This window comes from Sorex araneus, chromosome 3 (genome assembly GCF_027595985.1).
Source record: "Sorex araneus isolate mSorAra2 chromosome 3, mSorAra2.pri, whole genome shotgun sequence".
NCBI lineage: Eukaryota > Metazoa > Chordata > Mammalia > Eulipotyphla > Soricidae > Sorex > Sorex araneus.
In genome coordinates, this window is record NC_073304.1 from 81,190,092 (window position 1) to 81,262,180 (window position 72,089).

The following is a 72,089-nucleotide window of genomic DNA, read 5'->3' on the forward strand; positions in this document are numbered from 1 at the left end:
ACTAGCACCACAAATGGTCCCTCCAGCCTTCCAAGAGTGATCCTTGAGTGCAGGGCCAGAAGTAAGCCCTGAACCTTGTCTGGCGTGACCTAGGAAATAAACAAAATAAACAAAAAAGTGTGTAGCTCAACCAAAAATAAAGAATCTGCAATGTCTGTACATCTATGTTGATAAAGTTGTGTGGCCACTCTTTTCCTATCTCTTACAAAACAAGAAGAGCACTAACAGTTCATAAAACAGTTTCATAGGTCACTGAAAATCCAGAGTATTGAACGTAAGCCAAGCAATGCCATGCATTAATGAAATGATGCAAAACAGAAAAACAGTGCGTGGTATGTTCCCCAGACCTGTGTACTTTCAGCCTGCATCTTTTGATTCTCATTTCCTACTGGTTTTAATTTCTTCATTCTGTTTACACACAGAATAAATTTATATGCTTACTTTTTCATTTGTACTTTAGTAAAATTAGAAAAAATAAAATTTATTGTATATATTTTTATGAATTTTGGGGGCAGGGAGCTTATGCTTTTCTTCTTACCCTTCATATTTAGGGGTTACAAAGTTCATTAGATGGAGCCTCACTTACTCTTAAAGAGAAAATTTAGCACAAGTTTTCAAAGCCAGTAGAGTGCTCTGTTTAATATGAATGGAGTACAAATTACAGTAAGGTTTAGTTTTAAACAACCTGCTTTAAACAGCATCACATAATGGAGATATCTTTATAAACATATTCTAATGGATATTAGGAATAACTTCATCCGCTTCATTTTTAATAACATTGAATATATCATTGGTAATATTAACTTCTCGTAATTATATACACCAAGTAGGATAATAATTGGTATGGCCTTCTCTTTTCCCCATAGAAGTTAGTAACTGCTATTTATTTCATTTTGTTTTAGCAAGCATCTTTGGAACAGTTTATGTGTTTTTCTCAGGGGCAGTGTTGCGTACACCTGGTGGTACTCAAGACTTATTCCTAGCTTTATTCTCAGATTCTCAGAAATCACTCAGGTATACGCAGCGTCAGAGATCAAACTGGAGTTTGATCAAACTGTAGTGGGTCACCTGCAAAGCAAATACTTTAATCCTTGTACTGTCTCTCCTACCCCTATCTGGGACAGTTATGTACGAAGTTTATACACAAAGTAAAGTTTATTGTCATTTTCTAACTTTTGATTATGTTCATAGTCTTTGTCATATGTTGTAAGTCTGTTTTCTAGATGTTAGCAAGTTGAGAACGACCTTAGAGACCCTTACTTTCTTTTCTCATAAATAACATTCATAAAAGAGTAGAGATGACTTTAGTGTCTATCCTTTCATAATGACAAAATGTCATTCAAAATCATTTTTAATTTCTCAATAATTTTCACATATGATTATATCACTCCGTAAGTTGACTAGGATATTTTTTGAAAGCTGACATGCCACTTTATGTTAGAACCAATAGACACACTAGGTGTTTTCCAATTTTCACTGTTCTTTAACCATTGCTCTTTCCTCACTCCCTGTCATTCTTCTCTTCCTGCCTGAGTTTCTTCCGCCAGCTCTGACTCTCATGGTTCACCTCCTCAGGCTTCCATCAGGAAGAGGCCTCCTTCAGAGACCGGGTGCTAATGGCACCAGCTAACCTCTACCTTTCTTTTCTTTTGCACACCCTTGTTGCTGCAGATTGAATTGAGAGATTTTGATAAGGAACCAGAAGAGTCAAAATCTATAGCACATCAGCTTTTGATTAAATGCTTTGGAAACTCTACTAGTCCCTGCATTTCTCTATATTTTATATTTAAGACAGAAGAATCCTTGACAAAACTGTTTTTATTTCTCTGGAAAACTGGCATTAAAAAAAATGAAGAGCTAAATGTTCATCATCCTTCCTGGACTGTTATTTGTGTCCTATAGTGCTGCCATCTAATCAAGGCAGGATATCTGCTAAAGAGATATTTGTTTCTGTTAATAGATTGACCTTTCTTAAATTGCCCCTCTGAGGATAAATCCTAGACCCAAACCAAACCCAAATGTGTTGCCAGAAAATTAGCTCTGGCTCAGGGTGATTAAATTAATCCAATTTTAATTCATTATCCTGCCTCTAGGTCCATCCTCCTTTAACTCCCCCTTTCCTCACTATCTCAAGAAAAAAAAATCCTAGGAACAGTTCTTAATTTCTTCCTTTCCTTTTTCAAGTAAAACGATCAGAAAATATATTGCAAATTTATGCATTTTTCTTCCATTTCTCTAACTAGTCCATATCCAAACTATTTCTTTGGATTTCCGAATTGGCTTTCTAATCTATTCTCCACACAGAAACAGCCAGCATGCATCTTATTCCCTTGCTTAGAATTTCTCCAAAAGCATCCCCTTGAATTTGGAACTAAAACCTAATCTTCAAACTACTCCAAAGGTCCATGGATGATTTGATCTCTGCAAAACTTTCAATTCAAAATTGTGCCAAATCCTAGTACTGCTCTAAATGATGGAGACACAGTGGTCTCAGTGGCCACTAACTCCACCCCCACACCCTAACATCTCCAACCTAAATATGCACCAGCATCACTGGGGCCTATAAAAATAAAGTAATTTTTTTTTAGCCAACAGAACTTCAATGGTTGAATAAGAGCTGTGAAGACTATGAGGAACTAAGTAGAACTCCTCCCTTCTCAGCTTGGATAATCGACAGACTTAAGTGTCTGAGACAGAGGAGATTGAAGGATAAATGTGGAAACAAATAACCTATATTTTGTTCCCTTGGAACCTGGGTAAGGTAATACCTTATCTTTTAGGTCCTCACTTTCATGTCATTTATATAGACATCACTTGGTCAGTTGCCCAATTTCTACTTGGATTTATTTGTAACTACTTTATACGAAGAATTTAAGTTTGCTTGTCCCACTATAAAAGCTTCTTGAGGACAGATATTCCTATTTTGTTCATCACTGGATTCAGAAGATCTAGTAGTATTTACTGTTCAATAAATACTTTTATAAATTATTGCATTATGTAGATCTAGTGCATATAGAACTCTTCTATATAGTGACTATAGATGATGTGTGATTTCAACGGAATAGTTTTTAAATCTACAGAAATTTATGGATTTCTCTTGGTTTACAAACTTATAATGAGTTTTAATGAGTAATGATAGGTTTCTACAGGTTAGGAGATCTCTAATATCAAAATGTCTAGTTCAGGGTGATGTGTATAAGATACTGTACTTTTTTATTTTAAGTCTTAGTTTCCAAATCTGTAAAATAGATAAAAACATTATGTCTGCTTTAGAATGCTTTGTGAAAATTAAATGGAATAATCCATAGAAAGCACAAAGTGCAGTTTTGAGTATATTGTAAGCACTTAACCAATGCTACTATTGTTATTACTGTTATTATTGATATTCATTTCTGAAAGAATAGAAGTTGAATGACATCTAGGGAACTCATCAATAAATAAGCATGGTGCTATTTATCTTTGTTATCTATAAATAAAGTAATCATGTTAATAGTATTAAAAACATGCATTCTAAACAATATTTTACATCTGTGTTCTTTCAAGGTAATTCTTTGAACTGGAATTTAGTGATTTGAATTGATGATTCTTCCTATGATTTGGACAGATTTAATTAATGACTAGCCATCTAAAGTTTCATGCTTTAAAGGGTTTCAGTGGTATTAAGCTTTTAAAATTTCAAAACTTTAAAAGGAAAAATATTTGACTATATATGTGTAAGCAATAGCTGACAATTATATTCATGTAGATTAAAAGTATCACTTGAAATTAGATACCTAACCTTTATTTTCAAAATGAAAAACACATCAAGATTCTACATTCCAGGCTACTGTTGTAAATTGCTTATTTTTTCTGCAGTAAACATCTATAATTTTGCTGATATGGTGTCATCATGAGGTATGAATGTCAATATGCTTAAGAACCCAACATTGAAAGATTATGATTTTTAATATTTGAAAGGTCTATTCAATTGCAAACATTGCAGAGCACCCAGTATCATTGCTTCATATGAGAGATGCTAAATTTCCTTGACCTACTTTCATCTTCATGTTTAGGAAACAGTGTCTAAGAAGTAAACAAAGTAGTTGTGCCTCACGTAGGAGATGATTATTGTTTGAATTTATGATTCATGCCTTGAGCAAAATTTTGTTTGTGGCCTCATTTGCAACCATAATTTACAACTTTACCAGGGATATGCTGTGTATTTGGGAGGTAATATATCAGACTGGCTTTGTACTGGAACCGTTTTCTAGCTCTGGGTATAGTATTTTCTGTGTTTCTGTTAGCTATAAAATTTCTAGGCATAACATTTATTGTAGCAAATATGGAAATTTTTAAAAAATCGTATTCCCTCTAGGAATGTCTTATTGTATTTATATTTGTATTATAGCTAAATCCAACTAGTGTTTAGAGCAGTTGTTAATCCTGAAAATATCTGGTTGCAAAAGTAGGGAGAATTAACCTGAAAAGATGTTCTGAAAATAAAGATCATCTCATTTTTATACTTTGTGCACCTTTCATCTAGAAAAAAATAAGCAATGCATGACTCTTAGGCGAACTGTAAATGCTCTTAAAATGCAAAATTTTTTCTATTGTAAATAATAAGTAATCTGTAACAATGAAATATGAGGTTTCTTGTCCTCTTTGATCTATGAGTTAGGTAAGAAATTTCCCACAGTACTCATTGGAAGTTTTGTTGTCTGTTTCAGTTTCAATTTTCTTAAACAATGCATCTGGAAATACTGGGGATTTTAAACAAACAAACAAACAAAAATATTCCAAGTGGCAGAGATGGCTCAAGTGAATGTTAGCGTTTTCTCTAGTACTGAATCCATTAATTTCTTTGCTTCTTCCTATTTAGTCATGTTACGTAGGATGAACTTTTATTAAAAAATAATATCCCCCTCATAATTAAGCATTTAAACATTAGCATTAACCTCTCCTTAGCTTGAAAAAAATCGAAGGTAACTAATTTGAAAAATAGTTATTTTGATAAGTGCAAATAAAAATCTCCTAAGTTGTAATTTAAAATTTCTAAAATGCTTTCTGATTAATCAAGTGTGAAGCACAGCTAAAACTAAAGAGTACTTCTACCTCTCCTGTTTGCTCATACTGACAGTGAGAAAGGAAGCTGGAAACCTGAAGGAAGTTTAAAGCTTGAAGGAAAAAAGCATAATAATGAACATTAGCTTTCTCTGCTTCATACACAGTGCTCACACTGTAAAATACAGATCAATCTAGAATCACATGCCCGCCTCCCTAAGATTTTTCCTTGTTTAAGTTCTTAGCAAAGTTTTCTTGGCAGGAAGCTAAGTATAGCCTATTTGAGAAAAGGCAAGGTCACTTTTATTGGTGGGCACAGTTGGAAAGAGAGAGTAAGATAAAGTCTTTAGTCCGAAGATGCTGGGACTTCAAAACAAAATTAAAACTGTTTAGTACGTAAGCTCAAGAATCATTTCAGCACTGTTACATATTTCTTTTCTTCCCCCAGTAATTGTTCATTCGGCTATTATAACTAACCACAGTAATTTTCTTAGAACAAAGGAGAGCTTGGCAACAATAGCTTTAAAAATGACGAAGTTTAAATGCCCAGGGTCAGAGTGTAACATTTTGATTTCCATAAGTATTTCAAATGCTAGAGGCTTTATGTAATAATTTTAATGTGAAAAATATGCAGGCCATGCTCCAGTGCTCTTTGCATATACTTCGAGGGGGAGGGGGGAAGAGGGCCTTAAAAATTGCTTAGCTTTAATTGAGCAAAAGGATTCACATGTGATCTGAACTTGTGGCTCATAATTCCTCTAGACAGCTTCGGTGGCCGTGTGATGATCCTAATTAAATTATGTAACGGCACTGAACTAGCTAAACTGAAGGGCTTGTTCTTTCATATCACCTGACGACTTAACCCTTTACAGGATTCTGAATTTGCGGGATTGATCTATGGCAATTTTGTGTGTTTTTTATTGTTAGGCGAGAGAAAACTCACTCTTGACGGAATCCGCCTTGAAAGTTTCTGCCTGTAGGTGGCAGCATTGTAAGGTTTTGCAAGTTTTGGAAGGACCTCTGAGGCCGGTTTACTCGGGCTTTCTCCCCCAGCCTCTGTACCCTCCCCCTCCCCTTTCACCTCCCGGGCCCATCAGGCCTAGCTAACAGCATTACACACTTCTGTCAGGTAAAACAAAAATGAAGAGAAATGTCATAGCCAAAAAATTAGGCTTTGTTCACTTCGGTCTGTGTTTCATTATAATATATGGTCCATTTGCAATTCTGACCTGAGATTTGGCCAACTGAAAGGCTTTTAAAGGAGTTAGATTTAACCCATTGCAAACCATTATATATATATTTTAAGGCAGTCATTTTAACCAAGTATGGGAAGGGAAATTATACTTCGGGTGAAGGGCTAAATGAATGTAAGAATGCCTATTTCAATCACTTCGAAACAAGTCAGAATCTTCAAAAATGCACTAGCGAAACCATGTTCTGAGCTTTTGCCCCTGTACTCTTTGCATTCTGAAGAATTGTATTGTTCCTCCTTCCCTCTCTCTGTGTGAGGTCACCTGTTTAGTCCAGTTAAGTTATAGGATTATTTCTCTGAGTGAGTAGCAAAGAAATCAAATACCAAAACTGATACATCTGATTTTAAGGAGATGATTCACATAGCTTTTAATCATGTATTACTTTATGTGAATACATGATTGATATGTCTGATTTTAAAATCATAATTCACGTGGCTTTTAAATCATGCATTACTTTATGCAATACCTAACACCACTTGCTTCTAAAAATACAAGTATAGGAAATAATAAATGTAGCTATGAAGAAATAATCCTGTGGGTTTCATTGATAGGGCTACTTTTTCCTCAAACCCATAGAGAGCGTGTGGTTTCATCTGGGGCACTGCTTCTTCAGGCAAGTTAAAGTTAAAAAACTTCCCCAGGTGATCAAGGGAATGGTGCCATGGAAGGATATTGGCATCAGGTCTTGTATGAAGTCTTCTGTTAACTGAATCCTTGGGGGAATCATTTCTGAGGTCAAGATTGACAAAATTGTTTAAGTATTATTGAAAATATAAAACAAAATTGTTTCCTCAATAAATATAATTAGCTGTATATATTGCAGCTTCGAGAGCAAGCACTGATATTGGGACCAGCTCTTTAAATAAAATAGGACCTCTGTGGTCTCTGGAGAGAACATGCATAAAGCAAAGTAAATGATTTTCTGTCAACACTAAGTAGACAGGTGCTTACATTGAACAGCATTCTAATATGTCTCTGAATATTTATGTCTTCTTTTTCAAATGCATTGCCCATGAATGTCACAGCTGTCAAACGTCTGTACACAAGAAGATAAAAAATGAAATTAATAAAAGGCAGATCAACATTTCGTTTGTTTGGAACACTTTTCCTCCCTGCTTCTTTCCTTTTCCTTCCCTTTATTTATTTTTAACTCAGCATTTAAAATTTTTTTAAGGCTTTTGGCACATCTGCATTTTCTAAAAGGCCAAGGGAAATATGAGTTGATTGGTTGCATTTTGGGCTGGCACCAGGGCCTGTCTTACTATTTAAGCATCAAAATAATCAATGGAATTAATGACCAAGAGAACCAGGGTCTGAGGATTTTTCTAGCCATTTCCGCTGTCCATGTGCTTGGCTTGCATGGGTGCCACAAACGAGATTCTGACAGGTTGTCACTGCCCTGACCTGAAACTCAAGTTTGTGAGGTGAGAGGCTCTTAAATCTTTCTGCTTCTCTAGCCCAGAGTTTTAGCTCTAGAGAGTGAGTGACTGCCAAAACAAGCCCTCCTGTGCCCTCAGACTTTTAGAGGAACTTGATTTTTAGAACAGAGATGACTAAATAGAATTGGTGGTGGATCAAAGCAATGGAAAAAGGGCCATTTAATCATCAATTCTGTCTCTCTGCTCATGGTTGTTGTGGGGGCCATGTATATAAGAAGCACGTGTTGGAGTGAGCTTAGTAGATATTTGACCAGCATTTATTTGTTAAGACGCAGCAAACTTTGAGGTTGCTGTTATTATTATTTCTTAAACATCCTCAGCAAAAAATACTCCTTCAGTTACTTTTAAGTTCACTTTGAATTGTCTGAACAAACAAATGGGCCACAAGGAACAAATATATATATGTATATATATGTATATATATATATACACAATATATATACGTATTATACATATATATGTAATCAGGGATTTAAGCTTAAGTTTTGTTTTGTCTTTGATGAGAAATGTTCAGAATAAAAACTCTATCACTAAACTGTTCTTATAAAAGTCTCAGTTTATGAAGACTTTAAATTTGATCTAAAATTTGGTGACTTACTTAGAATGTTACTGATAACCAAAGATATGTACCAGATGTAATAAATATTTGATTCACTCAGATTAGATTTGGGAACATACTGACTACCTTAGTTTTGTTACATTTATGAAGGTAAAAAATTATGTATACTATAAACTGTTGAATTTGGGTGATTATTATATGTTCTTATAGGCTTATTAGTTCTAAGAAATGTGCCACTTTTATGGGGTATGTTGGTAATGGGAAGAGGATGCATGAATTCAAGCAGGCAACATATGGGCATCTTTTGCGTGCTCCCTTTAATTTTTCTGTGACTTGATAGCTTTTCTAAAAAAATTAAATATTGGGGCTGGAGCAATAGCACAGCGGGTAGGGCGTTTGCCTTGCACGCGGCCGACCCGGGTTCGATTCCCAGCATCCCACATGGTCCCCTGAGCACCGCCAGGGGTAATTCCTGAGTGCAGAGCCAGGAGCAACCCCTGTGCATCGCCGGGTGTGACCCAAAAAGCAAAAAAAAAATAAATAAATAAAATAAAAAAATAAAAAAATTAAATATTGCTTTAAAAGAGTCCTATGTTATTTCAATTCTAATTTGAAGAGGTTCACTGGATTCCACTTTTTTGGTTTACAAAAAATATTCAATGCAGTTGGCAATTAGGTTAAACAAATATTTGAGTAGATTGGAGTTCTAAAAGCATAATTTGTTTCATGACTTTATTACAACCCCTTTGGCTGGCACTGCATTACAGATAAGGATTACTTCAGCATAATGCCAATGTTTCTACTGATGTTATTGCCTAAACCTAGAATTTCACTCCACTTTTTGGTCATTTTTGGTCATTGAAACACAATTTCCTCTGTTAAAAGCCAATACAACCATGATGTTTTTCATCAAGTCCTGCCTAAAAATCCTTAGAAATACCTTTTCCCCTCTTCTTTCTTTTCCTGTAACATTTTGTATATACTTTAGTTAAAGTAAATATCATACAATGCTTTGCATTCTAAATAAGTATGTGTTTACTTCTTCCATTGTATTATAAGTGCTCTGAGAGTAGGGGATGAGTCTGCTTTAAAATTTGCTTTTAGCACTTTTAGCACAATTCTAGATTATTTGTAAATGTGGCTCAGTGTTGTCAATTCATATTGGCAAAAGGGTCATTTGGTAAATAAAAGGCCTGTAACCTAAATTGTAACATCTTACTATAGAAAAACTCCTAAGGCATATCAACACAGACTTGGAATATCTTAAAAAAAAAAAAAGCAGCCATTATGGGTAGTTCACTCTTAAGTTCATGTTTCAAATAGGTTGCATCTGTTTCTAATCAGGTAACTGAATGATTAGCAGGAGAAAACATATGATTAGAAAGCATGCAACTCTCGCTGATATGTATTATTTTAAAAACTATCCATGTCTAAGGTCAATAAAGAAATAGTACATGCAGCAAGAAGAGCTAGATTAGAAGAGTTTCATCTGTAAGCCCCTTTGTGAGCTGTTATAAAAACAGAACTAATTTAACTGATGGGTTGAGGCATTTGGGACTGACATGCAAGCTAAGGAATGTGAAAATAGATGAGAATAATGGTGACTAGTAAAATTATGAGAGTTGTAGTTAAGGAAAATAAAAGAAAAGCACTTACTGAGTAGAACGTTAATGAACAGATGATTTCATTCCTTTCTACAGAGTCATACTTTAACTCAAAGCTAGTAAGAATAATGGGTAAAAGCCCCAACTTTGATAAAACAAAATAAACAAGGACTATATTAAGCAAGATGTATTCAAAGGTTCTTTGTTTACTTTCATTATTAATGGGAAAGAAAAAGTGACTTTTTTTGAGGTAGTATATCATTTAAAAATCATACTTATCTCTTAGCTCAACCCATCAAACTAAACTACCTCCCTTTTAGAACAGTTTGTAAACCATTGAGCTTCACAGAAAGAAAGAACAAAAAGCTCTGTTCTCTACTTCTGATTTGAACCAGACACAACTTATTTCAAAACTACATGCTGTCCTTCAGCTAATGACTTTACTGACTTCTATTAGATGTTCCTTCCTCTCTGCAAACTTCAATCTATAATAGTAGAAAGACACTGTGAAATTTGCTTTGTATGATTTGCTTTTTCAAAAGTTTTTAATCCAGTTTTATTGATCTGTCATTAATTTAGAGTTCTGTAAGATTCTAAGAGAACAGATCTATATCTCTACCTGTATATACAAATCTCAACACATATAGCAACAAAGCTCCAGTACTATCAAACCTGCTTACCCATTCCCTCCATCATCTTTTTCATTTTTCTTTGGCAACTGCTGTGATTCTTAGACTCTAAGATTTCTTTTTGCTGCTTTGCCAATTAATTTTCATACCTGTGGTGTATTTGATATGCCAAAAAACAGTAACAACAAGTCTCACAATGGAGATGTTACTGGTGCCTGCTTGAGCAAATTGATGAACAACAATTGAAACCATCAACCAATTGTCTTTCATTTCCTGATTCTTGTGAAAAGCATGCTTTTATTCTTTCTTGAGACCTCAGTAATATTCCTTTGAATACCAATATATGTAGATATAGATGCATATGAATATGGATATCTATATCTTGCACCTTATCTCTGTGTTATTGATTTTAAGATTTAGGTACTAAAACCCTTTCACTGTGAAACTATTTCTGTCTTAGTATCTGATATTAGTTTCTTGTATATGTAATATAAATGGATAATAATTTGTGTGCTTTTTATTAATCTATACACCCACTGTGTCTTCTGACTGTGAGTTCAGACATTTTACATTTAAGGTTATTATTGATACATGGGCTTAATTACTGACATTCTATCTTGTTTTCTGGTGCTTTTATATTTGTGGTACTTCAGTTTTCATGAATTTCTATTGATCTTTTCCTTTGGATAGTGGTTTTCACTAGTGATATTCTCAAAATTTCCCCCTCCCCACATTTTTTCTTCTAAGTGTCTCTAGTCTGTAGCTTTGTTTGTGGTTACCATATCTATATCTACACACATGCATATGCTGGTGTCAACTTATCTTTAGATTTATCAGATTTTATTCTATTCTTTCTCTCATTAAGATTTCATTGGTCTCTAATTTATTTTAAAAGTGCCATAATAGAACTTTAGGCCTCACAAATGAAATACAGATACTGTATCACTGAACCATATGTCCGAAATGTTCAGTTTATTATTGCTTATGGTTTTGCTTCTGTCTTATTTATCTTCACAAAGTTTTAAAAAAAGTCTTTTTGTATACAAGAAACTCTTTTCAAGATTTCTTATAGTACAGGTGTGGTGTTGATAAGAGTTATGAGCATATTTTAATCAGGGAAAATATTTCTTCATAATATTTGAATAACAGTTGTTTAGGGTAAAAATTCCTGGCTATGGATTTTTAATTTTTATAAGTTTGAATGACACCTCATTTTTTTCTGAGCCAGAAGAAATTTTGCTGAGAAATATGATAATAGCTGAATTAAGGTACTTTTTAATTTTGTATATTCTTTCATAATACCCATTAATAATTTTTAATTATTTACTTTAGAGATTTTAAATGATGTATATGTCTGTCTTTCACATTTTAAAATGTGGGTGTTCTATCACCTTTCTGGATTTTGATGATAAGTTCCTTTCTTACGTTTAGGAAGTTCTCAGTAATCTCGTATTCTTTCTCTGAATAGACACTTTGTGGCTTTGTTTGTCTGTTTGTTTGGTTTTGAGGCCACACTTGGCAGTAATCCGGGCTTACTCCCAACTCTGCACTTAGGAATTATTTCTGGTGGAGCTCAAGGGACCATATGGGATGCTGGGACTCCAAGTGGGTTAGCCATGTGCAAGACCTTTCCTGCTGTATTATCTTTACAGCTCTGAATAGACATTTTGATCTGTTTTTTCTCTTTTCCTTCTGGTGTACCCATTATTCTTATATTTTCTTTTACAGTGATGTCTGAAGTTTGATAGTTCTTGAAGTGTGTCTTCAGTTATAATAAATTTCATTTTTCTCTCTACATTTGGGTCATAACCACAATTTGATCATCAATTTCATTTTCCTCCGCAAGATTTTGAATGTTATGGTTTACAATTAATTCACTGTGTTTTTTATATCTAACATATCTAGAATTTTTTATAGTCTCAATTTCTTTCATGGAGTACTTCTTCTGCTCCTACAGTTTCTTTCTTATTCCTTAATGTTTTATTCTACATGTCCATTTTATGCATCACATTAATTTTCTTCATAATAGTTACTTCAAATTCATTTTCTGTCAGACTATTGGTTTCCATATATCCAAGTCATCATGATTGATTTCAGAGGAATTTTCATTCATTCTGTTACCAGATTAATTCTTTTTTCACTTTAGTCTCTTATTTCTCTCATTTTATTAATTTTTCCACAGGAGGAGTTCTTATGAATATCTATTTTTATGAAATATCTATTTTTATGCTCTAGGACTTTGGGTATATGCAGAAAGAGGAATGATTCTGTTATGTGTTTCTATTCATTGCTGTCTTGGGTGGGAAGGCGGAACCTGAATATGAAATTCCTTATTGCCTCCTTTTATCTTATTGCCTGGCTCATCTCTATTTAACCTGAACCCTTCCTTTAGATCCAGCTACAGGAATTTGCTGCTTATTAGTGGAGATAGTCTTGCCTAATTTTCACTCAAGGGGAAGGGGCTCACAGCTTTTAGAGCAAAAGCAGGGACTAAAGCCATAGTATCACTAATAAGGTGATAATAGCTGACCCAGGTTTGATCCCCATATCCCATATTACTCAGGAGTATTTCCTGAGTGCAGAGCAAGGAGAAACCCCTGAGTATCGCTGAATAAGAACCCCAAAACTTAAATAAATAAATAAAGCAATAACAGCTCTCCATCTATTGACTGTGCTTCAGAGCTTATTTTGTAGCCAGAGGGTCTGACAGCTGAGAAGGCTTATTATTAATGGAGTTGGGAGGAAGAGAAGGCCTTTTCTATGAACTATCTCTGCAAAACTAACTAGAATTTTTATTTATTTATTTATTTATTTATTTATTTATATATTTATTTTATTGACTCAACCTGAGATAGTTACAAGCTTTCATGTTTGGGTTACAATCACACAATGATCAAACATCCATCCCTCCACCAGTGCACATTCCCACCACCAATATCCCCAATATACCCTCCTTTCCCACCCTCCAGCTGCCTCCATGGCAGACAATATTCCCCATACTCTCTATCTATTTTGGGGCATTACAGTTTGCAATACATATACTGAGAATTTATCATGTTTGGTCCATTATCTACTTTTAGCACACATCTCCCATTGCGATCGATTCCTCCAGCCATCATTTTCTTAGTGATCCTTTCTCTATTCCAACTGCCTTCTCCTCTCTGATCATGAGGCAGGCTTTCAGCTATGAAGCAGTCTTCCTGGCCTTTGTATATACTGTCCTTGGGTGTCAGCCTCATGTTATGTTATTTTATACTTTACAAATGAATGCAGTCCTTCTATGTCTGTCCCTCTCTTTCTGACTCACTTCACTTAGCATGATACTTTCCATGTCTATTTATAATTGAAGTTAAAAGCATCTTTAAGGATGAAACAGCACTGACCATGCAAGTGGAAGCAAACATAAACAAATGGGACTACATCTAATTAAGAAGCTTCTGCACTTCAAAAGAAACAGTGACCAAAATACAGAAAGAGCCCACAGAATGGGAAAGAATATTTACCCAATACCCATCTGAAAAGGGATTAATATCCAGGATATACAAGACACTAGTAGAACTGTACAAGAAAAAAACCTCCAACCCCATCAAAAAATGGGGAGAAGAAATGAACAGATGTTTCCTTAAAAAAGAAATACAAATGGCCAAAAGGCACATGAAAAAATGCTTCACATTGCTAGTCATCAGGGAGATGCAAATAAAAAAACAATGAGATAACATCTCGCACCACAGAGACTGGCACACATTCCAAACAACAAAAGCAACCAGTGTTGGTGTGAATGTGGGAAAAAAGGGACACTCTTTCACTGTTGGTGGGAATGCTGACTGGTCCAACCTTTCTGGAAAACAATACGGACAGTCTTTCAAAAACTAGAAATTGAGCTTCCATATGACCCCGCAATACCACTTCTGGGAATATATCCCGAGGATGCAAAAAAGCACAGTGCAAATGACATCTGTACCTATATATTCATTGCAGCACTGTTCACAATAGCCAAAATCTGAAAACAACCCAAATGTCCTCGAACAGATGACTGGTTAAAGAAACTTTGGTACATGTACACAATGGAATACTATGCAGCTGTTAGGAGAGATGAAAACTAACTAGAATTTTTTTTCTAGTCCTAGTTTCCCATGTTTTGTGATCATCTGGAAGGATCCTTGCCCATGACGATCTTGCCAGTGGTCTAGAGACCTCTGTGTGCTTAATAACTAGGATGGTCTTAGGATCACAATCTGTCCCTCTAGGGGACAGAGTGGCAGGCAGTCTTGTAGCCTAAGACCTTGATTATTGAAGAGGTTTAGTACTGATTGGTAATATAGGCTCCACCTTCCAGGCTATATCTGCACCTTCCATGCTGTATCACTGTAGCACTGTGGTTCCGTTCATTGATTTGCTTGAGCGGGCACCAGTAATGTCTCCATTGTGAGACTTGTTACTGTTTTTGGCATATCAAAAATGCCACAGGTAGTTTGCCAGGCTCTGCCATGCAGGCGGGATACTCTTGGTAGCTTGCCAGGCTCTCTGAGAGGGACAGAGAAATCGAACCCAGGTTGGCTTCGTGCAAGGAAAATGCCTTACCTGCTGTGCTGTGTTTGCCAAAATGTAACTTGAAGTCTGACAACACACATGTACCTATACAGTTCCTCTAATAATAAGACAATTTGGTTTGCTAAGAAAGTTTGTTATGTACAAATGTGATAATATTTTTTTAATTTGAAATTTGAAATTTGACTAAGTATCCCCAGATTAAAAATACATGAAACCCTGAGCTTCCTAAATCCTGGAAAATTCTCATGACTCTTGGAGACTACAGATCTAAGGGACATGGAGTAGTGACACTGAGCCAAGTTTAACTAAATATGAAGGAGAAAATGAGCCTACCTTCTGCTAAATACCCATTTTTGTCATTTTTCCTGGGTATTTATATCTGCAACTAGTATATCTAATAATATAATTTGAGTAATTACAAATTATTATTTTCCTAAAGTCAATATTGTCATTGTCACTGTAATTGTCATCCCATTGTTCATCGATTTGCTCGATCGGGCACCAGTAACGTCTCCATTGTGAGACTTGTTGTTACTGTTTTTGGCATATCAAATATGCCACTGGTAGCTTGCCAGGCTCTACTGTGTGGGCAGGATACTCTGGGTAGCTTACCAGGCTCTGAGAGAGACAAAGGAATCCAACCCGGGTCGGCTGTATGCAGGCAAATGCCCTACCTGCTGTGCTATCACTCCAGCCCCGCAAATTCTATATATTCTGATCAATTTACAGGGTTTTGTTTTTGTTTTTTTAATAAGAATTTTATTTTATTGAATCACCATGTGGAAAGTTACAATACTTTCAGGCTTAAGTCTCAGTTATACAATGCTGAAACAACCATCCCTTCACCAGTGCCCATATCCCATCACCAAAAAAAAAAACCCCACACAGTACACCTCCCATCCCCCCCCCCGCCTTGTAACTGATAAGTTTCACTTTACTTTCTGTTTACTTTGGTTACATTCAATATTTCAACACAAACCTCACTATTATTGTTAGGAGTACCCCACTAGAGTCAGACCTGTTGTGAAGAGAAATAACCGCGGCCGTGTGGTTTTGGATTTCTGTACTTTAACAACTAAGTCCAGGGAGATTTCTTCCAGATACTGGATCATTGCAAGCTTGTAAATCCCATCTGTGGTCATCATAATATGGCGGTCACCACGCCCTTCATCCCCGGAAAGGAAGAGGCAGAGAGAGAAATACCTTTCCCCTTCTGGGCGGGCACGGGGCCGAGGCTTAGTTCTCAGGCTGGAGACATTCTGCGAGGAGCTGCCCACACCAAAAAGTAGTTTTGCTGGATCTGGATTCACGCTCATGCAGCTGCAGAGAGGCCGCACATGCGTGCGGCCCTGGGGATTACATCTCGGCGGCAGCTCAATTTACAGTTTTGATAGCCAAAATTTATAGAAAAAAATTTTATTTTTTGGTGGGGGCACACTGATCCATGCTCAGGCCTTACTCCTAGCTCTGTATTCAAGGATAACTCATGGCAGGTGTGGGGAACATGTGGGATGCTGGGGATGTAACCAGAATTGGTGGAGTGCAAGGCAAGTCCCCCATTTGATCTACTCTAGCTCCAGCCTCAGTTTACAAAAGATTTAAATAAAAAAGATATTCAAAACATGAGTGCATTTTCTATATAAAATTCCAGTTATTTTTAGAATACTAATTTGAAAGTTCTTAAATTCGAAGTTTAAAATATTGTCTTTAAAAGCATCGCAACAAATTTATACTATTTTCATTCAAATAATAAAACAATTATCACCTTTACCAATGATATTTATGTTTATGCTCATATAGGTTAGCTAAGTGTCATTTCCTGCATGACTTTTATGGATTTAAAGATCATTTATATTATTCCCCAATCTTCTTTGTTCCAATCCAAATAACCCTATGTTCCTTGATCTTTTCCTAGGAATTTATTTTCCATAACTAATTATAATTCCTATGATCCAATAAGATGTTATAATCAAGAATCTGTTCTATTTTCTTTCTTCTCTCCTTTTCTTGCTGAAAGGAATAAAGATAAACAAAATAATAAACAAAAATAAATAAATTTCTTGTTTATAATAAGAAATGGTCAAAATTAATGGTAAGATAAAGTTGCGAATTTCATCTATAGTTTATCTTTTGCTCAAGACATTCAATAAAACTTTTCCCCCTAAAATCCAGACTACAAATTTATGTCAATCAATTTACACCTTGCAAAAAAGTACAGCTCACCACTCTGATCAATCTCTAAGCACATAGGAATCTAGGCAAACATTTGTCTTTATAGAAGAACTTAGTTTAACCAATTAACAATCAACCCCTACACACATAAACACACTATAATTAACCGTTTAATAGTGGAAGCTTGCTTTTCAATTTTTTCCCTTTGAGTGTAGTCAAGGTAAATTACTTGATTTTTCCATCACTAAATGCTACGGCAGCTCAGTCTTTTGCAAGTCTCCAGCCTCCACATATTTTCCTATACCCACTATATTTGACAGTAAAACTGCCAACCTCCATTATTTCCAACTGGCAGCAATTTAATACATAGTTGAGTCAGTTATTTAACTAAATAAATTGCTTAAAGTTAACTCTATTTGTAAGACCACAAGGTGTTTCTAAAATGTGCTGCCCTTTTATATCATAAACCTGGATTAGGTTTACAACCCCATTTCCCCTCAGCAGTTTATAAATCAAACAAAGAACATAGAACAATGCATAAAAATCCCTGTGAAACCACCCTCAGAGTTTTTGTTAATGACAAAAGCATACTGGGAGCTGGACTTACTCTGTAATATGGAGATTAAAAGTTTGAGTTAAAGCAACCAAAGTTAGGAAGGGTTTTCCAAGCCCCTTTAAGGGTGATCAACTTTGAAATTAGAATTTTGCAGTCACAAGCCATCTGTTCAATGTTTTATCTATAAAAATGGTAGATCATGCTAAAAAGCTTTCAGCATGTTCTGCTCTTCCATTTCCTTTGCTCCTACTATTACCAACTAACTTGCAAAATGTTCTTAAAAGTGCATGGGAGAATAAATGTTGACTTAGTTATGATTTCTCTCCACAGGTGATTATTATACATGAACACCTACACACACAAACAAAAAAAGCACAATTTCTCCAATAAGCACTATGTACTTTGAGCGAACTATTTTTCTTTTTTCATTTATCAATATAGGCTTCTGAATCATATTTTAAAAACATCCCAATTTCACTAAAGTGTAGATTCATCTGAAGCTTGAAACATTTCCTCAAGAAATCTAATAATTCACTCTTTTAAAAGTAAACCTAATTCGTTTTTATGGCTTAATTTAAGATTTGTGTTTAGATAGGGGAAAAGTGTAATGTTTCAAATCTGGAAAGACTAGAAATCAGAGATTAGACATTTGTGTCATATTTAAAGTATTACATCTTGTTTAGATTTAAAATCTGACTATAATTGTTTTTAGGGAGTGGTTATGTTTTTCAAGTGTCATTCTTTAGTGGCCTATATTACAGAATATGACATCTCTTTGTTAGCTGTTTTCTGAATGCATAAGGACTAAAGAAGAGTTGGGTACCCTTCACCAAAAAGGAATTGCCAAGTCAAAGGTATCTGCCCTAGAAAAAAGGTGATCTCCAAAGCATTTTATCTTGGGAGGAACATTTCTTTATGTTAATTTATACTTGTATGTCAGCACATTTTGCTTTTGAAAGAATCAAAAATGCTCTCATCCTTTCTACTCGCCAGATCCTGGGAAGACCATGACCAACCACTTCTGCTCCTGCCCCAATTTCCTACCCTGATCTTCCTACAGGGCAAACAAAATGGGTAGAGTGAACCCCGGCTTGAAGAGATCTGTATAATTTACTTTTAAGCTCAAATTCAGGACCATACTTTTGAAAAATGAAGGTCGACTAAGTGAAAATGATGGCATGGAGACAAAACAATTTCCTCAGGAAAGAAACCACCTCTGATTGTGATCTGATTTCACACCACCTCTGTTTGAGATCTGGTTCTTGTATAAGTCAAAAGTGATGATGACAATTCACTAGAGAGGTTAAGACTGAAAGTCCATTTAGATTGTTTCAGTTACAAAGATCACTGGTCAGGGTTAAAACTTTTGCAGAAGGCCAAGAGAGGAAAATCCAGTAAATCAAAGGTGTACAAAAAGCAAAGGCAATGATGTGTAGAGCTAACTTATACTAATGACAAGGAAATAAAATAAATAAAAAAACTGTTAGTATAGTAATGTTTTGCAAAAACATTATTACAAAATCTGAAGTTTAAGTTAATTATTTTAATTTCTGGTTACCTTATAAGACTCAATAAGCAAGTTAAATGTTGAGATTTATTCTTTTACCTTAACACTTCTTGGGAGTGAAAGTGTAATAGAAATCAAGCAAATAGGAAATAGCAAGCAATCTGAAAAATTCTTGAACTGAAAGCAATGCTTAAGACAAAAAGTAACACCTCCTAAATGAAGACACCTGCCCAACTACATCATACTTTGATATGAGTTATTTTTATAAATTATTTCATTGCTTATGATAGTTTTCAAGAATGGGAATGTCCCATAAATTAATTGCAGAAATGCTCCCTGATTGAAGCTCCCTGATTGAGGAGGAGTAGTACAGAGGCTAAGGAATTTGCCTTGCATATGGCTGATCCAGGTTCTAGCCCTGCTATTACATATGGGCCAGGAGTAAACCTGAAGCACTGGTTGGGTGTGGTCTAGAAACTAAAACAAAAAAGAAAAAAATCATACCACTGAAATAACTGGATATGTTATAAAAAGAAGTACTTACATATAATTTGGACCTCGGATAGGAATGTTATTAGTTGACATTTACTAAGCTTTAAATATTTCTGTATAGCAGATTGGTACCCTAAGAAGAAATATCACTTGAATCACTTGTATCACTTGTAGTCCTTCGATTTGTAGATCTTCGATTTGCTCAAGCGGGTGCCAGTAACATCTCCACTTATCCCTGTCGAGAGCTAGTGTAGCCCAATGATACCTGCTCGCTCCAGGAACAGAAAGAGCCTAAAATCATTCATTCAGAGATTTGATGAAGAAATCTGACCATCTAGTTGGTGGGCGGCCACGAGGTCTTCTGACATCCCGTGGAATCCAGTCTGTAACAGCTCTAGTCCAACGGTCGTCTCTGAATCGCATTACATTTTTGATGCCTTGGCAAACGAGACAGCATCCCTGATTTTTGACCGTCGACGGAGGTCAGAACTCCGATTCCTTCTCTCACTTGAGTGAGACATGATATTCCCAGCATAGCTCTTTCGATTCCTCTTTGGGATACCCTAATAGCATTCTCATCCTGCTTGCGTGGGGCCCAGGTCTCTGAGGCATATGTTAGTGCAGGAAGAACAGTGGAATCAAAAAGATGTGCCCGGAGTCAGAAGTTCTTCGTTCTCTTAACCACCTCTTCAACGCTCTTGAAGGCATTCCACGCTGCTCTCTTCCTCCTGCGCAGTTCTGGCACCAAGTCATTCCTCATATTGATTTCTTGAACCAGGTACACATAGCTGCTGCATTCAGAGATGTTCGTTCCATTGAGAGCAAATGGAGCTTCAGGGCCCAGTTTGTTTTTCATGAACATTGTCTTGTTGAGATTCAGCTGCAATCAGACCTTTCCACACTCCAGGTCGAAGTCGGCCAGCATTTGTGCCGCTTGGCTAATGATTGGCGTTATGAGAACAGTGTCATCAGCGAAGCGGAGGTGGTGTAATTGCCGACTATCTATCTTCACTCCCATTCCTTCCCATTCCAGTCGTCGCATGATGTTCTCAAGGGCGGCACTGAAGAGTTTCGGTGAAATGGTATCACCTTGCCGCACCGCTCACTTTATATCAATGATCACTTCCTTGTAGAATGGTGAGATCCTGGTGGCTAATCCACAATATAGAGGTTCTACATGGAAGTGGAGAAGTTCTATAAAGAAGACCACACCTTCTACAAAATCATTGTTGGTGATTTTAATGCCAAGATAGGTCCATGAAGGTCGCCCAAAGAACTCCATGTTGGGAAACATGGCCTAGAATGGAACGATTAGGGTGAGAGACTATCTGAATTCATCATGTCGACCAAGACCATCCATGGTAAGTCACAGTTCCAGAAGACCGAATCTAAATGCTGGACAAGGGAGTCTCCCGTGGACAGTTCCACAATGAAATTGACAACATCATATTCAATCGAAGGTTTTGCCTGACCGATGTTTCTGTTGTCCCAAAATTCCAAACGGGATCAGACCACCATCTCCTTCATGTGAAATTCTACTTCACAGAGCAGGGAGAAAAGTCTGCAAAATTTAAGTCTAAGAGGACAACTCCCAGAATGACCACCAACTGGGAGCTCTTTGGCACTATTGCAGCAACGTGGGACGATGCCATCCTTGACAACATCGACGAGGAATACGATCGACTGGTTCAGCACCTCCATGTCTGTGCGAAGAATGCCGAGAGTGAGAAAGCCACAAACAGATGCCTGTGTTCGGAAACTTTCGAGCTCATTCATCAACATCGTTTGGCGCGAGCCTCAGACAACCACAAGCTAACGTCCGAGCTCACAAAGCTGTGCAGAGATGCGATAAAGGAAGACCTCAAAGAGAGAAGAGCAGCAGTGTTGGCCAGTGCAGCAGAAGCCGGGAAACGTATTTGCAACACTCGCCTGTCCTTTGCCAACTACAAGACCAAGATGACTGCCCTCCAACGTCCCGATGGATCTATCACATCCTCCAGAAAGGCAATGGAGAAAATTATTCACAACTTCTACTCGGATCTCTTTGACAGCCATGTCCACCTGCCCACATACCAAATTCCGCAGGATGGATATGTTGTTCCCAACATTCTCCCTTCTGAAATTCGACACGCCATTTTCCTGGTAAAGACGTGAACAGCAGCTGGTTCAGACAAGGTCAGACCCGAACACCTGAAGAATCTGCCGCCAGTACTCATCAATACACTGGCCCAACTCTTCACATGCTACCTGTCTGAATGCAAGGTTCCATCCCAGTGGAAAATAAGTAGGACCCTTCTGTTGTACAAGAAAAGAGACATCCACAACATCGGCAACTATCGCCCAATCTGCCTGATGTCTGTCGTCTACAAGTTGTTCACTTGTGTCATCCTGAATAGAATAGGCAGAACACTAGACGAAGGACAACCATGCACACAAGCCGGGTTCTGAAGAGGATTTAGCACAATAGACCATATCCACACAGTGACCAAACTCATTGAAGTTTCTCGAGAGTTCAAGATGCTGCTCTGTCTAACGTTCATCGACTTTAAGAAGGTCTTAAATGACTGAGGCGGTCATCGAAACCCTGGCCAAATAGGGTGTTCAAACTCAGTATATCAAAATCCTCTGCGAGCTGTATTGTGGATTCACCACCAGAAGAAATATATGAAAAAATAAAGTGATCGTAAAGATGACTATTCGATCTTGATGACTATCTTTGCTTCTGATATGTTCCTTCTTGGTCTCCTCCTTCTGAATCACTGGTTGATTAAGCCACTCTTTATATATGTTGATCTATGTCCCATCTACTGTTTAATAATTTGCAACAATGTATCATTTTTATCACCACCTTGCGAGGTAGGATGAGAACATGCCGGGCAGTGCTCTGGTGCTCAGGAGAGCATGGCAAGGAGCAAACCCGGGACCTTTAACATGCAAAGCATGAACTCTACTGCTTGAACCAATTTTCTGCAACCTTCTTGTACCTGTAATTGAAGTTCATATTTTAAACACAGTAATTGCAATGGTTGCATTTATTTCTATTGGTTAATTCAACTTCTAATTTGCTACGTTGTAAATTCTTGAGCTTAATAAACTTCAGAAAGTGTCAAAATTCTTCTAATTTTTTCAAATAAGCCTACAACAATTTTCTTCTATTTTTATTGCTGTTCTGCGTGTGGGTGGGGGGGTATCTATCGCTGCCTTCTGCAGAAAGCAGACACTCTACCAAAAACACCTTAGAGACCCATTAGACAGTGGTGGAGAAATATTGGAATACTGGTTATGGGTATGGTGTGATGATGAGCATTTGCAAAGGTCTGTATCTGTACCCTCCAAACAATAAAAATTATCTACAAAACAAAAAAGAAAAAAATACATTTTTAAAAATTACATCACAGAATTTCTCTTTTTCCTGTGCAGTGTTTTGGTTATAGCCTCTTAGAATGTAACAACTTTTATGTACTTTTATGACCATCTCACAGTAATTTTTATAAATTTATTACTTATGGAAACATTAACCATTAGACAAATTGTAAACTCAGGTTTGACCATGAAACCATCTTCAAGTCCTTTTGCCTACTATTTAAATGATAGAGTATATGTAAGATGCACATACCTTTTAAAAATAGAAGATAATCCTTAATGGGAGCAGTTTCCCATATTGTTTTAACAGATTCTGTCTGGGCATTTTAATTTTATAGCCAAGATCCATCAATTTGCAGGAGCATATGCTGTTAGGAACTTGCTGCTGAGACAGGGAAGTTTGTTTTAAAAGGTGATGTTAGTTTTGAGAATTGGTTTGATATTTGTTTTATTGTTTGTTTGTCTTACTGATCACTTGCATGGCATGTTTTGATTTAATTGTGTTAAGAATTTCTTTTTTTTTAAGTCTGCCTAGGGGCAGTAGAGATGGGTTCATTGAGAGATACAAATTGAAAAATAATGTATTCAGAGAATATTTGTTTTATTGCTACCCTTTGGAAAATAGTTGAAAGAATATTTTGCTTTTCTAATATTATTATGCACTAAAAAATGACATTGATCTACAAAAATAAGTGCTCTAGACCTTAGAGGTTTCATGGAAGGAAGAGATAATTAGTGATAGACACAAATTTCTTAAAATATTGAAAATATGTCTGGGCCCCACACCAGGCTGTCTTCACCAGGGCAACTTGGGGAGTGGGGAAGTGTTGAGTTTCCCACCCCACCCCAGCAGAACTACAGCAGTCACAAACCTCCACAGCCATGCTCAAGTCCACTCTCCACAGGCTCAGTTGAGCCCTCACCCACTAGAAAACCTGCAGAAAAACCCAGGTATGCAGACCCGGCACAGAAATCTCCAAGCTTGCTCAGAGCAGGACTGGGCCTCCTCCCCCCAGCTCCTCTGTTTTCTAGTAGTTTGGTAATCACACCCACAAACTGCCGCTGGTGCCATATAATCTCATCAACGGCCAAGAAGAGAGTGACATAGGCGCTACCTATGAATGAATCTGTTCTACAATCATATTCTAAATTTCAGAATTCCTGGAGCCACCTCTCATACTCTAGCCCACTGATGTACCAAAAGTAGCACACATTTGTTTGGGTTTAACATACATGCTTGTAATCTCATATACAAGGGCTTAAATGGCTCCAGAATGAAATAAAACAATCTTCACACATTTTCCTCTTATCATGGTAGGCAGATGCATGGTGGTGGGGTTGGTGTCTGGATATTAAATTATTGTGAACGACTTTATAAAATATAGTAAAATTTAAAATTAAAAAAGAAAATAAAATATTGAAAATAACTAAGTAACATCCAAAATTATCCAAGTCCTTTCAAAATAGAATATTTAAGTTTCATGGCTAAGTGACATATACATAATCCTAAATTTGATGCCAATCGAGATTCATCATTACCTCCTAAAGAAGCAGCTAATTTCTTTCTAAATAATTTACAAATCATTTCTATTATGAATAAATACTTCTTGAAATTTTTACTTCAAATCGAGATGTTTTGTGGAATTGATTGTTACTTGGAACTCTTTCATTGGACTCTCTGGTAAGAGTTTGGATTTTTTTGTTTTGTTTTTGAAGGCATCCCCAATGATGTTTAGTCACTTGAGTCACACATGACAGTGCCTTGGAGGCTCTGCAGTGCTGGGGATTAAACCCAAGGCCCTGTGTATGCTGGATATTTACTTTTAACTCTTTAGGCTTTCTTCCCCTATGTATAACTTTAAATTCTTATCTGGACAGTTTGCTAAGTGTTGTGTTACCTTGTCAATCTGGAGAAAGGCATTCCTAAAAGTGGAAGAATAGACTTCCACTTCGCTGCTAGTTACTATGTGCCTGGCACTGTGCGGGGCACTTTATTTATATCTCGTCTCATCCCGTAATTGGCTTTTTTCTTTTGAAATGATTAGAAACTGAAAGTGCATTTTCTATTATGTGAAATAACTTTATTTAAAAAAACATGTCCTTAGACTTAAAAACTTGGGGCGGTCATAGTTATATTCATGTTCATTTATCATAGGAGTCCACAAAATTGCTAGAAAATTGACTAGATAATATATTTGTAAAAGACCCCTGCCCCCTTAAGTCAGATTTTATTTTTAACCTCTAACTTTGTTTTTTGTGGTGTCAAGATTTAGCTTGCTGAGCCAATTATTTCAAGCTACCTGACTGCTCAGAATTTCTGACTCATAAGCAAGTGATAAAATAATTCTACCAAACAATATATATAGTCGTCTTCAAAGTATGATTCAGGCATCTGTAGGGAACCTTGAGACTTTATTTAGAATGTCTTCAAGGACAAAGCTATTTTCTAATAACACTAACATGTTACTTGTTTTTGCACTTTTATTTTCTCATGAATATACAGTAAAGCAATCCAGATGCTACAAACTTGTGCTGATGTTATTGATCTGATGACAATGGCTTGTTTTGCTGGTAAATTTTTGTTTAATACAATTTTGTAAAGCAGTGGTTTGGGGGGTATAAATAGATGTGTGGTTTTAGAAATCAACTCAGCTTGTTCTTAGTTTTATTGTGTTATTACCAGTTATTTTTGGTTATGCCTTCTGTAATCTGTGTAACAAAGCACAGCTTTGTCTTGTTATGCAATAATATTAAGGAAAACTACAATTCCTTTGAATGGGTCATTTACTCAAATATTTAGAAATAAATATATTATTATTTATTTTAATGTATCACTGGCTTATTACTATCAGTATCATCCCATTGATCCTCGATTTGCTGGAGCGGGCTCAGTAATGTCTCATTTGTCCTAGCCCTGAGATTTTAGCAGCCTCTCTTTACTCGTCCTTCCTAACAGTGCCGCATTAGAGGCTCTTTCAGGGTCAGGAGAATGAGACCCATCATTGTTACTGTATTTGGCATATGAATACACCACAGGGAGCTTGCCAGGCTCTCCCATGCAGGCAGGAAAACTCTCGGTAGCTTGCCAGGTTCTTCCAGAGGGAGAACTAGGCTATAAGATTCCTGGAGCTTGGTTTTATAGTCTCTGGATGTTGGCCATTGATGGGATTACACAGCGCCATGGGCAGTTTCTGGGTGTGACCGCTTAGCTACTGGAAAATGGTGGATATGGGAGGAAAGGCCCAGTCCCGATCCGAGCAGGCTTGGAGATCTCAGCCCCGGGTCCTGCACACCTGGGTTCCTCTGCTAGTTCCTTCATGTGTGAGGCTCAAAAAATCAGTAAAAAAGAGAAATTATAGCACTATCAATTGACTCACTGAATTTAACATTTAATTACAAAGCTAAATGCTTAATTAATATCTTGTGAATATTTGAGTGTAGACAGCAAAGACTACACTTGCAGTGCTCAGGGGCTTATGATGGCAATATAGTCAGGATTCACTCCTGGCGGTATGCAGGGAACCGTTAAACCTGGATTGGCTGTGTAGCAGGCAAAGTTACTATTACTATCTGTTACTATCTCTTTAACACCCGCAACTTTTTTGAAGGGCCACATACCTAGTGGTGCTCAGAAGTTAGTCTTAGCTTGGTGCTCAGGGAACCACATATGTTAAGAATTTGGTCCAGATTTGAAGCTGCTATAGCATTCAAGGCAAGTTTACTACCTCCTATACTTTCTCTCCAAGCTTCATCTTGTGAATAAAACTAATTTAGTATTACAACAGGAGTAATCTATAGTCATGACTAACCTTGCTGTTTTATTAATATTTTTCTGGTTTGGACAGCAAAAAATAAGAAAATCTATCTTACTGTAAATTCTCATCAAACAATTACGGCTACCAATCAAAGTCTTTTAGCATATTTAACGACTTTTTGAATATTATAGGTTGTTATGACCCAGGCATGCAGAGAGTCTGCAGAGTCTCTTGCCCGCACGCCTGGCTGTCTTCCTCGGGACCCCTCGGAGGGGATGGGCTCCAGCTTCCCTCCCCACCCCGAGTAGAGCTCCCAGCAGCCGAGGACCACTGGAACCTAGCTACAGCCATGCTTGAGGCCCCTATCCACACGTTGGACAGGCCTCATGCATGAAGGTACCAGGAGAGGAACCCAGGTGTGTGTAATCCCATCAATGGCCAACAACCAGAGAGAGACTTAAAAGCAAGTTCTCAGATATCTTGTAGCCTAGTTCTCCCTCTGGGAGAAACTGGCAATCTTCTGAGAGTTTTCTGCCCACATAGGACAGCCTTGCAAGCTTCCCATGGTGAATTCGTATGCTAAATCCAGTAACAAGCTGGATCTCATTCCCCTGACCCTGAAAGAGCCCCCAGTGCGACATCGTTGGATGGGCCGGGTCAAGATAGACTTCTAAGATCTCAGGGAAAGGGAGAAATGAGAGGTTACTGAGCCCGCCCAAGAAATCGGCGATTAACGGGATTTCGTGATTCGTGATTCATTATGAACCAATAATTTTTATTTGCACTGGTTCAAAAAAGTTTCTGGGTAAAACCTTTGGTGCTTTAGCAGGATGCAAGGCAGTGTCCCCAAACTACAATTTATCTTTATTTTTACCTTTGTTTTTCAACACAGTTTTTTATTGACATGCCATAGTTTATATTAGTATTGGTATTATTATTTTATATTTTAAATGCCATTATACCATGCTCACTACCAGGGTATCAAGACTCCTCCACCATAATTCCAAGGTTCCATCCTATGCCCTCCTTTGTCTCCTCAGTTCTCGGTTCTTTGGGCCATATCAAGGAATTAATTTCCATTGGACATTGTCTAATTCCTTGCTTTCCTTTTTTATACTCCTCACATGAGCAATATCACCTGGATTTGTGTTTTTTCTTCTGATTCACAGCACTAAGCGTGACACATCTAATTCTATCCAAAATTTCAACAAGATTTCATCATTTCTCATGGCTGAGTAGTATTTAATTGTGTATATATAGCACAATGTCTTTATCTGATCATATGTTTTCTGGTACTTGGGTTGTTTCCAGATTAGAAGATGATTTCGCATTCATCATTAACTCACAGAAAATGCATGCCAATATTGCACAAAAAAAATCCTTTGCAATGCAACAATAATTATGTATTACTTAGATTGAGTACATATTTTTAAATAATCTAAAGGAAATATGCATAAAACATTTTGTGCATATATAAAAGTGCACTAGTTATCTTAAAGAAAAGAACTTAGAAAAATGTATGATTTTGGGGAACCAGATGTCTTCCACAATGAACTTAAGCACTTTCTAATATATTTAGACTTTTCAATAAGATTGAGAATAGTAATGAGTCAAACAAAAAACTATTTTGTTTGGCACTGAACAATAAAATGTGCTAACTTGTCAAAGAGTATATAGTTTATTGAAACATTATTTTTAAAATGACCAGTATGTGATATTACAAAATCATGCATTAATAAAAGGCCTAGGTAACTGCAAGTTATACCAGTGACTTTTAATATATTAAAGGCCTATTGATAACTTTCACATTTCATATAAATATTTACCTTCAATAAATTGCCAATTGTCAAGTTTTGATGTGGTAACAGAAAAGAAAAATCTAAATTATCTGGAATAATTGTATCTCTTCTTCCTTTTTTTATGTTCATGTCAATATGAGGCCAGATTTCCTTCATGTAGTACAACCAGAACAACATCGCAGAAGATTAAACTCTGAAGCAAGTGATTTGTTTTGAAAATCAGAACTATTTTATTCTATGCAACATGTTTTAATATACCGGTCATTGTTGTTCTTTTAAAACAAATATAAATAAATATCTTAGTAAGCTCTCAGTTTTAATTTCTTTTTTTCTTTCAAGTGTTTTTTTTTTCTTTTTTTTTTGGGTCACACCTGGAGATGCACAGGGGTTACTCCTGGCTCTGCACTCAGGAATTACCCCTGGCGGTGCTCAGGTGACCATATGGGATGCTGGGAATCGAACCCGGGTCGGCCGCGTGCAAGGCAAATGCCCTACCCGCTGTGCTATTGCTCCAGCCCCAGTTTTAATTTCTAATGTAGTGGAAATTTATAGGCATGACCCACCTTAATAAAAATCTGATGTTACTGTAACATGGAGAGTATGTCCATGGACATGGAGAGGGTGGACATGCTGAGTGAAATAAGTCAGAAGGAGAAGGACAGACATAGAGTGACTACAGTCATTTGTAGGATATAAATAAACATAGTATGAGACTAATATCCAAGGACAGTAGAGAAAAAAGGAGAGAGAGACAGAGACAGAGACAGAGAGAAAGAGAGACAGAGAGGCAGAGAGAGAGATACAAAGAAGAAAAGTGACTGCCATTAAAGACCGTCTGGGGGTTGGGCCGTGGTAGGAGGGATATGAGGGATATTGGTGGTGAGAAATGTATCGTGCTGGAGGTATGGGTTTGGAACATTGTATGACTGAAACCCAATTTTGAAAGCTTTGTAACTCTATCTCATGGTGATCCAATAAAAAAATTATAAAAAGGAAATTGAGAAGCTTCCAGAAGGCAGGGCTATTCTATGGACATTGAATCAGGTGAATAGTGGATATATACTATGAATTGTAAAGGACAGAAAGTGAAAAAGCAAATGTATGTACATTAAGACATGCCCTGAGACCAGGGAGATAAAATAGCAGATAGAGCATTTGCACTGCACTTAGCCAAACAGAGTTTATTTCCCAGCATCTGATATGATGTTCAAAGTACTTTTATGAGCACAGAGCCTGAGCATCTCTGGGTGTGACCTCCAAAGAAACAAAAAAAAACTACACCAAATTATTAAGAAATTTGTGAAAATATTTTATATGATTTAACTGTCATGGCCCACTTGCCATAATCCTGCCAAAAGCTCCTAATGAAACAGAAAAACAGAAGCGTGTACTTATGCCAAGAAATTCATATTGTGGTAGGACCATCAACCATGGCCACATTTTGTGCATGATTCGAAACAGAAATAGAAAAGGAAATTCCTGAGGCTCCTGGGATAAAGCAGGTAGGCAGCTTGCCTTGCACACAGCTGACCAAGGTTTGATTCCCAGCATTCCATATGGTCCTTGAGCCTAACCAGGAGTGATCCCTGATTGCAGAGCTGGAAGTAATACCTGAGTACCACTGGATATGACCCCCAAACAAACACAAACCAAATACCTCCTGTCATGGGTCGTGGGTTCCTCTCTTCTGGCAGATATTTTGCTCTATGAGTGTGTGTGTGTTTGTGTGTGTGTGTTGTATGTCTGTGTGTGTCGTATGTTTGTATCTGTGTAGTTCAGCGAACTTTTGAGGCACCTCTATAGTACAGAGACATCAATGAACTGTGGGCAGTTTCTAATCTCCTTTTATTAAATATCGCTCACAATCTTTTTTCTTATTAATTTTATTTTTATAAAATTGTTCACAATAGTTAATTATACATAATATTCAAACACCAACCCCACCACCATGAACCTTCCCACCTCTATAAGAGAGAATTATGCAAAGATGTTTTATTTCATCCTGGAGATATTTAAGCCCTTGTATAAGAGATTACAAAAATTATGTTAAACCCAATGAAATGTGTGCTACTTTTGGTATACTAGTGAGCTAGTGTATAAGAGACCACCACCCAGGACATTCTGTGTCTCTCTCTTCCAAGAGCTTTATATCATAATCTCTGGATCTTGGCTGTTGATGAGATTATATGGTGCTGGAGGCAGTTTGTGGGTATGACTGCCAAACTACTGGAAGACTGGGAGCTGAGGGGAGGAGGCACAGTCTCGTTCCAAGTGAGCTTGGGGAACCTCAGTCATGAGTCCCGCATATCTGAGTTTTTCTGCAGGTTACCTGTAGGTGAGACTCCTCCGAGCCTGTGGAGAGCGGCCTTGAGCATGGCTGCCCTGTTGGGTTCTGGAGGTTTTTGGCTGTCAGGGTCTTGCTGGGGTGGGGAGGGAAACTCAACCCACCCCCCTCTGAGTTACAACAGTGAAGACCTCCCTCACAATCTTTACTTGCTCATTCAACAGTTAACCAAAGCAAAAGTAAATCTTAGTCTGAGTAGTTCTTTCTATTAGTCTTCAAGCTCAAAAAAAACTTTAGTCAGTCAATAGGATGTTAGAAACTAATGCTTCCTGCTTGCTCTTTGCCCGGGGGTCACTATTGGAGTTGCCAGGAGAGGAGACGCCCATATGTGATGCTGGAGGATTGAATCGGGATGGACTGTGTGCAAGACCAGTGCCTTACCTGCTGTATTATTTATCTCTCCAGCTCCTAAATAGTATCTTTGAGCTTTGTTTCTGGGAAAGGAAATTAATTTTTAAAAAAATTTTATAGAATCACCATGATGTTGGATATCATTGGTTTGTCCTTTCCCCCTTGCCACTAGGAGCTTAGGTTTATCAGTCACACCCATCAAAGTGCTCCCGAGTCACTCCCATTCCTTTGTTTATCTGTAACCATTTCTACCAGTTTATCTGCTCTTCCTCTAATCAAACTCTGTTAATTGGTAAGGTCAGAACTTTCTAGGACACTGAATATTTTAACATTGCCTTTCTCTCCTCTTTATGCCTTTTGAATAATTTACTTTAAAGCTATGTTCTTTTTGTATAGACACAAGAAGACAATATTATGTTTTTATAACTTAAGACTTAATTGGCCTCGAATATTATTCCCTTCTGGGCATCTGCTTTCTCCACTTAAGCCTCAGTTGCCCTCAGTTCCTAGCACCCCAAAGTAGGGTCCCCGACGTGGGACGGGAAGGATCCAGGGCAAGCGGTGAGTTATGTGCTACCCTGGCATCGAGATGGGCCTGGCCAAAGTGCCTAATTCTTAACTATAAGTTAAGAGCTTGATCATAGACAAATGCTGTCATGATCCAATAGTAATTATGAGACTGGGACCCTGCCAGGGATAGGAAAGACTGATCTGGCCTGAGCACTTTAGTCTGAGATTGAGATGGCCCCAGGAGAGCAATTCTATAAGCTTTAATGCATCTCTTATTGTGTCCATACAAAATAATTAATATTATGAATTCTTATATGTTTGCTGGCTGAGGAGAAGAGAAACACATTCATGGGACTCTGCCCTTGGGTGGATCCTCCTGCTGAAAGAGAATTAAGTCCTAGGAGAAGCATCCCCTGAGGGAAAAGAACCTTACCCTATTGCTGACCACACCTATGTGTATGCCCCAACCCCCTCATGCTGTGGAGATTTAACGAGGCTGTAAGAGTGGGTCGGGGGCCAGATCCACGGAGCCAGATCCACGGGGCCAGATCCACCGGGGCTAGATCCACGTGGGCCAGATCCACGTGGGCCAGATCCATGGGGGCCAGAACCACAGATCGAGAGAGAGACCGAGAGCCAGGAGAGAGGCAGAGAGAGAGAGAATGAAGTAGGATGGGGGAGAAAGAAGCAGGAGGAGAATCAGAGGAGAATGGAGATGGACATGAAATAAACCGATCGAGCAACCAGTTTGGCCTTCTTCCTTCCTTCGCCTGCCTCGCCGCCTGCACGCCCTTTCTTTTTATTTTTGTGTTTTACACACCATGAGATAGTTATAAGCTTTCATGTTTGGGTTACAATCTCACAATCATCAAACATCCATCCCTCCACCAGTGCACATTCCCCACCACCAGTATCCCAGGTATACCCCTCCTTTCCCACCCTCCCCCTGCCTCCATGGCAGACAATATTCCCCATACTCTCTCTCTCTACTTTTGGGCATTATGGCTTGCACAACAGACACTGAGAGGTCATCATGTTTGGTTCACTATCTACTTTCGGCATGCATCTCCCATCCCAACTGGTTCCTCCAGCCATCATTTTCTTAGCGATCCCTTCTCTATTCCATCTGCCTTCTCCCCTCCACTCATGAAGCAGTCTTCCAGCTATGGGGCAATCCCCCTGGCCCTTGTATCTACTGTCCTTGGGTGTCAGCCTCATGTGATGCTACCCAACAATCCACAAATGAGTGGATTGTTGGGTAGTCCCTCTATGTCTGTCCCTCTCTTTCTGACTCATTTCACTTAGCATGATACTCTCCATGTTTATCCATTTATAAGCAAATTTCATGGCTTCATCTCTTCCTAACAGCTGCATAGTTTTCCATTGTGTAGATGTACCAAAGTTTCTTTAACCAGTCATCTGTTCTAGGGCACTTGGTTGTTTCCAGATTTTGGCTATTGTGAACAGTGCTGCAATGAACATATAAGTACAGATGTCATTTCTACTGTGCTCTTTTGCATCCTCAAGATATATTCCCAGAAGTGGTATTGCGGGGTCATATGGAAGCTCAATTTCTAGTTTTTGAAGGACTGTCCATATTGTTTTCCAGAAAGGTTTGACCAGTCGGCATTCCCACCAACAGTGAAGGAGCGTCCCTTTTTCCCCACATCCAGTCCAGCACTGGTTGCTTTTGTTCTTTTGAGGGTGTGCCAGTCTCTGTGGTGTGAGATGATATCTCATTGTTGTTTTGATTTGCATCTCCCTGATGATTAGGGATGTGGAAGATTTTTTCATGTGCCTTTGGGCCATTTGTATTTCTTTTTTAAGGAAACTTCTGTTCATTTCTTCTCCCCATTTTTTGATGAGGTTGGAGGATTTTTTCTTATACAATTCTACAAGTGTCTTGTATATCCTGGATATTAATCCCTTATCATATAAGTATTGAGTAAATATTCAGGAAAGGAAATTTTTGAGAGTAAAAGGCATGGAAAATAGCTCATAAATTAAAACATAAAATTTTTAATAGCTTTGACAAAAGGAATATGCTTATTTCTCTTTGACAAGCAATTATCAAACAGGTCATTTTTTACTTTATTTGGGAACTGGGTATTATTTACTTCATTTTATGGGGGGCATACCCAGTTGTGCTCAGGACTTACTCCTCGCTCTGTGCTCAGGGATCATTCCTGACAGGGCTCTGAGGACCCTGTGCAGTGCTGAGGATGGAACCCAGGTTGGCTGTGTACCAGGCAATCAGCTAATCTTCCATAATATTTCTCGAGCCTGGAAATTATTTGCACAAATTACAAGTAAAAGGCTGCTGACAGATTCTTTACCAGAAGAAATAACAAGTGAAAAGCACGTGAAAAAAAGAAGGAATGCTAGCTTTATTTTCAAAACCATTTAAAAATATTAATATTTTTTCAGGCTTTAAAAATTATTGAATCACCATGATATACAAAGTTACAAAGTTGTTCATGATTGTGTTTAACCTACCATGTTTAAGCACCCTTCATCAGTGTCCATTTCCCTCTTCCAATGTACCCAACTTTCTTCCTGCCCCTCAGCCTGCCTCAACAGCAGGCACACCTTCCTTTCCTTTCCCTTTCTTTTTCTGTTTTCTTCTTTTTCCTTTTAGGCACTGTGGTTTGCAATGCTGTGTTTGAGGGGATATCATGCATAACATTTTACCTATTTTCAGCACCTGGTTCTTGTCCAGAGTGATCATCTTTCTCTATCATTGTCATGGTGGTCCTTTCTCTGTCCTAACTGCACCCCCCCTACACACAAACACCACGGCAAGCTTACTACTAAGGACCAGTCCTTCTGCTCTTCAATTCTGTTGTTTTGGGTATTATTCTCATAATATTTTTTTTACATCCCACAAATGAGTGTGATCATTCTGTCTGTGCTCTCCCTCTGACTCATCGCAAGTGAGACTTTCAATCTGATAACGAATAATGTTTATTGATAAAAATCTGCCCCTCTGTGGCTCATGAAAATAGACAAGATGATAACTATTTGGTAAATACCTTATTACTTAGTGTATCTACATAACAGGCCTTTGCATTTTCAATCACTTTATTTATTTACTTATTTCCAGAATCAGGGATTCCAGAAGGTAAGCAGTTAGCATCGTGGCAGCAAGTGGAGTAAGTTCATAACCTTGTACTTGCCCATAGCACTTCCTAACTCACAAAACCATTGTATAGACGTTTTCCTTGCTGGCCCTTTTGCCTAGCATCGGTGCTCTCAGCATCCTGAGGGAAGCACCCGAAGTTTCAATATTTGACCTTGTGCTTGCCAGGTAAATGGCATCATCTGGGCTCCATAGTCACTTCTATTAACATCTTAAAGAAAAGAAGCATTATTGAAATGGAAATCATTTTTTCTCTTTTGTGTATGTAGAATAATGCTTTTAATTTTATGATTACATTTTTCTTCCCCAATTTTCAGCTAACTGGGCTGGTGGCTTGAGATGAGAGCCCACGGATGTAGTGACACTCTGGTTCTGGGTTCCTAAGGAATTACCTTGATCATCTCTGATGGTGCACAGGGACCTCTGAGACTACATCTGTCACTCCTCAAACATTTGGTTCTAGAAATCAAACCAGGGTTGACTATGCAACTGTATGCCTTAATCCTTACTATCTCTCTGGCCCCACACAGTTTTTTTTTTTTAATTAGTGAATCACCATGAGGTACAGTTATAGACTTACAAACTTTCGTGCTTGCATTTCAGTCATACAATGATTGAGTACCCATCCTGTTAAAAACACAAAAAAGAAAAAGAATGGGGAGAGGAGGGGAGCACCTCAACGCACCAGGCACAGGGCACAGGGCAGCAGCACTCTGTCTCTCCCGCCGCCCACGTTCAGTGGTCTTCAGTGGCTTTTCCCACCTTGGGAAGGTTGATGGCGATAATGAGGCAGGCGAAGGAAGGAACAGAGCCAAGCTCCTTGGTCTCAATTGCAGTTTATTCCATTCCCATCTCCATTCTCCTCTGATTCTCCTCCTGCTTCTTCCTCCCCCATGCTACTTCATTCTCCTTCTCCTCTGGATCTGGATCTCGATCTAGCCTCTCCAGATCTCACCCTGGGACTCGCACTGGTACTGGCCCCCCAGCCCACTCTCGCAGCCTAGTTAAATTCCCCAGCATGAGGGGTTGGGGCTTACACATAGGTGTGCTCACCATCAATAGGGGTAAAGTTCTTTCCCTCAGGGGATGCTTCTTCTAGGACAGATTCTCTTTCAGCAGAATACCTGCCCAAGAGCAGAATCCCATGGGTGTGTTTCTCCTCTCCTTGTCCAATTAACATATAAGTATTCATAATATTAATCATTTTGTATGGACACAGCAAGAGATGCATTAAGCTTATAGAATTGCTCTCCTGGGGTCATCTCAATCTCAGACTACAGTGCTCAGGCCAGATTAGTCTTTCCTATCCCTAACAGGGTCCTAGTCTCGTCATTGCTTTTGGATCATGACATGACATGTCCATCACCAAGCTCTTAACATATAGTTAAACATTAGGCATTTTGGCCAGGCCCATCTCGATGCCAGGGTAGCACATAACTCACTGCTTGCCCTGGGTCCATCCCGTCCCTTGTCAGGACCCTGCTTTTGGGGGTGCTAGGAAGTAAGGGCAGCTGAGGCTTAAGTCGAGAAAGCAGATGCCCAGGAGTGAATAATATTTGAAGCCAATTAAATCTCATGTTACCAAAGCATATTAACAACTGTCTTTCTTTGTCCATACAAAAAGGATATTGCTTTAAAGTAAACTATTCAAAAGACACGAGGAGAGGAGCAAGACATTATTAACTTACAATACAAGTTCACTGTCCTAGCAAGGTCTGACCTTACAAATTAACAGAGTCTGATTAGGGGAAGAGCCAATAAACTGGTAGAAGTGGTTACAGATAAACAAAGGAATGGAAGTGACTCGGGAGCACTTTGATGGGTGTGACTAATATATCTAAGCTCTTAGTGGCAAGGAGAGCAGGACATACCAATGTAGTCTAGAATAGTTTAGAGATTATTACCAGATAAACCCAAACTCTGTGGCAAGGGAGAAAGGACAAACCAATGATATCCTACACATCCCTTCATCTGTGCCTATTCTCCATCACCAATGATCCCAGTATCTTTTTCACCCACACCCCATCTTCCCCAACCCCCACTCCACCTCTGTGGCTGGGCATTCTCTTTTGTTCTCTCTCTCCTTTTGGGTGTTGTAGTTTGCAATAGAGGTATTGAGTGGCCGTCATGTTTGGTCTATAGTCTACTTTCAGCATGCATCTCCCAATCCAAGTGGGTCCTCCAAACACCCTTTACTTGGTGTTCCCTTCTCTATCTCAGCTGCCTTTTCCCCCAGCATGTAAAGCCGGCTTCCAAGCCATGGAGCAAACCTCTTGTCCTTATCTCTAACACTCTTGGGTGTTAGTCTCCCATTCTGTTACTTTATATTCCACAGATGAGTGCAATCTTTCTATGTCTGTCCCTCTCTTTCTGACTCATTTCACTTAAAATGAAGTGAAATATTTTTTATCAGAGATAAGTTTTGGGGTTTTGTTTGAGGAGTGTGTAATTCTGTTTTCTGTTTGAAAATTCTGCATTCAGTTGAAAAGCTGGCATTGATGAGGGAGGAGTATAGGTTCTCTATGGGATCCTTTTCTATTGCAACCCAGAGGGTGTTTAGAGGGATAACTTTATGATGATGAACAAAAACAATAGATTAATTTTACAAACAAAAATAAAGTTAATGTAAGAGCAATGAGAAGGAGTTGATTAGTAGACTCTGAGAAGTAATATGCTGTCTAGATGAAACCAGTCAGTAAAGATTACACCAATATAAGACACAGGCCATAGCCAGAGTCACCCCCAAGCTGTAAGACTTCGATACTGATAAATGACTCTCTCATACAAAGATGTGTAAAAGAACTGATCTATAGCAGGGTTACAGGTAAGACAGGTAAAATTTGTCTCCTGCTACCATAGAAACTGCATTCGATGATACTCGACAAACCATTTGAGGATCATAAGAAATTCTTAGTGGTGTTTGAATGACACTCCGTGGGAATGTTCTCAATAGGAATGCAGATGGTATTTCTATGTTATGCAGATTTCATAAGTCTCACAGAAGTTCCACTTTACCCAAGTGTCTAGTTTGTTAGCATCAAACATTGCATCTCAGGCCTCATAAAGAAGCTTCAAATCTTTTTTTATGGTCACAAAGACTTTTTAAAACTCAATAAGCTAACAGAACTTGTTTTGAGAGTCCTCACAGGTAATTTAAAATTTCTATTTTCACGATGCATTTCTAAAGGTGAAAACAATTGAATGAATGACTAGGGCAACACTCTACATTGTGAATATTTCTCTTTTACTTACTTTTCCCCAATTAGGACAACGAAAGTTATTTCTAATACTAACAATTAATTTATAGTACAAGATTAAGTAATAAGCATATTTTTTTCTCCTTACCTTAAGAATCATGCATTTGATATGTTAATAAATCCTACTAAACTGTTACTTATCTAAATAAAACATGGTAGGGAAAAAAGTAACTGTAGGTTAATAACAAAATCACAATAACATTGTTGGTTATTCATTAGTTAAAAATGCAAGTTATAGAAATATACACTTTAAAGGCAGCATTTTTACTTAGACATATTTTAAAGAAGTTTAGAGCTAATACATTGAACAGAATAGGAAGATACAAATGAAATTCATTCAAACCTTTTTGCTGTGCCTCTCTGAAAAATATCAAGCTATAAGTAGCAGTAGGAACTTGTATACCAGTAGTAAACATCCACTGAGTGATTCCCTGCTGTAAGTAATTACCAGAGACAACTCTTTAATTCTTTATCAATAGTTTTTGGTTTTGTTATTGTTGTCTTGGGGCTACAGGCAGTGCTCAGGGTTTACCCTAAGTTCTGCACTCAGGAATGCTTCTTGGCTTACTTGGGGGACCATTTGGAGTGCTGGGAATCAAAATGCAAGGAAGGGTCCTACCAGCTGTGTGATCACTCCTGCCCCTCCTTTATCAGCAGTTTGGGACAAGAATTATTAGTACAGTTCTGATTTACAGAAGACAGATCTTTAGCACAGATCACAGAGTATTTTGTCCAGGAATATGTAGAAGTATGTAGAAGAGCAGAGATCTAAACTCACATAGTATGACCTTGAAGTTCACTTTTGTTGGACAGAGCTCCCAAGTAATATTCAGGGGCCCAGGAGGCATTTCTAGTAATTATTGGGCAACTGAATAGATAGGCAGTTGGCCCAATAATGAAGTACTGCTTTTGTCCTGTGATGCCAGATTACCACCCCAGTGGTGTTCAGGGAACCTTCGGGCCATGCCTGGTGATTCCAGGAAACAATGTAGTATCTGAGATATAACTGGGGTCAGCTGCACGAAGGTATGCCCTTTAATTCCCATGCTTCCTTGTGGGAGAGGGAAATAACCCTGGTTGTTCTCAGGGCTTACTTCTAACTCTGTGTTCAGAGACCTAGCTATTCTATCCCTCCTCTACCATTTCTTTCTTTTTTTTTTTTTTGGAGGGGGGCCACCTCTAGTGGTGATCAGACCTCACTCCTGGTCTGTGCTCAGGGATCAGTACTTAGGGGCCCATATGCAATGTTGGGAATCTATATCCTAGGTCAAATATATGCGAATTAAACATCCTATACACCATACTGTCTCTCTAGTCCCAGACCCTATCCTGTTTTCCAGGCCCCTAAAGTTCACTTTCTCAGCTAGTATCTTAAGGATAATAAAAGACTAGTAACTTAAGTAAAAAGATATGAACACATCTTCGTTCTGCTGATTATGTTTTAAGATAATTAAAAGAGCTAAATTCTAGACATTTTGTATCTGCTAAAATATAATTATTAGTTACAAAAGAAATAAATATTAAAAGGAAAGTAGGGCTGGAGAGATAGTATAGCAATAAGCCACTTACCTTGCATTGGGCCAGCCTGGGTTCAATTTCCAGCACCAGATATAGTCCCTCCAGGAGTGATTCCTATGCATAAAAGCAGGAGTAAGCACTGAGCACCACGAGGTGTGACCCCCAAACCAAAACAAAAAAATAAGTAAATGGGAGAGGAGGGAATGGAATAGCTAAGAAGACTCTGATAAATATGAAAACATGGCTCAGTTACTTAAGAGATTTCCCTCTTTCTTTTTTTCCTTATAGAAGGATAATGGTAAACTATGGGAAAAAACAAGTAAGTTTGCTTACACTTAAGTTACTGATTAAGTTTTTTTACATAAAACATAATGGAAGGGTTAACTCCATATACATTAAAATGCATATTTGTACAGTAAAATATATTTGTAGCTGGATGGAGGACTTTGACTGTTTAAGAATAAGTCTAGAAAATGTTGCTGAAAGATGTTTATTATCAAAGACACATCTGAAGTTCAAATTTAATCAATCTTGATTACCAATGATTCAATCTTTTAGTTTTTACCAGGTCTACAAATAATTATAATTTCATAAATTAGTATTATGGCAGATGCTATTTATGGAGTATCTACTCTCAATACTCATTAAGTTATATAAATAAACATCTACAATTTACAATAACCCTAATTTTACAAATGAAAAAACTAAGACTTAATAAAAACAATTTGTCTATGGGTGTGTGCGTCCAACCTGTTTACTTCTGCCTATTCTAGTTGGTCAATACTGTTAAATTTATTGTCCTTGGATATCTCAAAGGTCTATTAAAAAGGTAATTAAACTGATATATAGTTTTAAAATTAATAAATTAAGTTAAATGAGCTACTATTATAAAAATAGGGTAATCAGTGATAATCTGGAAAATTACATTCTCCACCAAAGGACTCTCTCTGACCAATTTTACTTTTTCAGGTTCCCAATTACTGATGCAGAAGTAGTTCGGTTCCATTTCTTTATTTTTTCTTCTTCTTTAGATTCTAGCTATAGATGTAAAAGGAGAAACTCTACTATTTATGCTACCTCAGCTCAAAAATAAAATACTTGGGCAAAAAGAATCTCCATCCCTTTGAGAAGAAATGATCAATGGTAGGATTTCAAAATTGAGTTGTTTTTTATTCATAAAAAAATCTATTCAGAGTCAGTATTCCCTTCAATACCTGGAGACAAAGTAAACTGCTTTTAATAAGGAAGCTCAGAGGCACAAACACTCAGACTATTTTTCTTTTTTAAAAACCTGTGTCAGCAGATGATGTGACATCCTACCTTAAAAGGCTGATGTTTTTCTTGTGGGTGGAGACTCAGCAGGCATGGATTGGAGTGGTGGGTGGAGAGTAGCATCTTTGGCTCTCTGAGGATGTTGATCACTTAAAACTGACAGACGATCACATTATCATTAGTCAGTCTGTTTGATATGAGGACCTGCAAATTCATCATGTAGACAGTGACTTTAAACTTTCAACATTCATATGTGTGTGTGTGTGCGTGTGTGTGTGTGTGTGTGTCTGTGTCTGTGTGTCTGTGTGTCTGTGTCTGTGTGTCTGTGTGTGTTAGGAGAGAGGGTTAGACTGTCATGACTATAATGGCAATAAATTTAAATTGCCCTTCTAACTTAAAAATCATTTTATTGATTTGGTAAGAAGGCCTCAAACTCCATCCAGTTATTCATGAGCTGAAGTAAAATAATGAGACTTAAAATAAAGAACTACCTTCCAACTTCGAGTCCCATGCCTAGATATATGGTTTCTGTCATGAATAGCCACATTCCTTTTAAAAGGAAATTATATTTACTTAGGTTCCTTTTACTTCTTATTATAGATATCAGCTAGTCTTTAAATACGTGGTTATGTCATTTAATATATATCATATGTAATATTATATATATTCACTATATCAAATAGAAGTTGGCTCTTTTGATGTTATTCAAATACATTTAAATAGCTCTAGTATTGTCTAACAGAATAAATAAACTGTGCAGGATTATGTAAGAAGCATAAAGTTGACTGTTTCTTTCCTGGAATTATTTCTTACTGAGCCTGAGACCTTGAGCAATTTTACTAATTTTTAGATAATAGTACATATGTCTCAGGGTTTTGTGAAGTAAACAAAACCAAGTTAATACACAATAATCTGGAACATTGGGAGGGCTTAGAAAAGTTAATCTTTAAATTTAACATACATGTTTTATAATGTCAGTTATTTTTTCATTGAGAAGTCTTCTGTAGTAATAAAGATAAAGCAATGTCTTAACATATGTTTGCATATCTAAAACTTAGTAGCCCACCATTTAAGTTCAAGAGTTACCATAGAACTGTAATACGTTGACTCCTTCTACTTCTTGAAATGCCAAATAGTTCTTTTTAATTCTGTTTTAAGGTAAGGCATTTTTACAAAATGTAACTTAAAGCATCAAATCTACTTTATAACACAAAATTTATTGGTTATAAGGAGTTACTCTGTGTACTTGAAGCCTAGTGAATGTTTTGTATATACATGGCAAGGTGTGTTGTGAATTTATTAAGTCAGATTATATCTATTTAGCATTTACTATATATCAGCCATAGTTAGAGTATTAAAAAATTCAAAGGAATGTGTTCAATATAAATATTACATAGAATATGCCAAGAATATAGAATATAGACTATATTAAATGTTATGAAGAATATACATTATGTAGAATACACATAAAATATAAAATACATGAAGACTGTTCTTTTGGAGAATAGGGGTGAAAAGGGACAGACAATGCATTAAAACATGAACAGATAAAAATGTCATTTAGTGATAATTTTCTGCAATTAAGAGTGAAAAAATGTATTAAGGTAAATGATAATTGAGTGACTATACTGGCTGGTAAGTGAGAACTTCTATGAGAAGTTAGGGATAAGATTGAAATGGCATTGACAGAACCAGCAGAGTGAATATTATGGGAAAGAACATTCCCAGTAATCAAAATGGTGTATAAGAGATGGACTACAGGTGTTATAGGGACAGTAATGGAGGGTTTAGGCGACACATTTTGTGGTGGTCACTATCACGATATCCTGTTAATCACCGATTTCTCGGGTGGGCTCAGTAACATCTCATTTCGTCCTTTCCCTGAGATCTTAGAAGTCTATCTTGACTCGGCCCTCCAAATGATGTTGCACTGGGGGCTCTTCAGGGTCAGGGGAATGAGATCCAGCTTGTCACTGGATTCTGCATACGAATACACCATGGGAAGCTTGCAAGGCTGTCCTATGTGGGCAGGAAACTCTCAGAGGATTGCCAGTTCCTCCCAGAGGGAGAAGTAGGCCAAAGATATCTAGAAGCTGCAAAGAAAGCTTGTTTTTAAGTCTCTCTGGATGTTGGCCGTTGACAGGATTACACACACCTGAGTTCCTCTGCCGGTACCTTCATGCATGAGGCCTGTCCAAACATGTGGAGAGGGGCCTCCAGCATGGCTGCAGCTAGGTTCCAGTGGTCTTCAGCCGCTGGGAGCTCTGCTCGGGGTGGGGAAGGAAGCTGGAGCCCATCCCCTCTGAGGAGCCCCGGGGAAGACAGCCAGGCATGCGGGTAGTGTGGTGGTAGTGTTCAGTAATTTTGCACGTTAATTCCAGAAACATTAACACTTTTGTAACCATGTTACCTAAACTATAATAGAAATTACAATAAAAATAAGGCACCTAGAAATTGAACTTAGGAAATGAAAGCACTTCAGGAAATATACCCTTGGGACCCCAAAACACACAGAAATGCCATACGCACTTCTATGTTCATTGTAACACAATTCACAATAGCCAGAATCTTGAAACAAGCCAAGTGCTCAATAACAGACGACTGGATAAACTGTGGTACATCTACACAATGTAATACTACCAAGGAAAATGAAGTCATGAAATTTGCTTGACTTTTAAAAACATATAACTTACAAATGGATGGACATTGAGACTATCATGCTAAGTGAAATGAGTCAGAGGAGAGGGACAGGCATAGAATGATAACACTCATTTGTGGGATATAAGAAACAAAGTATGAGGTTATTACCCAAGGGCAGTAGAAACAAGGGCCAGAGAGAAACTGACCCATAGTTGGAAGCATGCCACAAATTTGGGAAAGTGGGCAGTTAGGATGGAAAAGGGACAACTATGACAATGATAGAAAGGAAATGATAACACTGGATAAGAACTGAGTGCTGAAAGTAGGTGAATGGATGTGCATGATAACCTTCCAGTACCTGTATTGCAAACCAGAATACCCAGGGAGAGAGAGGGTGGGGGGGATGAGGGAGAGAGAGAAGAAAAGTCTCTGCCATAAAGGCAGACTTGGGGTGGGGGTTGAAGGAAGGAAACTGGGAACATTGGTGGTGGGAAATGTACACTGGTGAAGGGACAGATGTTGGAACATGTGTGACTGAAACACAATCACAAACAACTTTGTAATTTAAAAAAAAAGAATGATGTTTGGGGACTGTTTGAGAAAGATAGGATATTTCATTTTATATTAACTTTGGTACTTCATCTTCTTCCAATGCAAAATAAATGGAAATCTTCTAATAAAACAAACAAACAAGCAAACAACATCAAAAAACAAGAATAAAAAATTAAGAGCATTGGTTTATGCATAGATTATGAATGGGAAGAGACTCGCACTGTTTACTATATTACACAAAATAATCATAACCACTGCATAAATTGCATCCTGTTTTTAAGTAATATTAGCACTTTTGAAAGTCATACACACACAAAAATAGGTCACAAGAAGTTTTGCCCCATATATTTTGCAGAAAAAATGCACTAAAAGTCTGTAACAATTAATGTGTTATAAAGCTGTAAAGAGTTCAAGAGGCATGAGAACAAAGTGGGAAGGGTGGAATCTAAGATGCTCTTCTAAGCTTTGAAAACTTTGAAGAGTTGTTTTATAAATGCAGTGAGTGGGAAACCATTGAAGAATTCTAAAAAAGCCTCTGCTATTTTAAAAAAGATCACTCTGACTGTTATGTGAAAAATAGACCGTGGATGCTGAGTATATCAGATTCTTTTGCCTTTATTGGGCAAAGGGGGGTTTAATGATGAATGAAAACCCAGGAAGTGTTGAAAGTACCATTCTACCAGAAGGAGAGAGATGCAGCTGGTACTAGACCATTGAAGCCAGAGTGTTGGACTCTGCAGGACCATCCCCCTATCCTTGCTTATTTTTTAAAAAAGTGAAATGAATAATTTTATTTAAAAAATTATGCAAAGAAATGGGAGGCAGGGAAGAGATATTTAAGAAAGAACACAGGCTTCAGAAGGGGAAAAATGCAATCCTTCATTTTCTTTTACCAGGTTGAAATATTGCCTGCTTGTTGAAGCAGTATGACTATGCAACTCTTACGTTCTATACATTAATGGATTCCATTAATTTTAATAAAAATGAATTATAACTATCTTCTTGTAACAGTGAAATATTACAGGAATGTTCTTTAATTATTATTATTTTTTTAATGCTTGGGCCAAACCTGGTGGTATTCAGGGCTTACTGCTTGCTCTGAGCTGAGTTTTGGATTCTCTCTCTCTCTCTCTCTCTCTCTCTCTCTTTCTCTCTCATTTGCTGGATATAGACTCTTCTGTGTCTTGGAATGCAGCAACAAATAAAACAAATGACTTTCCTTGTCCTCAAGGAGGTTACATTCTAGATCCAACTCTTAAAGAGTAGAAGAGTGAGAATTACATCATCACTAAAGACTGCTTGATGTCATTCTATTGAATGAGGGCACACTAAGAAAGCAAACTAGACAAGATCTCTTCACCTTGATAGCACTTAAAGTCAACAATGAAGAATTAAAGGAAAGAGGATGGGTCCTGAGCCCTCCTGCTATATACTGCTTTCACGATAAGTAGGAAGAGCAAGACTGGGAAATCTCTCTGTCTCTGTCTCTGTCTCTGTCTCTTTCTCTGATTCCTAGTTTCTCATCACCATGTAAGTAGTGCAGTATAAGAAAGGCTTTCTGTTCTGAAGCTGTCATCATTATGCCACTACATGTTACCTATGTTTTGGGAGCACATGGCAGGCTATGACCTGAGAAGTTCATCTCAGCTTTAACTGTTTCCCTCTCCCTTGCAGGTTTTATATCCCAAGTGCTATGCTACTGCGAGCCCTTGAATCTCCTTCATTTCTGTGTTGTGTTTATAAAACCAAAAATTCTGGGTTGAAGGCACTGGGGTGTTCACTGCCACATCTGTCAATCAGTCTCAATCACTTGCCAATCAGGTAACAGAGCCAGAAGCCAAGAATATGCCCAGGGCAGGAAAAGATCTGATGGATTTGTCTGTCAAATTCATCTTAATCCTCTGTTTCAGTGAAGTGTTTTGAGTCAACTAACAACCACAGAATGAATGACTCAACTTTTTTTCTTTCGAAAAAATAAAAAAGGATACTGTTAGAGAAATACACTGATAGAATAAATAGCAGTGTATTAGATTGACAGATTTTCATAGCTTGGTTGTACTTATTAGACTAATTGAAGGATTAGACAATTAGCTATAAGGCTTTATTTGTTCTGGTCAAGAAAATTGCGTTAGAGCTTTAGTCCCATGTTAAATGTCTCTGGATGGGAACCAGAATGACTAATTAGTGCTTCGAAATGAGGTATTTTTCTCAGCAAAAAAGCAAATAGAGAAATAAATGCTAATGAGTTAACATTTATAGATTTGAGTGTTTTATGGACCAATGGCTTTCAACATTCTGGTGCCATTAACCTTTGCATTTTGTGATAACCATCAATTCAGAGCCTGCAGCTCCAAATCCACTCATCACTGATTGATTTGCTGAAAAAGGGATTGTCCTTTGGAACATTCTTTTTCTCTTGACTATATCATGTATAGAAGGCACTGTAAAGATTCTGCAGGAGGAAGGGATTTTTCTTCTTGGTTCTCTCCATCTCTTTACAGGTCTTGGAATAAAGGTGTTATCTGTACCACTGTAGCACTGTCCTTCCATTGTTTATCAGTTTGCTTGAGCAGGCATCAGTAAACATTTCCATTGTGAGATGTGTTGTTACTAGTTTTTGCATATTGAATGTGCCATGAATAGCTTGTCAGACTCTGCTGTGCGGGCGGGATACTCTTGGTAGCTTGCTGGACTCTCTGAGAGGGACAGAGGAATCGAAACTGGGTCTGCCAAGTCAGGCACATGCAAGGCAAACACCCTACCCACTGTGCTATCACTATTATCTAATTATCACTAGTATCTAATAAAGGCATTATCATTAGTAAAGAGAGATTGTTAAAATCTCATGAGATGTTACTGAGCCTGCTCAAGCAAATCAACGATCAACGGGATGATAGTGATAGTGATAGTGATCACTAAATATCTAATTTCTACCTTTAGGTCTACTGTAACTGTCATATTAGATGTTAGCCACACAAGATCTTATGGATTATTAGTGTTTTCCTGTCATCATCTTGAAAATCTTAATGTTTCTTGAACAGGGGACACCTTGCTCTTATTTGGAATAGGGCCTTACAAAGTTGGCTAGTTTTACCTACCCGTGTCTCAGGATAGCTTTTCCAAGGCTAGACTCCCTCAGTATGGAAAATTCTCTAGCATGCAGTTACTATGTGTGACTGTCAGCAGTATTCGTATCCAGCAGCTTGTCCCAGCATTGACAGCAGCCATTTAATAAATGACCTTTTTCTATGAGTATCTTTCCCCAGAAGCCTAGATTTGAAGTATTTTCTGGTCCCCTTTTATATGACCTTAATTTTACCTAAAGAAACTGAGTTCTCTTGTGGGTTGTGTTTGACAAATAAGGTAGGACACTCCCCTGGAAAGGAGTGTGGGGTTATTCAAAGAAAGTTAGTCCTAGAAAAAAGGAGCAAAACAATTGAAAGAGGAAAATATAGAGGATTCTCTAATAGGAAAGCTTGGTGGAAGCCACAATGATACAGTGAGAGCATTTTGAATACCATTTTGGTGATGTCAGTTGCTGCTGAAGCTTTAAAGGACTTTAAAGGTCATACTTGTCTTTGTAGAATTTTCTTTGTAAAAACACACCCACACACAGATACCAGCATGAAAAAGAATACTTGTTTAACCCATCCTTCTCTTGTCCCCCATCTCTTTCTTTATGTCTGGGGAATCCAACTTATTCAGCGTTCGTGGATAGATAACAGCATCAGATAAATCCCTCCGACCCTCAACTGAACTGAAATAAATGCTGATTACTGGAGAACTAAACATTTCTTAGGATTTATGATTCCTTTGATTCAAGCATATAGACTTGTAATTTATACTTGTATTAGCTGAGTTTGATAGCCCTTGGTTTTCAAAAGAGATACAAATCTCAATTTCTTTTGGCTATTCCCTCTTAAAATGTAGAGAGGAACTGTTTCACATGTGCTGGAAACATAGTAGAAGCTTTAGCAAATAAAGGGCCTTTTTATGTAGCAGTACAGAGTAATTGACTAGTTTTGTTGTTGTAATTCTGAGGTAATCTGTAGCCATAAAGTTTTTCTTTTTTCCTTAATTTTGTTATCTTCAATAACAATGTGTATTGCAGAGTTTTCAGGATTTTAAAATCTGTTATATGAACAATGCTTTGCACTAAATACATTAAAAATCAGGTAAGTATCTAAAGTAGATTTTACTTTAAATTGATTTCCATATTTTCTTTGAAAAGTGGCAGAAGTTTAATAAGCAGTTTTTCTTTGTGAAGAAAAATTAAAAAATAAGAATGAATAAAAAATTAAAAATACATTATATGTTAAATGACAAACCCGAAGAGCTAATAAGTAATTTCACATTTCTTCCTAATGACTAGTGATACGTTTGTGATATTTTTCAAGTCCTAAAATTATTGTCATATTTAACAAATACTGCATATTTATTTTTTTCTCTGACACTACACCTGGCGTTTTTAGTTGTATTATACCTATTTTTCTTCAAGCCTGGGTTATCTCAAAACATTTTTTTATTTTATTCATACGGGTGGACAGTGGGGCCACATTCAGCTATATGCAAGGCTTATACCTGGCTCTCTGCTCAGGGGTAACTCCTGGCAGTGTCCAGGAGACCATTGGTGGTGGGCCACATTCAAGGCAAACACCTTACCCACCTTATGTATTGGAGTACTTCTTTGACCCCAGCATTATCCTTTATGAAAATTTACTTTTCTTCCATACCATCACTGTCTTCTGCTAGAATTTCCTTGTTTCTTATCTATTGTGCAATCCCTTTCTTTGTTGTACATTCAGAAGTATTTTTTCTATTTTTTATTTACTCATTTTCTACCATGTTTGAGTTTAATTTTTGATATTTTAAATTTAAATTATTTTATACAGATTTTTTGCTTTGGGGGTTTGATTTTATCAAAATGATTTCTTTTTCTACTCTTTTATGATAAATTTTCTTTTTTAAAAGTACATTTTTCAGGCTGGAAGTGATGGTACAGTGGGTGGGGGTGCTTGCCTAGCATGCTGCCGACCTAGGTTCAATCCCAGGCATTCCATATAATCCCCCAAGCACCACCAAAACTAATTCCTGAGTTCAGAGTAAGCCCTGAGCACAGTAGTGTGTGATCCAAAACCAACACAAAACAAACAAAACAGTATGTTTATTAAAGTTCTCTTATATACTGAATATAACATCCAGAGACTTAAAACCAAGCTCCTGGAAGAGGCACAAAATGATATCTCATATGTGGACTATAAAAAAGTATGGTGAGAAAACTCAAAGGCACAAAGGAAACAGAAACTGAAAAGTAGTTTTCAATAGGAAGTTCACCGTAAGGAAGAATGGAGGGTTAGGCATGGAGGTGACAGGGACAATGGAAGGAGGAAGACACTGATGAAAGCTGAAAATTTTATGTAGGAAATCATACCAATAACATTTTTAAAATTGCCTTTCTTAAAATAATATGTACTGTGTTGGTTATGTCAATAGCAAAAGTACTCACAGTTTCCTTGACTGAGTGTTTAGCACTATGGGGAGTTAAGGAAGGAGAGCATCCTACTAAGAACTTGTTCTTAAACAGAACTTGTCTTGGTCTCTTACCTGTTGTAGAAGCAATTTTGGTATCTGTATTTCTGCTAAAATTTGACTAAACTCTGTATTGGAGAAATGTCTCCAAGCATGGATTTGGATGACAATCTTAACCAGTCATCTCATGATGATATTCACTAGTGTGTGCACCTGTGTATATTTGTTTTATCCGTGGTTACAGTAAGTAATATATGATATATCAATGGCTCTGAAATAGAATTTCATTCACAGGTAATGTAATTCAGTCACGTGAGCAAGGGCCATTTAGTTAACACAAATTATGAACCAAACGGAACAGTTTCTGTGGTGCAGGAAAAAAGTGTGATACGGGTCTAAACTCAGTGCTCTGTTAGGCCAGTTAGTGAGATTAAAAAAAAAAAAACTTTTCTGGACTCTGAACTTATGCCGTATTGACTTATGATGTGCTATTGATATTTAATTTTGAAATACTCTCAAGTGGTTCTGCAATACATGCTTTTCACTGAACACTCATGAGCTGTCTTCATGGTACAGTGTGTAGGGAAAGGAAGAGGTAAGGACACACAGAGATGTCAAAGTACTGCTTGGGTTTGGACAACACGACCAAAAGTCTTCATTTTTCCTTTATCTGCTTCAAGTATATCAGCATAGCTTTTGAAAATAACCAAAAACTTTAAAACTCTAGTTTTTATTTAAGGAAATCAGACCTAACCAGTTCCCAGATTAGCTTTATTAGTAACAAAGTAAAACTGTGAGTCAGAAGAGAGAAGCACCATCAGGAGGACGAGCAGCTGTGCCCAACATGTGCTGTTTTGACCATTTTTATTTTTTACTTGTATTGTTTTTCAAAGTAAAGAGGCAAACAAGAAGGAAAAGATAGAGTAAAAGACTGGAAGAAGGTGAATGTGGGCAAAGGGAGACATTATTCCACCAAATAAAGAGCAGAGTGATTTAAAGATTAATAAAAAGGAAACAGGAGGTCAGAAAAAAAAAACAAAATGAGGATAAATAAGTTGTTCTTTTTCTTACATCAGTGGAGTATTCTACATTCAATGCCTTCCTTTAGCTCACTAGTCAAAATCATATGTATGGAAGAGAAAACAAACCACAAAACCAGCCATCTACTATTCAATACAAACAGTGTAGTTCCCAAATAAACTCATCTCTCATTCTTCCTGTTCACGCTAGTCTTAAACAAATGTGTTCTCCTAGGAATAGAAATTATGAAAGCTAAGAGTAAGACAATAATCTGGAAAAAGGGAAAGGATAGGAAGGGCAAAAATTCCTTTTGTTTGCAAATCTAGTGTATTAATTGCATTCCTTAGAGATTTTCTGGACAGAGCCTCTGGTAAACAAATTAGATATAAACCGAAGGCGAGGGCACCAAGGTCACTGTAGTGAGGGAACATCAAGTGACAGGCACTGGGACCCCCGATGCATGGCTTGCAGAGCAGATGTTTGCAAGGATGCAGTGATTATTGAACTGGTAATAAAAAAGCATCAGCTTACAGGCAGCCACGATGGATGCTGGTAATTATAAAGCATCCCCTGGGAGGAAAATGACACAAGTCAGCCACAACTCCGCAATCACCGGGGCATAATTAAAGCTCCAGTAACAGTTGTTAATAGGGTGCAAATAAAACAGGGGAAAATTTGAACACAACCTCCCCCCACACTTTTTTTAAGAGACGGCAAAGGGCAATGTAATTACAGGGATAGCAGATTTTATAATTTTGCTCCACATTATAAAACAAAGGGTTGGGGCTATTAGGTGGTCATAGATATTTATAGTATGAAAAAATATAGATGTGTGTATATATATATATATGTATATACATACATGCGTACACACACATACACACACACACACATACACACACACACCAAAAAGAAAAAAGTGTGCTTGCTCTTTGAATATGTAGTAAGTGGGGGAGAACAGATTTTTAAACAGAATGTTTATATTCTAATTTTCAAAATGGTAGAAATACAAATATGTAAAGAAAACGGAATACATGTAAATATTTGGCCATTTCATCCTTTCCGGAAGATCTGTAGTGGTATAATGTGCCAAGCTATATGATACTGTTGGTTAAAATGGTTTAGATATTGTTAAATAAAGTCAGCAAATCACTTACAGTGTTGAAAGTGTCACTTTTTCACAGAATGCTGCCAGCCACTCCCTAACCTAAAACATTAAGCAAAACAAGGCTCATTTTCCATGGGCTAAGTCATGGAAGCTATTTTCTAGTAGAGCTCCTAAGAAAAACACATCTATGCCCATTGCGACCCAGTTGCTTGGGCGATTGGGTAACTAACTGTGCATTCGGGTGGATGTTCACCACCAATTAGGCCTATGTAGAGATTTGTTTTAAGAAGTGCATGGATAGTGCTGTGAGAAGAAAAAGAATCCTCTTAAATGTCTATCTAGTAAGTTTCCTATTTGTGAATATTTGAAAGGTTGTATTTAAAGGGTTGATAATTATAAAAAATGCATTCCACATTCATGAACTAAAGTTCATGTGAGAAATACTTGATGTCCCTTATAAGTCATGTGCCAGTACATGTGGACAATAAGGAAAACAGAAATTATAGTTTTTAGTAGAAGCACTACTTCAATTTAAATATAACAATAGCTGATAGAAAGATTTTTTCCACTTTTTATTTAACTTGGAGAAATGACCAATTAAAATATAACAGTACTCATGTGTTAGTAATCTATTTAAAATGTAGTATGTCTGGATAGAATGCATAAATAATGAATTATATTTTACACATGAAGATAAAGTCTTAAGCTATAAAGAACTCAAAAGTTCATGATCCTCATTACCCTTGAATTCCCTTCTATATTCTGTTCATGGGTTAACATGAACTATGCTAAAAGTCAAACACTATTCTACCAGTAGAAGATTTGATATGGATATGGGATTTGTTAACTAGTAAGGGAAAGGGCAGCTCTTGACATCTTTTGGGTCCTCAGATCATGGCAAAGTAATAAAAGCATTGTAAAAAAATTCCATAATTCTGGAAATATTTTGAGGCACAAATCATACCATCTTAGAGCTAAGATATAAAGATATATTAATGTTTACCTTGGGAACTAAGATACAGAGAAATATGAATGTTTGACTTGGGAAGTGGGGAGGATGTCCGTTAATTTGGAATTAGTTCCTAAAGGAGTATAATATGTATGACTGTAGGGCCCATTCTGAAAGAGCTAGAACAAAGAGAAATAGGGGAGAGAGAAAAGAGGAAATTCTCTTTCTCCTAAGGGGGAGAACAGGAAAGACCATTCTGCAGGTTGTCAGAATGTGAACTGTACAAAAAAAAAAGTGTGTAGTGGGGAGCAGGGGTGGGCTATAAGCAAATAAGAAGTGCAGTTTATTGAAGCTCCCTCTTGGAGATTCACAGTCACATTAGCCTATTAAATGATCTGATAAAAATCTTGCAGGGAGACTATATACCAAATTGGTTAAATGTAAAAATTGACTTTGGAGCTAAATGGTCTTTGTTTCAACTTTAGTCTCATCAAAAAAAATAGGCAAGTTATTTAACCTAACAAACTGATGATCTAACCTTGGTTTTAGCAATTAAAAAAAATCAGAAAATTATACTATCTATTAATTATTGATGTTAACACATTCAATATGAGTATCAATACTGTTTCAGTTACCCCCAAATTCTCAAAATATCTTTTGTATTATTAGAACAGATGAAATATTGCATAATATACAAGTTAATCTGTTTAATTTTGCTTCAGTATTTTCTAACTTTTCTCTATGAAATTTTGAGGACAACAGTCTGAAGTATGTTAGATTTTGGAAATAAGTTGATTATGAATCATTTGATGAAATGTTTGTAATTCACTCTACCAGACTCAAGTTATTGAAGTTTAATGTGGTTACTGAGAATGGTAGTGCCTCTGAGACATTAAAAGGATGGACATAAGAAGACAAGTGGAGAAATCAGTTTGAAGAATCAGTAGACCCTTAATTGTGGTGGTAATGATGGAAGTGCGGGGGAGATTGGGTATACCTGGATCAGGGCTTACACCTGGCTCTGCACTCAGGGATAACTCCTATATGTGATCAGGGGCCTATATGTGGTGCTGAGGATGAGTCTGCATACAGCACCTGGTCCAGACAAGGTCAGACCTGAACACCTGAAGAATCTGCCACCAGTACTCATCAGTACACTGGCTCAGTTCTTCACACACTACCTGTCCATATGAAAGGTTCTGTACCAATGGAAAACCAGCAGGACCGTCCTGCTATACAAGAAGGGATACATCCACGACATCGACAACTATCGCCCAATCTGCCTTTTTCTGCCATCTACAAGTTCACTCGAGTCATCCTGAATAGAATAGGAAGAACACTAGACGAAGGACTACCATGTACGCAAGCCGGGTTCCAAAAAAGATTCAACATGATCGACCATATCCACACAGTGACCAAGCTCATTGAAGTTTTGCGAGAGTTCAAGATGCCGCTCTGTCATGTTCATCGATTTAAAGAAGGCCTCTGATTCTGTTGAGACTGAAGCAGTCATCGAAGCCCTAGCCAAACAGGGCATTCAAAGTCATTACATCAAGATTCTCTGCAAACTGTATTACGGATTCACCACCAGGATCTCACCATTCTACAAGGAAGTGATCATTGATACAAAGAGAGGGGTTTGACAGAGTGATACCATTTCACCGAAACTCTTCAGTGCCACACTTGAGAATGTCATGCGATGACTGGAATGGGAAGAAACGGGAGTAAAGATAGATGGTTAGCAACTACCTCACCTCCGCTTCTCTAATGACATTGTTCTAATAACACCATACATTAGCCAAGTGGCACAAATGCTGTCCGACTTCGACAGTGAATGTGGAAAGGTCGGACTGCAGCTGAATCTCACGAAGACAATGTTCATGAAAAATGAACTAGTCCCTAATGTTCCATTTGCTCTCAACGGAATGAACATCTCTGAATGCAGCAGCTATGTGTACCTGGATCTAGAACTCAACATGAGGAACAACCTGGCACCAGAACTGCGCAGGAGGAAGAGAGCAGCATGGAATGCCTTCAAGAGCATCGAAGAAGTGTTTAAGAGGATGAAGAACCTCCAGCTCCAGGCACATCTTTTCAACTTCACAGTTCTTCCTGCACTAACATATGCCTCAGAGACCTAGGCCCTAGGAAAACAGGATGAGAACGCTATTGGGCTATATCCCAAGAGGAATAGAAAGAGCTATGCTTGGACTATCACGTTTCACTCAAGTGAGAGAAGGAATCTGGAGTTCCAAACTTCTTCAATGATCAAGAATCAGAGACGCTGTCTTGTTTGCCAAGGCATCAAAAATCAGATGGGCCTGACATGTAATTCGATTCAGAGATGACCACTGGACTAGAGCTGTTACTGACTGGATTGCACGGGACATCAAAAGACCACATGGACGCCCACCAATGAGATGGTCAGACTTCTTTGTCAAAACCTGGAATGAACAGTTTGAGACTCTTCGTGTTCCTGGAGCAAGCAGATACCACTGGGCTACACTAGCACATGACAGGACGAATGGAGATGTTACTGGCACCTGCTCAAGCAAATCAAAGATCAATGGGATGACAAGTGACAAGTGACAAGTGAGGATGAACCGAGGCTGCTACGTACAAGATGAGCACTTTACTCACTCTATTGTCTATCCTCAGTAGACATATTTCTCTTCCCAAAATTGAATAAATGAATAAAAATCATCTTTTTTTTGCGAGACTAGGCAGGTAGAATCTCCAACGTGGTGCTCAGGAGATCCATGGGCTCCTCCTAATAATTCTTATCCAATCAGGCCACTGGCTCATATGAGGAGCAGAGGATGAGGATAACTGAGGTTCTGAGATTTCCAACATTACTTAGGCCATTACAGTGGTTCTTAGGTCCTCCAGTGCTTCTAAGGCACCCTGAAAGTATAGAGGGGCCTCTATGGATGCACCTGATGAGATGGGGGAAACCATGTGTGTGGTGCAATGGATCCCACTGGAGTCAGCCATAAGTGACATCTGGGCCTTAACCCCTGTACTATCTCTGGTCCCATTAATAATAATTTTAATAGATTGAAGACCTATTTGTAAAGTTACCTCTCTTTAGGACTACTTTTAGAATGTAATCACTACCATTCTTAAGACATTACATGACCCACTTTTCTGTTCTAAATAATGCACCTAAAACATCAAAAGCAATTTTCAAATTTGTCTGTCCATGGGAAAGAACAGATTAGTCTTCTATTTTACTTTAACCTATTTTTATTTTATAGAAACCTCCATTTAAACTATCAGTTTATTTTTCTTCTTCTTTATTTTCTTCTCTCTTGCTTATAGCCTGGGAATGCAGACAACCAAAGTATGTGAACAGGGTGATTTGATGTGAAGGTGTAAGAGGAAGCGGGGTTTGCCAAGATAGGGAAAATCAATCATATTCTTTTATTTTCTTTAGACATTTAAAAGGTCATTTATTAAAGCTATGCTTTTTTTGGTGGGGACACATAAGGCAGTGTCAGGACCTACTACTGGTTCTGTGCTCATGGACCACACCTAATCAGGCTTAGGGAACAGATAATATGGGGGTGCTAGGGGTTGAAAGGGATCAACCTCATACAAAGTAAGCACTTTACCTGCTACACTAGCTCTCCAGTCCCCAGTTTTTAACTTTTATATAAATAAGTACCTAGCAATATCTGTTTTCAATTGAAAATGGTCCTAGGGCTGGAGAAATTGTATAGTGGGTAAGGCAATTGCCTTGTATGTGGCTGACCTTGGTTCAAAACCAGGCATCCCATATGGATCTCTGAGCACTGCCAGTGGCAATTCCTGAGTGAAGAGCCGGTAGGAACCTCTGAGCACTGTTGAGTGTGCCTCCCCCCAAAAAAACTTATGTGTAGGGTAAAATATTTTATTTTAAATAAAAACTTTAGATAAATCATGATATTATAATTTCTGCTGAAGGGCTAAACATTATAACACTATTTATACATAAATAATTAATATATAAATACAATAAATATACAATATGATGTATAATATAGGACATAACTATAAATAATGATATATAAATAAAATAAATATATAACATATTTACTCATAACATAATTATAAAATAAATTAGAAACATATTTTATTTTAAATAAAAACTTTAGACAAATCATAAACATTATACCTTCTCCTAAATATTGTCATATTGACAATTCTATAAATTTGTTTTGTTATAGTTCAACATAGACCGTTTTGTCATCAGAAAAATGAAAACTAGGCACAAAAGGCAAGAGAATATTGATCAGATTATTTTCAGTTTTAAAAGTGTTTCAAGAAATGTTAAAGTTTTGTTTTGCTTTTGTTTGATCACTGTTTATCCCTTTCTCATTGCCTACAATTTTAGCCATAAATGTGTTTGGATTCTTTCCAAGAAATTTAGTCAAATTTTGTTTTGGACTTTTGATAGGAATATTTACAGCATATTTATTTTTAATTCTCCCTGTAAGGAATTTTTGCTCTACTAAGAAATGTGTACAGGGGTCCGAGAGTTAGTAGAGTAAGTAGGTCATTTGCCTGCAGCTGACCCAGGTTCAATACATAGTCCCCTGAGAGCACAGCCAGAAGTAAGTCTTGAGCACCACTTAGTGTGGCTCCTTCAAAGGCAAAAACAGCAAGAGCAGCAGCAACAACAAAAGTATACATGATTCCTTAGAACATTTCTATATTCCAGGAATGTAGTATATGAAATTCTTTGCCTGTTCTTGAGTATAGCCAAAAGAATAATGATTTTACTTCCAAATAGTGAACATTTAAATAACACATATTTTGAACTTTGGTATAATTAACATTCATTCATTCTGATTTAGAAAAGGATCTCATTCCATATTTCAATGGCAATAGAAAATATCAAGGATATGATTAAGGCAGCCCAAATCTTAAGAAACTTTTAAGATCACTTGTATCACTTGTAGTCCCATTGATCTTCGATTTGCTCGAGCAGGCGCCAGTAACATCTCCATTTGTCCCTGTCTCGAGCTAGTGTAGCCCAATGATGCCTGCTCGCTCCAGGAACAGAAAGAGCCTCAAATCGTTCACTCAGAGATTTGACGAAGAAATCTGACCATCTAGTTTGTGGGTGACCGCTGCCACGAGGTCTTCTGACATCCCGTGGAATCCAGTCTGTAACAGCTCTAGTCCAACGGTCGTCTCTGAATCGCATTACATGATTGGCCCATCTGATTTTTGATGTCTTGGCAAACGAGACAGCATCCCTGATTTTTGACCGTCGACGGAGGTCAGAACTCCGATTCCTTCTCTCACTTGAGTGAGACATGATATTCCCAGCATAGCTCTTTCGACTCCTCTTTGGGATACCCTAATAGCATTCTCATCCTGCTTGCATAGGGCCCAGGTCTCTGAGGCATATGTTAGTGCAGGAAGAACAGTGGAATAGAAAAGATGTGCCAGGAGTCGGAGGTTCTTCGTTCTCTTAACCACCTCTTCGACGTTCTTGAAGTTATTCCATGCTGCTCTCTTCCTCCTGCGCAGTTCTGGCACCAAGTCATTCCTCATGTTGATTTCTTGACCCAGGTACACATAGCTGCTTCATTCGGAGATGTTCATTCCATTGAGAGCAAATGGAGCTTCAGGGACCAGTTTGTTTTTCATGAACATCGTCTTGTTGAGATTCAGCTGCAACTTTTAAGATATTAGCATGTTAAGAAAATTTAATTTTGCAACATTTTATTGCCTAGGTACATCCAGGGTGCTATAGAACAATGGTAATGAGGACTTTATAAAAAAGCACTGATTTAAATTTAATTTGAATGACAAACTAAAAATGCAGAAGGTATGGGTTGTGTGTATGAGGGATAACCCTAATTTCTTCCTTTGTTCTGTTTTCACTTTCCACATCTTCTCTAGTTGCATGACTACTAATTCTTTTAATATTCAGTTAATAACTACATTTTTTTTTCTTTTGGGGGGAGATAGGTTGTGCAAAACTTAGTGTTGCTCAGGGGACTATTACTTGGAGGACCATATGCAGTGCTGGGAATTCAAAACGGTCAGTTACAAGCAAGGCAAGTTCCTTACTTCTTGTTCTATGTCTCCAGCCCTACATACATTTTTTTACATTCCAACCTTTCCATAAAATTCTAAATTCAGATCTGTAGCACTGTAGCACTGTCGTAGCATTGTTGTCCCATTGTTCATCGATTTGCTAGAGCAGGCACCAGTAATGTCTTCATTGTGAGACTTGTTGTTACTGGTTTTGGCATATCAAATATGCCACAGGTAGCTTGCCAGGCTCTGCCGTGCAGGTGGGATACTCTCAGTAGCTTGCTGGGCTCTCTGAGAGAGACAGAGGAATTGAACTTGGGTGAACCCTGTTCAAGGCAAACGCCCTACCCGCTGTGCTATCGCTCCAGTCCTAATGGCTATAAATATTGAACAAAACTATTTTCACTTCTTACATGTTTAAAATAGAACTATTTAACAACTGCCTTGCCACTTTGTTCTGTGGGAGTTCCCATTTCATGAATTGGTAGGACTCTTCATTTAATCCTAGATATCTCTCTTGTACCTTGCATTCAATCGTTCACCTAATTCCACTGACCAATCTTTCAAATTACAGCCACTTGTTCCACCCAAGTGATTTCTCCTGTAGATTGTTGCATTTGATGCTAGAATTCTCCCTGCTTCTAGTATTTGGCTCCTGCAACAGGTAGAGTATTTTTGCTTTGTTGTTGTTGTTTCTTTATATGCTTTGTTTTGTTGTGTTGTGGGGTTACACCTGGCTAAGCACAGGATTTACTCCTCTTTGAACTCAATGATTACTCCTTCCATATGCAGTGTCTAGGATTGAACTCAAGGAAGATATAAGCAAGGGAGGTGCTTTAACCACTGTGTTATATATCTCAGGCCTGTAATTCATTCTTCTTCATCATGTTTACCACTTGTGGATTTTACCTTCTGTCTACACCAATTCTATAGCCTCAATAGCTGCTCAGTTTCTTTCATTGGCTATTTTATCTCTCGTGCACAAAAGAAGGCCTAACAAATAGAGCTCAACAAATATTTATTGAAAAGGTTTATAGTTTCTCTTGGCAGAGATGTTTCATTTTTGCGTAGATATAAAATTAAGAAGGTTTGGTTGAGAAGAAAAGATTCCCAACACAGAGTCAATTATTAAATCTAGGGAAACTTTTATATAGACTGCATAGGTAAATTCCTATATCTGAAAAGGAAAAAAAGTCTTGAAGAGACCCTTCCTTCTCATTGAATGGGAAGTCTGTCCAAAAGCAAATGTGGTGCTAGAAAAATTGTAAACTTCCTTTTGTCTTTGTCACTGGAGAGGTTGGTAGTGCTTTTACCTGCCTCTTCCTGCTTATGTTCCTCAGGTAAAATTTGGAATATGTTCTTTTCACTGTCTCATTCATCTAGCATAGTATTGGTTCTCTACTTCAGTGCATTTTTTAAGGACCTAAGATTTTACAAACATATTCCATATTTTATATGCAATATAATATGTAATAACACAAAGCACAACATGTCTTTATAGTAGTGCTCATTACTAAGACAATTTTGAGAAAAATTTGAAGTTGAAAGGAAAATGAAGAGAAAAGGCATTCCACATTCAAGCTGTTTCTGAACTTGACTGGCAGGATTTATTGAGGTACATAAGGGCACAGCATGGACAAATGCATGGAAGTTGGAAGCCACAGGACATATTTGGGAAAACATAGTCTCAGCTGATCAAATTATAATCTGAGAGTTCTTATTTTAACAATTGAAATTATGATCATTATTTTTTGCTTCCTCTTATTTCCCTTGCATGTCAACGAAAATCAATTATAAGATATTTTTGTTCTATCTTAGGACATCATTATGTTTTTATGATTTTACTCAGTTCCATATGTGTTTCAAAATCAGCACTGCAAACCCACAAGCTACATGGCCAGGACAAGTGTAAATCTTTGATTTTTCTTCCCTAATTTCAAGGACCAGTCACATTCTATGTTGATTGAGTTAGATCAGCCATCGTTTGTTGATGTTGTCAATCTCATCCAGACCTGAAGCTGTTCTTAAGACAACGGTTTACAGTATGATTTGAAAAGTCCCAAAGATATCCCTTTCAAGAAGTATTCATCTTTGAAATTCTAGTGGCCGGTCTTTTACGTTCTTAGTGCTTCCTTGATAATGATTGATATCATTGACATAACAATCACTTGGGAAACTGTTTAATATGTGGCAATTTCAATTCAATGAAAGGTCCTAAAATAAAAATGCTTAGCATGATACAGAGCTCCAAGAATCAGGTTTTGAGAACAACTATCTGAGAGAACAAAAATGTTTTATAGTTAGTGACTTGTATCTTTGTGAGAATTAATTTAATTGGTTTATTTCTAATAGGCTAAAATCAATGACACTTAACAACTAATAACAAGGAGAGAGGAGTAGGCCTCATCTTATGTAGATGTGCATTGAAGTGAAAGACTGGTTATCCTGCAAGGAAAGCAACTATACAACTTTTGTTTGTAAGCAAAAGGATACATGTATGTAAAATAAATCACAAAGGATGCTTTGATTATTTCATGGCTAATTTTTTTCCCATTAATTCCTGCTAGTATTTGTCTTTGAATCACATAACATGACTTGTACCTTCTTCTCATTGTGCTTTTCCATACATATATATCATATGATACGATACAATCGAGGACCAGGGACATTGTCTCGTTTGCCAAGACATCAAAAATAAGATTGGCTGGGCATGTAATGCAATTTGGAGATGACCACTGGACTAGAGCTGTTACTGACTGGATTCTACTGGACGTCAAAAGACTGCGTGGTCGCTCACCTACAAGATGGTCAGACTTCTTCATCAAGACCCTGAACGAACAGTTTGATGCTCTTCGTGTTCCTGGAGCGAGCAGATGCCATTGGGCTATACTAGCATCTGACCGGGTGAATGGAGATGTTACTAGCGCCTGCTCGAGCAACTCGATAAGCAATGGGATGACAAGTGATACAAGTAATACAAATGATATATTTTTTAAAATCTTTCTGGGAAGAATCATTTGAAAATTGAATGAAAGCATTTTGGTATGAGAAAAACTTAATGGGGAAATATTTCTATTCACTCTACTCACAGACAAGAGGATTTAGAAAAGAAAACTGTTACTGCACAACATTTTTTTTTCTGGTCAACTATTTACAATTATTTCAAATTTCATTTAAAATATTGTATCTTTTTTAATGATATGGCTATTTCTCTTTGCTTGAAGCTTAAGTCCCTGAACACTTGCATGCCTCTTACGATCTAGTTGCTACTCTGACAGCTGGCTTGTCAAAAAGACTTACTCACTGGTCTTCATCAGTTTAAGCATTAAGAATAATGTCTTTGGCTTGACCAGCAAGCTATTTTATTGTCTAAGTAAATGTTTAATCTCGGCAGAAACTCTTCATAACTCCTACTTCATAGCAGTGCCTGTGACACTTCTTATTTTAACAGTGTCAAATTATGCCCAATTTATTTTGTTTGATTTCCTTGTTGTAAACTGTTATGTGTTCTCCAAACCTTCTTTCTGGAAGTTAACCCACAGCAGGGAGACACTTGTCACAAGGTGACTTTACTAGCAGTACTTTCTCCTCAGTGATAGAATTGGCTCACCTGCCGCTTCAAATGGCTTCCCCCAAACACATAATGGCTGCCTCCCACTGAGATCTGAAGCAACCTCCCACATCTTGGAATCTGGCCAAAATGACACTGCTGAGACACACAACAAGGAATTTTGTTATGTTTTCTGATGTGAAATGGGACAAAGGAGCAGTGAACAAATCTCCCTAATTTGAGAGTTTTCTTCTTGGGGGATGCATGTTATAATATTAAATTTCAAATAAGAAAAACAATTACATTTAATTTGAAGTGTGAAAATGGTGGTATAATCTTGTAACAGGAGATTTTTTGAACAAATGAACAGTTGATTTATAGGGTTATGAATTAAAGTCCTGAAAATACTATATAGTATTACCACTCAATAGTTTCTAGCTATTCTTATAGTCCTAGGATTTTTGTGCAATACTCTTGCAAAATGTTAGTTCTTTAGGCATTATGAGAAAGGGTAATTTATTATATTCAGGAAGATACTATGCCCCCAAATAAAATATATAAATATCATATTTTGACTTATTGAGGTTTATTGTGTTGAAATCACTATAGATTAATCCTCAATTACTGGATTTTTTTTTGTGATAAGAGATTCTAGAATCTGAGTTTGAGGGCCTCAATTATTTTCTTTGTTTTGTTGCTTTGCTTCTCATCTCAATAGTGATGATTTTCAGTTTGTTTGAGGCCAAATTATAGTGATATGCATGCATAGTTCCCATTAGTGTCAATAGGAATTACGCACAGTGACGGAAGAAGAGACCCCATATGTTTATGAGAAATGAATGATTTGAAGCATCTGTGAAACATTCTTAAAGGCATCTCTATCACTGCATGCAATCTCAGCAAGGATTTTAAAACACACGCGTGCACACACGCACACACACACACAAATTTTTGTCATAATGTAGACCTTAAGGAGCTTATCACTTAAACTAAACTATGTATTAAAAAAACCCTTTAACTTTAAATATAATACTGCAAGAAACACTTACATAGGTGTTAAAATAACTCTAAAATATGGGCATCTTGTTCCAAAGAATGGTGTTTCTTTTGTGCTACTTCCTGTGTGTTTTAATAATGTATTAGCATTTTTATTGTTATATAAAACTCTACTCTGATTATAGTCATGCTTGTCATATGTTTTTCAGATATTATTTAGAAAGATTTTATATTTATACAAAAATTGCGAAGATAATACAGAGAATTTCTGTGCAGTCCCAATATAATTTTTCCTGTGGGGAAACATATAATCTTATATAATTCTGGGGCATATGTCCATATTAAAAATTTTATATAGCTTTATGGGAGTAGAGATATAATACAGAGGTAGGTAGCATGCTAGCCTTCCTGGGTTTGCTTTCCAGAATTTCATTTGGTCTCCTGAGCACCTCCAGAAGAAATTCCTGAGTGCAGAGCCTTGAGCTAACTAAAATTATCAGTTATAGAGTTGCTAAGTTTAACTGATTCTTCCAACATTCAGTAAGCCTATGTATTAGGCACTTGTAGCATGATTGTATTAATTTATTTGATGTATTTTGAGTTCTTCAAATCCCAGTTAATTGAAGAAAATTAAAGACCTATGAAAATTTGGGGGTTTTCTTCTCGTATTGTTTTAGATTTAGTTTTTTCCTCTTTCTCTATTTTCTTAAGCTGAAACATTAGTTATCCATTTTAAATTATTATTATCACTATCACTATCATCCCATTGACCATCGATTTCCTCGAGTAGACTCAGTATCGTCTCCATTTGTCCTGGCTCTGAGATTTTAGCAGCCTCTCTTTGTTCGTCCTTCCCAACGTTGCCACATTAGAGGAACTTTCAGGGTCAGGAGAATGAGACCCATCATTGTTACTGTATTTGGCATATGAATATGCCACAGGGAGCTTGCCAGGCTCTCCCGTGCAGGCAGGAAGCTCTTGGTAGCTTGATGGGTTCTCCAAGAGTGAGAACTAGGCTATAAGCTGTCTTCCAGGAGCTTGGTTTTATAGTCTCTGGATATTGACCGTTGATGTTATTACACGGCGCTGGGGGCAGTTATTGGGTGGGACTGCCTAGCTACTGGAAAATGAGGGATCTGGGCAAAAGAGGCCCAGTCCCAATCCAAACAGACTTGGAGATCTCAGGGCCGGGTCCTGCACACCTGGGTTTCTCTGCTGGTTCCTTCATGCGTGAGGCTTGTCGAAGTATGTGGAGAGTGGCCTTGAGCATGGCTGTTGCTGGATTCCGAAGATCTTCAGCTGCCGGGGCTCTGCTCAGGGCGGGAAGGGAGACTCAAACCTCCCCCTCCGAGAGGCTCTGGTGAAAACAACCAGGCTCGGGGACAAGATACTTTGTTATAAATTATTAATTATTATTTATAACTATGAATATTTAAGACATATATTTCTTACAAAGCACTATATGAATTGTATACCATAAAATTTAACATGCTGTCTTTGATTTTCCTTTTGTTGATAACTATTTCCTTGAGTCTTCCTCTTTGTCTCATATATTATGTAGGCATCTTGCTTTTAATTTCCAAATATCCGGGCATTTCCAAATTAACTAAACTTTGCTTTTATGGCCCAGAAAATGCTTATTGGTGTCTGTTTTTATGTACACTCGAGAAAAATATGCATTTTGCCTTTTTTGGGAGAAATAATCTATACATTTTTAAGCCTAAAATTGGTTGATTATGTTGACTTAGAATTCTTTTTGTTGTTGTTGTTACTTACTTTTTCTACCAATTACTGGTAGAAAAAACCTCAAGTCTTTTAATCAATAAATTAATTTAGGGGAACATACTTAATTTTCATGTGTGAAGCTCGTCCAAGCATGTGGAGAGTGGCCTTGATCATGGCTGTGGCTGGGTTCTGGAAGTTTTCAGCTGCCAGGGCTCTGCTTGGGGCGGGGAGGGAAACTCAAATTGGGTCTGAGATCTCCAAGACTGCTCTGATCGTGACTGGGCCTCCTTCACCCAGATCCCCAAATTTCAGTAACTTGGCAGTCACACCAGAAACTGTCACTTATTTTTAGAATTCTAGGTTATTATTAAATACTTTTTATATTACATTTTATCTCTATTTTATCCCAATATATGTAATTTATTAATAATGAGTAATAAATATTATTTTTCTCTTTTAAAATCTTTTTAGTGGTTTTCACAGGATTTTTCAATATCATCCTAAACTATATAATCCATTATCAAATAAAATTATAATGCTCCATGTTTAATTCTACCATTTTCTATATTCCTCTTATCTTTTACAAAATCTTATTATCTACTTTTCTATGTCATAAACATACAAAATATTATTATTGATTTAAAAAACAATTTGATTATATAGAAATTGAAAATAGAGATTAAGAGCACTATTTTTCTCCAATTCATTCTATTAATTTATTCATTGCATGTTTGTGATATATAAAATACTTATAGTCTAATGAACTTTTAGCATTTCTTTATATTTTGTTTTATTTTCTCAAAAATACTTTAGCTACTTTTAATTTGGGGGGATTTTTGCTGAGTATAGATTATTTGATTGTCAGTTAATTTTTTTATTTTACACCTTAAGTGTCAAATATCGTTATATCTTATGTTAATTTTTTATGATGAGAATGTTGCTGTAACTCTTTTTGTTTGATTGTTTTGGAGTCAGACTCAGTGGTGCTCAGGGTTTATTCCTGGGTCTATGCTCGGAAATCATTCTTAATGGTGCTTAGGGACCATAGTGAGTGTTGGGAATCAAACCTGGGTAAGCTGTGCAAAAGGCCTTACTTGCAGTATTATCACAGCAGCCACTGCACTGTTGTCCCATTCCCATTGTTCATCAATTTGCTGGAGCGGGCACCAGTAATGTCTCCATTGTGAGACTTCTTGTTACTGTTTTTTGCATTATCGGATACACCACGGGTAGCTTGCCAGGCTCTGTCCTGTGGGCTGGATACTCTTAGAATCTTGCCAGGCTTCTTGAGAGGGACAGAGGAATCAAACCCAGGTCAACCATGTGCAAGGCAAATGCACTACCCGCTGTGCTATCGCTCCAGCTCCACACCAGCCATAGATGCTGTAATTTTTGTCCTAACTACATAGTGAATATTGTTTGTTTCTCTATCTTCATCTTCAGCATTTCTCCCTTATCTTTGGAGTTAGAAATTCCTATATCACATGCTTGTGAATTAAAAATGTTTCAAATACTATTTGTTGTTCTTTGAGATCTTTATGTTTGAAGCACAAAATTAGTTACTAACTTTGAACATGCGTGATCATTATATCTTCATATGTTTCCTCTGTTCCATTTATTTTCCTGCTTTTGTCTCATCTGGGAATCCATTTACAAATGGATTTTAACCTTTTAAAATTTCATTATTAGTAGTAGTACTTTGGACCATATTCAGAGCTTATTTCTGCCTCTGCACTTAGGGATAACTTCTGGCAGGTTCAAGAGACCATATATGGTGCTGTGGATAGAACGTCAGTCACTTCATGAAAAAAAGTGCCCTATTTGTTGCATTGTATTGCTCCAGACCTAGTTTTTAACCTTTCTTATACTTATGTACCAGAGTTTCTAAACCATTTTGTAAAGCAGCAAGAACTTACTCATGAATTAGTAGAAAACTTCTGCAGATCGACACTAGTCCTGAACCAGAGATTAAAACTTGAGTTACATCATTAGAAATTTATTCCATAGACCTTGAGTTCTCAGATCTGTTCTTCTTTCTTGTTTTCCCACTTTTTTTTCACCTTGTGATTCTGTTTATGTTACAACTAAATTTCAGTTAATAGACTCTGCTGTGCTTCTTCTAAAGGCAGAAAAAATTATCTACTCCTGTTTATTTGATATCTAGCTTTTTTTAATTGATTCTTATAATTTTGATCTTTCTACTGAGGTTACCTATTAAAACTTATATATTGCCTACCTTTCCATTAGAGCTTTTAACATGTTAATCATATATATTTTTATATTACATGTTGAACAGATAGCTGGTGAGTCTAGCTTATCATCATAGCACCTCATCTGATCCTACCATTGCCTTCTATTATTTGCTTTACTCTCAGCGATGAGAATGTTTTTATTGTGGGGCCTCTGGTGTGAATATTTGTGCTGTTAGTCAGACTTTGTCTTGAGGATGGAGTTTGTTATTGTTGTGATTACTTTATGCATATCAATTTCTTTGTGAGCCTTTGTCTTGTTTTTCCTTTGGCTCTGAGTCTTCCTTTTGTGCTATTTCCTAAGAACTGTTTAACTCCAGCTATTCTCTTAACTATATTTTACTGTTATTTTTCCTCCACATATGGTGGTAGAGGGTGGGGAAGGGAGACAATTTAGGATGCTTTGAGCAATCTTCATGGCAGCCAAGAGGTAAGAGCTAGGGGTAAACCTCACATGCTATCAAACACACAGTCCTCAAGAATAGTTCTTTTTCCTATTCCTTGCCCTACTTCAGTTGCAGTGGGTTTTCACTAGTATCTTTAACTTACAGTCTTTACTCCCTTACCATATTAGAAAGTCCTTTTGTGAAGAGTTTCACGGTGACTTCTTTATATTTTTCCCCAAGTCAATACTGTGAGACAAAATTTATTGGGATTTCTTTTTGGTTTTTCTTATGAACTTTCTAGAGTTAAAACTTGCTAGTTCATGTAAAATTCCTAGGTCTAGATCCCCTTGGGGTTTCACCTTTATATTATCCGCCACTAACCTTTTAGCAATTTTTCTGACCTTATCTTCTTATAGGCTTATATGCTGTTCAGCATGGAATGTTGGAATGTTCTGCTCAAATAACAATCTGCCGCAGATTCTTCCTGCAAGCACCCATCTCTCTTTTAATTTGATGTTATTTGTTCTGAAGTCTCATTGTTCTGATACATTTTATAAAAGTTATTTATGCAGTTTGTTCAGCTACCTTTCTTGCTGAAAAGGAAGAAACCACTCTTCAGCTCTCTACATTTCCATTTTTATACAGAAAGACTTAAATATGTTTAAAACGCTACTCACATGTGATTTTGAATAATCAAAACAATGCAAGCCAAGCTGTTTTTTTTTTTGATGGATTGGACTGCTTGTTTGACTGATTTGATAGTACATGTCCAATTAGTTAAGCAATATTTTGTATGCAACCAGAACTCTAGTGTAGGCTAAACATATAATTTATGGATAGAGCCTTGTGTCTCTATAGTCAATAAGTTTTGTGCTACGTGAAGTCTTTTTACTTATCTATTTATTTTAATATTGCAATAGAAAAACAAATATCTCTATTACTCTTTATCTTCTTTCTTCAATTTCTTTGTTTATTAAATGCCAAGAATAGAAAATAAAAAGAATACTAAAAGTGTTAGGGAAGAATAAGGCTCAGTTACTACAAATTGCAAGAGAAAGTAGCCTGACATAGCTGATGAGAGACATAGGGACTAGGTTATCTCTTGGCCTGGTATATCTGGTAAAGATTAAGGTAATTGTTAGAATTTAAGTCATTTCTGAGCTGGTTAGTGTTTCTTTTGTATGTGTTGGTGTTGATCATCTTACCTGTATTGCTCAGTATGGATAATCTACTTATTGTTTGTGAGTGAAGCTTGTCACGGAATATAAATATTTAGTTTTTCTTTGCATATTGATTGACCATGTTTCAGATAGTATTTTGAATGTTCTCTTTGATTTTACAGATTTGTTTGCCAAAATTTATGAACACATACTTTCTCTCTTTTTTTTTCTATTAGGATCATACCTGGCAATGCACAGGGGTTACTCCTGGCTCTGCACTCAGGAATCACCCCTAGCAGTGCTCAGAGGACCATATGGTATGCTGGGATCGAACCCGGGTCAGCCTCTTTCAAGGCAAACGCCCTACCTGTATTGTACTATTGCTCCAGCCCTGGTCTTTCTTTCTTTTTCTTTTTTTTCTTTTTGATCTCTCTCTTTATCTCTGTCTCTCTCTCTCATAAAAATTACTGAGAATAGAGAATAGTAAGGAATCTCAATCCTTCTCAAAAGTTTTTGGTGAAATTCTTTGAAGAGAATTTGGATTGAAGTATCTGGCTCATGTTTCAGTCATCCAACTGTAGCATAATACCTATGCTTTTTGTGCATTTGAATTGTCATTTGATTGGGTTTCAGTGGGTGAAAACAGAGAAAAGGTTAATGCTCTTTTTAAAAAGTGAGTGCATTTTCTTCATGCTTTCCTGCCCCTTTCTGTGCACTGCATTCATGTGACCAACAATGATTAGAATTTTAGGAAGTCACAAAATGAAAGATTCCTTGAGCCCTGAACCATCATAGTTTAAGAGTTACTTGTCTTAAATTATCATGTGATTAAGAAATAAATTACCGAGGGCAAGAGAGATAGTACTGTAGATAGGACACCTACTTTGCACATCACTAACCTGAGTTTGATTCCTGCAACACTGTAGGGTCCCTGGAGTCCTGTCAAAAGTGATCCCTGATCACAGAGTGAGGAATAAGCCCTGAGTCCAGCCAGTGTGAGCCAGGAACCTAATAATTATAATAAATAAATAAAGGAAACAAACTGATATTTTATATATCAATTATGTTTTGCTTATTTGTGACTCTACCTATAATTTAGCCATCCTAACCTGTATTCTTAATATTTTTGTTGTCTCGTGGGTCAAGCTCTTCGACCCTCCAAACAACAGTTTTAGAAATGCTGCTAAGACAGAACTCTTCACCATCCTAAGGGCTTTCAAAGGTAAACTAAAATAGCTCAATATTTAGTTGATGCTATGTGTCTTGGTATTTGAAGTTTTCTTTGCTTAATAACCAATTGCATTCATTTTATTAATTCATGTATCCTTATTCATTTTAAAATTAGACTTTTGTTGTTACCCATTTTTATGTTTGGCTTAGGCACCATCACAGTCAAATATTTCTACTATAAAATGTCAGGAACAAGCACTTCCATATATTTTTCAATTTTGCTCAATAATCTTGAAGAATAACTTGTATCACTTGTCATAAAGTTGATCTTTGATTTGCTCAAGCAGGTGTCAGTAACATCTCCATTTGTCCCTGTCACATACTAGTGTAGCCAAGTGGCATCTGCTCACTCCAGGAACACGAAGAGCCTCAAACCATTCGTTCAGGGTTTTGATGAAGAAGTCTGACCATCTCATAGGTGGGTGGCCACGTGGTCTTTTGATGGCTCGTGGAATCCAGTCGGTAATAACTCTAGTCCAGTGATCGTCTCTAAATCACATTATGTGTCTGGCCCATCTGATTTTTGATGTCTTGGCAAACGAGACAGAGTCCCTGATTCTTGATCGTCGATGGAGATCGGAACTCCGGATTCCTTCTCTTACTTGGGTGATACTCCAAGCATTCCTCTTTGGGAGACCCAAATAGCGTTCTCATCCTGTTTTCATAAGGCTCAGGTCTCTGAGGCGTATGTTAGTGTAGAAGAATGGTGGAGTCGAAAAGATGTGCCCAGAGCTGGAGGTTCTTCGTCCTCTTAACAACTTCTTCAATGCTCTTGAAGGCATTCCACACTGCTGTCTTACTCCTGTGCAGCTCAGGTGCCAGGTTGCTTGTCATGTTGAGTCCTTGACCTACGTACACATAACTGCTGCATTTGGAGATGTTCATTCCATTGAGGGAAAATAGAACATCAGGAACTAGTTTGTTTCTCATGAACATTATCTTCGTGAGGTTCAGCTGCAGTCCAACCTTTCCACACTCATGATCAAAGTCAGCCAGCATTTGTGCTGTTTGGCTGATATTTGGTGTTATTAGAACGAAGTCATCAGCAAAGCAGAGGTGGTGTAGTTGCCAACTGTCTATCTTCACTCCCATTCCTTCCCATTTCAGTCCTTGCATGATGTTCTCGAGGGTAGCACTGAAGAGTTTCGGTGAAATGGTGTTGCTCTGCCAAACCCCTCTCTTTATGTTTATGATCACTTCTTTGTAGAACGGTGAGATCGTGGTGGTGAATTCTGTAATACAGCTCACGGAGGATCCTGGTGTATTGAATTTGAACACCCTGTTTAGCTAGGGCTTCGATGACCACTTCATTCTCAACAGAATCAAAGGCCTTCTTTAAATCGATGAATGTTAGACAGAGTAGTATCTTGAACTCTTGCGAAACCTCAATGAGCTTGGTCACCCTGTGGATATGTCAATTGTGCAACCGGGCTTTTTTGTATGGTTGTCCTTCATCTAGTGTTCTGCCAATCCTATTCAGGATGACTTGAGTGAATAACTTGCAGATGACAGATAACAGGCAGATCGGCAGCGATAGTTGCCGATGTTGTTAATGTCTCCCTTCTTGTACAACAGAACAGTCCTGCTGGTTTTCCATTGAGACAGAACAATTAATTGATCACAGCCAATCTTGAAGAAAGACAAAAAAATAAAAAATACCACAAAATTCTCTTACCAACATGCTAGAGATTGATAAAATAACACAGCCATTCATATTGCAGCTTTATATATATTTTTTTAGTATAATGAATGAATTTTTTAAATTTATTTTATTGAATCACCATGTGAAAAGTTAGAAAGTTCTCAGGCTTATGTCTCAGTTATACAATGTTCAAACACCCGTCCCTTCACC